Source organism: Zingiber officinale, chromosome 6B, assembly GCF_018446385.1.
Source record: "Zingiber officinale cultivar Zhangliang chromosome 6B, Zo_v1.1, whole genome shotgun sequence".
Classification (NCBI taxonomy): Eukaryota; Viridiplantae; Streptophyta; class Magnoliopsida; order Zingiberales; family Zingiberaceae; genus Zingiber; species Zingiber officinale.
In genome coordinates this window covers 87,583,106-87,655,194 of record NC_055996.1, presented here as the reverse complement: position 1 = coordinate 87,655,194, position 72,089 = coordinate 87,583,106, and the positions used below count along the sequence as shown (strand labels likewise).

Here is a 72,089-nt window from a genome sequence, read left to right as displayed (position 1 = left end):
AGGTTATTGCAAAATTCAGCACACAGACTTATGTTTAATGGACTGGTACATTCGACAAGGTTCTTTAAGTTATAAATGGTTGACTCAAACTTAGTCCTTAGTTCATCTGTGGGAAACCTAGGGTCAGTGCTAGCATTAGAGGGTCCAGCACCAGTATTTGTTCGTTTCCTACTGTATATATATAAAAATATTCTAAGAAAAAAAATGAGAAGACAAATTCTAATAAATTTTCAGATAGGGGAAGAAGATTTACCGAGGAGCCATCGACAAATATAGATCTGACGACCTCGGTTGAATCGCAGCAGCGTCTTCACCGCAAGAAAAATTTGATTTAAAATACTCTCGCACTGAGGTTCGGAGTGAACCTTGGCAAAAGTGAAGATTTTGTGGGGCAAGGGTTGGGGGCGCCCGCTGTCCCTTATTTATAGGGAGCTCCAGGCGCCTGGAGCCATTCCGGACGCCCAGAGTTGATTTGAGGCGGGGCGCCCGGATTCCCTCCCGAGCGCCCCGGAAGTGAATACCAAGGGCGCCCGCCTTTTTTTTTTTTTTTTTTTTTTTACATTAAGATTTAGGGATTAGGTTTAAAATTAATTTTTAAATTAAAATTTTGAAATGAAGTTTTAAAATTAAAATTTTGAAAATGATTTTTTTTTTAAGTTTAAAATTTTGAAAATAATTTTTAAGTTTAAAATTTTGAAAATAATTTTTAAGTTTAAAATTAAAATTTTGAAATTAATTTTTAAGTTTGAAATTAAAATTTTGAAATTAATTTTTAAGTTTGAAATTAAAATTTTAAAATTAATTTTTAAGTTTGAAATTAAAGTTTGAAATTAATTTTTAAGTTTGAAATTAAAGTTTGAAATTAATTTTTAAGTTTAAAATTAAAATTTTGAAATTAATTTTTAAGTTTGAAATTAAAATTTTGAAATTAATTTTTAAGTTTAAAATTAAAATTTTGAAATTAATTTTAATTTTAAAATTAAAATTTTGAAATTAATTTTTAAGTTTAAAATTAAAATTTTGAAATTAATTTTTAAGTTTGAAATTAAAATTTTGAAATTAATTTTTAAGTTTGAAATTAATTTTTAAGTTTAAAATTAAAATTTTGAAATTAATTTTTAAGTTTAAAATTAAAATTTTGAAATTAATTTTTAAGTTTAAAATTTTGAAATTTATTTTTAAGTTTAAAATTAAAATTTTGAAATTAATTTTTAAGTTTAAAATTAAAATTTTGAAATTAATTTTAATTAAACAAATTTAAGCCATATTCATCTCACCCGATCTATATTATCAATCAGGGAATCCTATGATTTCGTGAGATGAAATTGGATTTTTAATTATGGAGTTTTGATTTAACTTGTGTTAGATTCAGATTTAGCTTTGGTCTCCACAAATAGGCAATCTTCGGATAAACTTCTAAGCTTGGTGAGTCACATGGACGTCATTAGTAGTAACCAACCTTTCGAGGTTTTCCGAATAGTCCTATCCACGGAGCTTAGTACTAAATCTTGGTCTAACTGGTTAGGATTCATTTAAGGGTAGCTTCGGTCAGTTCTACTTGGCCAAATGCATCAGATCGAAACCATATCTTTCTAGACATGCGATGCCCAAGCTTCCCTAACGTACTATCATCCAAAAAAACTTCACCAGTACCATGATTCAAGTTAAACTATTGATTCAAGTTAAACTTGGTCTCTTTTTAACTAATCCTAATTACCCTGCCGGGTTAGTTAATTTTGGAGGTGCCAGCTATTCTGGAGCCTCCCCTTGAATTATTGACCTTTAATTTAAATTTTCGTTTTAGGTTTTGTCTGTTTCTTTTATAGTTATAATTAACTTGGTGATAGTTTATATTTTGTTGAGTTTTAAATTTTGAATTTTTCGATTTAGGTTTGTATTTTGGTTTTTTATTTGGTTTAATCGAGTTTATATAATATACTTTTTCTTTAGGTATATAATATTGATTAAGTCCTACTTGCGTGGTCAGACACGCTTTTGGAACCCAAGCTTGATTAGTTGATTTGTATTGAGTTATTAATGACTTAAAAGTTTTATTTGAGTTCGACTTATATCCGAGTCCGGTTTTATTATAACATGCTTTTTGATTGTTCAGGATTAAGTCAAGATTTTTTGATCTTGTTGTAAATTTTTCTAGCATTTCTTTTAAATTGTTAATATCATTTTTTAATGATAAATTCTCCTCCTCAAGTGTTAGATCTTGAGTTGGATTTGAATTTTTGATTTGTTCCTTGAGGTTTTGGTTTTCCTCAAGAAGTGATTTGTTTTCATTTTCTATTTTAATTAATTTACTATTTAAACAGGAAATAATTCTAAAAATTTTTTTATTTAAATTAAAATATACCTCATTTGGGCCTTCGGAAACGAGTACGGACTCGTGGCTTGTTTGTTCGACTCCGCCTTCATCTTCCGATTGTCTTTTTGACCTTGGGCCATCGGTCAGGTGGCTCGATGTTTCTCGCTCTTCTTCCTCCGATTCGTCGAGGAGTCGTCCACGCTGCTTTGAGGGCCTTCTTTGGTTGGCTTGGTTTGTCGAACTTCAGTTTTGGGCATTCGTTCTTGTAGTGTCCTTTTTATTGCAGCCAAAGTAAGTCACGTTCTTTTGTTCCGAGGAGAACTGATCTTTTGAAGGTCCTTTTGCTGAAGCTCTTTTTCCCTGGTGAACATTTTTCTTACCAAGTTCACCAGGTGTTCTTCGTCTTCGGAGTCTTGGTCGGAATCTTCTTCATATTCAGGCTTGCTCTTCTTTTCTTTGGAGGAACATGCAAATAAAGCTATACCTTTCTCGGCTCCAGCATTACTTTGTTCATGTAATTCTAATTCACAGAAAAGCTCGTCTAATTTTAACTTAGAAAGATTTTTAGATATTTTGTAGGCATCTACGATTGATGCCCACAAACTATTACGTGGAAAAGCATTTAATGTGTACCTTATTAAGTCTCTATTTTCCATATGGTGGCCTATCGCATAAAGTCCGTTGAGGATGTCCTTGATCCTCGCGTGGAGCTGATTCGCCGTTTCACCTTCTTGCATTTTTATATTAAGAATTTTATTTAAAAGCAGGTCTCGTTTTGTTACCTTGGCGTCGCTTGTTCCCTCGTGCAGCTCGATCAATTTGTCCCACAGCTCTTTAGCGTTTTTGTGTGGATCGACTCTGTTCAGTTCTTCTCTTGTTAATCCGCACTGTAGAGTGTTGATCGCTTTATTTTCTGTTGACGCCTTTTTCTTCAAATATGCTGTCCAGTCTTCAGGATCCAGTATATTCCCGGAGCTGTCCGCTGGAATTTTATAGGGTCTCGTAACGCTCATCCACTGGTCGAAGTCTGTTTTGAGGTAAACCTCCATGCGCTTCTTCCAGTACGGAAAATTGTCCCCGTTGAAGAGTGGAGGTCGTACTGTGCTGAATCCTTCTGTCTGAGACATTTTAGTCCTGCGCACAGAAGAAAGAAAAGAAAGACAAAAATCCCAAGACTTGGTCTTGGATTAGTAGTGCGGAAGAAGAAAAAATAATAGAAGTATCTAAATTGGTGTTGCACCAATTTAGATTTAATTGCAACGAGAAAAAAATTTAAAACAGGTAATAATACCAGTTTGAAATTAAACGTAAAACTGAAAACCGGAAAAAAAAAGATTAATTTTCACCCCTGTCTGATTGGTGGTTGCACCAAATCAGAGCGGTGCCTGCTCTGATACCACTTGTTGGATCGTGAAACGTCGATAGAGGGGGGGTGAATATCGATTCGAAAAAATCGCGTTAATAAGAGTTAAGCGCAGCGGAATAATAAAAAACTTAGGCAAACTGAACAAGATGTTTTTTTACTTCGTTCGGAGCCTGTGACGACTCCTACTCGAAGGCCCGTACTCCTTGAGTACTTTCGTTGGGCAATTCACTAGCAATTCGAAATACTATTACAAATTAAGGTACAGAAATGCTAATGGAAATAAAGTGATACCGACAAGAAAGTTAACCAAAGAAGAAGGAGCACTTTGTCGGAGCTTTGTTAGCGTCGCAGGAGCATAGAGCAGCAGAGCAAGCAGTCGAAGAGTTTTCAGTTATTATTGAAGCTCCACCCCTGGGGCTTCTTTTATATGCTGCTCCGGGCGCCTGGATCCCTTCCGGGCGCCCTGGTGCGACATGGCAAGTCTAATCAGCGAACTCCACGTGGCGATGACTCGGCCTGGATAAAATTCACCTCCGGGCGCCCGGACCTCCTATTTCCAGAAACTTCCTTTCCTGCAAAACAGAGTTAGTCCGAGGCAAATATATATTCTGCAAAACAGATTGTTAGCACAACTAAAGTAATATGATTTAACAAGAAAAGAGTATGACTTAGATTCCGTCTTTCCGAGACCGGAATCTGGTCACGATCTCGACTTAGATATCCGAATTGGATCTAAGCCGGATCGACGCCTAATGTTCCCTTCCTGGGAATGCGTCCTCGCAGTCACTCCCCTCCAGTGACTTACCTCACTTACCTGCCAGACGTCCGGTCTGTAACAGCCCACCCTTCTTACTACTACTCTCTAAGGGCGATCGTTACCTAACTACTACTCTACTTACTAGTGTCACTTATGCTATTATTAGCGACACTTAGATTTATCACGGCCCAGAGGAAAACCTACCAAAAAAATTTCGGCAGAGTCTCCCCTGTACCGGTGACCAAATCTATAATACAAACATAGTATACGCAGCCACAGACGGCTGGAACATATTTTCCACAACCACGCAGTAATAGAAATCACAGAAAATAAGCTAAAATACACTACAATACTTCTACTTTACAGCACAACAGGATCTAGGATCTTGTTACAACAGCACTTAGGAAGAAGAAAACCAAAAACGCATGCTGTACACAACCATCTGAAAGCAAAGAAAGCAAATCGAAGCTCGGAGCAACTCCTACCGCAGGTGAGTAGTACTTACTTGCTTTCTTGGACTTACAACCGAGAAGAAGAAAGGGGAAGACTTTTAGGTCTTAGCGGCTTGCAAAATTTTGGCTTCCTCTTGTACCCGCGAGCTCCTCTCCGTCGGGATCACCACCCACGGTGAAGGAAGACTGGAATAAGGCTTCGCCGGCGCCGGAGACCCAAAACCTAGCTTCCTCTTGGTTTCCGCCGAGAGAGAAGGCGCCGTCGCGAGGGAGAAGGAGAAGAAAGATTTCGGGAGAAAATGTTGGGTTTTTGGAAAATCCAAAACCTAATTCCCTTTTATATATAAGGGTTTTATTCCAAACTATACTATATCCTTAATTCTTTCTATATAGGGTTAACAAAAATCTCCTAGCTTAGTTGGTCAGGCCGGTTTTGGCTTGGGTCAGTCTGACCCGAGGTCCCGGGTTCAAACCTCGCTTTTTGCCTAAACTTCTTTGGTTTGTAAACATACTAAACGACCTCCAAAAATTGCGTAAAAATACTCTAAAAATTTCTAAAAATCTCTAGAATATTTTAAAAGCATTTCCAAATATTTTTATGGACATTTGGAACTCGAAATAGGGGAAATTGGGTCGTTACAATCCCTCATACCTTATAAAAAGTTCATCCTCGAACTTAGAATAGCTCTGGATACTTCTGTCTCGTACTTCCTCGTGCTTCTGATTCTGCCAGACGACCTTCACTAGTGGTACTTCTTTGTTTCTCAATCTCTTGACTGCTCTGTCCACTATCTGTGTAGGTCTGCTCTCATAACTAAGATCCTCTTGGATCTGCACTGACTGAGGCTGAATCACTTGGCTCGGGTCATGGAGACACTTCTTTAGCATAGAGACATGAAATACATTGTGTATTGCTGACATGTCTTGTGGTAAGTCCAGTCTGTAAGCTACTTTCCCAATCCTCTCTATGATCAGGTAAGGTCCTACATAGCGAGGACTTAATTTTCCCTTCTTGCCAAATCTCATCACTCCCTTAATAGGAGCGACCTTGAGGAAAACTGAATCTCCTACTTGGAATTCCAGTGGCCTACGACGTGTGTCAGCATAACTCTTCTGTCTGCTCTGGGCAGTCTCAATTCTCTGTCTGATTTTCTGGATCGCCTGAGTAGTCTCATCTATCAACTCTGTCTGAATGCCCAACTCTGCTTCCATCTCTTTTCTCTCTCCTGCTTCTTGTCAGCATATGGGTGATCGGCATTTCCTGCCATATAGTGCTTCATAAGGTATCATCTTGATGGTGGCCTGATAGCTATTGTTGTAAGCGAATTCAGCTAAGCACAAATACTTGCACCAACTTCCTTTGAAATCTAGCGCACAAGCTCTGAGCATATCTTCTAAAATCTGATTCACTCGCTCTGTCTGTCCATCAGTTGTGGATGGAAAGCTGTGCTGAACTTGAGTTAGGTGCCTAGTGCATTCTGAACGCACTTCCAAAAGTGTGAAGTGAAGCGCTCATCTCTATCAAAAATGATAGATTTAGGAACTCCATGAAGTCTGACTACCTCTTTAACATATAGCTAGGCCAACTGCTCTATAGAGTGGTACACCTTGATGGCTAGAAAATGGGCTGACTTAGTCAATCTGTCCACTACTATCCATATTGCGTCATATCCGTTTGTAGTTCTTGGAAGACCTATCATGAAGTCCATGGATATGTCTTCCCACTTCCACTCTGGTATTGGAAGAGACTAAAGAACTCCTCCTGCCTCTGGTATTCTGCTTTGACTCTCTGGCATGTCAGGCAGGTACTGACATATTTAGCAACATCTCTTTTGAGTCCTGATCACCAGAATCTCTGTTTCACGTCTTGGTACATCTTGGTAGAACCAGGATGCATGGAGTATGGTGTGCTATGAGCTTCTTCTAGAATCTTCTTTCTCAGTTCTTCATCATTGGGCACACAAATGCGACTCCCCTGATAAAGAATCTCGTTGTCCGTTACTCGAAACTCTGAATTGTCTTCTTTCTGTATCCCTTGCTTAATCTTCTGGATGTCTGGATCTTCACTTTGCTTTCTCTGTATATCTTCAAGCAAGGTAGACTCTAAGGTCAATGCAGAGAGCTGTCCTTCGATAATTTCAAGTCCAAAATCTGACAACTCCTTCTGCAGTGGCAGGGCTAGTGATGACAAAGACATCAGTGATGCACTAGATTTTCTGCTGAGTGCATCTGTCACTTTGTTAGCTTTGCCTGGGTGGTAGAGAATTTCACAGTCGTAATCTTTGACCAACTCCATCCACCTACGCTGTCTCATGTTTAAGTCCTTCTGAGTGAAGAAGTACTTAAGACTCTGATGATCTGTGAAAATTCTACACTGGACTCCATACAAATAATGTCGCCAGAGTTTAAGTGCAAAAACTACAGCTGCCAGCTCGAGATCATGAGTAGGGTAGTTCTTCTCATAGTCTTTGAGTTGCCTGGAAGCATAAGCTATGACTTTTCCTTCTTGCATGAGTACAGCTCCTAAACCCATCTTGGAAGCATCACTGTAGATGTCGAAACTCTTGTCACTCTGTGGGACTGTCAGAATGGGAGCACTGATCAATCTCTTCTTTAGCTCTTGGAAGCTCTGCTCACATTTATCTGACCATTCGAATCTCTTGTTCTTTCTGGTGAGGGCGGAGAAGCTATCCTGGAAAAATCCTCCACGAACTTCCTGAGTAACCTGCTAGACCAAGGAAGCTTCGATCTCTCCGACGTTCTTGGGTCTACTCAGGTTGTTGACCCTTTTATTTTCCACTTATGCCTTTCAATTCTATGCTCTAAGGAAAAATAATATTCATACACCTATCTTATAATTTTCGTGGGTGTTACAATGGACAGATGCAACCGATGCTCTTCATGATTATGAGAGTAGATCAATATATCATCAATAAAGACAATGACAAATTGGTCCAAATATGGCTGAAAAATCTGATTCATCAGATCCATGAAAACTATAGGGGCGTTAGTAAGTCCAAATGGCATGACCAGAAACTCATAGTGACCGTAACGAGTTCTGAATGCGTTTTGTGGACATCCTCCTCGTTTACCTTCAGTTGATGGTATCCAGATCTCAAGTCGATCTTTGAAAATATCGTTGCCCCCCTTAGTTGATCAAAAAGATCATCAATCCTGGGCAGAGGGTACTTGTTCTTGACTGTAACTCGATTTAGCTCTCGGTAATCTATGCATAGTCGCATTGTCCCATCCTTCTTACTCACAAACAACACTGGAGCTCCCCATGGTGATACGCTTGGTCGGATAAAGCCTTTGTCCAGTAACTCCTGTAGTTGCTCTTGTAACTCCTTCAGCTCTGCTGGAGACATGCGATACGGAGCTTTTGAAATTGGACCGGTTCCAGGAACCAATTCAATCTCAAATTCCACCTCTCTGTTGGGAGGTAGTCCAGGTAGCTCTTCTGGAAATACTTCTGGATACTCGCATACTACCCGGACCTCCTCCTGCTGGAGTCCCTTCTGCTCTTCTGCCTTTACTATGTATGCAAGAAAACCTGCACACCCTTTAGCTAACATCTGGTGTGCTGCTAGAGATGAGAGGAGCTTCTGGGTCTTCTTCCTTGGCACTCCTGTGAACTCAAAAGTTGGCTCACCTTCTGGACTAAAAATTACTTTCTTTCTGCGGCAGTCCACTGAGGCGCTGTACTTGCTGAGGAAATTCATACCAAAAATGATATCGAAATCCTGCATGGCGAGAACTATCATATTTACATATAATTCCCTGTCTGCAATTCTAACCAGTACAGCTCGGAGCCACTGATTGGATTCCATGACTTCCCCAGAAGGTAGGGTCGTCAGGAACTTGGAGTTTGTACTCTCTGTAGGCACCTGTAAACTACTGGCAAAAGGTATCGATACAAAGAATGGGTCGCCCAAGTGTCAGTAGCTATGTGTTGGAAAATAACTACTTGACTGTCACGAGAGGCACTAGCGCCTTCTTCTGGTGAGGAGAATACCGCACCATCAAAGGCCGGACCGTGGGGCTTCTAACCTTCCTTGACTGATATAGGGTCCCTCCAATGCCGCTCCCATGTGGTGCAACTGTGCAGGCTTGCCTCGCAATGGCTGAGGTGCTTTGAATTTATTAGGACACTCTTTAGCCATGTGTCCTTCCCGACCACATGAGTAACATCCGTCTTACCCAAGAGACAGGCTCCCTGGATGTGTTCTCCCACATTTGGGGACGGGAGGAACTTGGTCCCTTGTTCTTCGGTCCTCCCTTCCGCCACCTCTCGTGTTCCACCGCTTCCTTTTACCTTTGCCTTTCCAGTTCTGCTTACTTGACCGGGACTTCTGCTGTCTTTTTCTCTGTCTTCACCGGCTTATGTTGTGCTCGCTGTGCTTTGATGTTGTTCATGTAATGTTCAGCAATTAATGCTCTCGATCAACTCTTCGCTGGGGCCGATGGCTCCACCGCTCACATTCATGCTATCTCGTGGTCTCGATTCGAGCATCACTGACTCGCTCCTTCTCTGTACTCACTAGCTCCGACAGACGAGCTAGTCTGTTGAACTTCTTGGTGCTTCTTCCACCGACAAGTCACCTTTTTGAACTCTATAAACTCCTCGTAGTGCTTGTTGGTAATCTCAGGTGGAAGAATTCTTCATAGAACTCAATCGAAATCGCCCAGTCATCTGATCACCGCTCTCTTGGTCTTTATCCTCTCCCACCACATACGAGCATCTCCGAGACAGGAAGAGGCGCACTTGACCTTCTCGACTTCGGTCAAGAAGCTCCATAGTGCTCTCTAGTGTTTTAAACCAAGCCTGGCATCCTGTGGCTCGATCGTGCGAGAAGCTCTCTGGTTTTTTAGCCACTGTGATAAGGTAAGCTTCCTCTCTGGGGGTCTGTGGCGGTTCCGAGTAGGTGGTGGAGTCTCGATTACCACTGGGTCTCTGCAGTGACAGCTGGAGGAGGGGGAGGAACTGCTGGCTGGTTTGCCATCAGATTGGCAATCACTTGCTGCTGCTCTGCTACTTGCCTCTGGAGCTGAGCAACTACTTCAGAAAGGTTGGGCTCAGTTGCTCTAGGCACTTCGTTCCCTTGAGCTGGTTCCTCAGCGTGAGTGGCACGGGGACGTCCTCTTCTTGCCATCTATTTATTCAAGGTAAAAGCTTGATATCTTACTTTAACCCTTCTAATCATACTTAAATATGAATAAAGAAAAGGGAAACTAAATCTTTTATCTTACTTAAGCACTCAAACAAATAAGTACTCTATACTGCAGTTAATAATAAGAAAAGCAGAAATAAGAAAGGATTTAAATACTTTCTTACTTGGAGACGGCAAAGATGATGCTGATGTGTGTATGTCAGTTTATGTAACAGCCCACCCTTCTTACTACTACTCTCTAAGGGCGACCGTTACCTAACTACTACTCTACTTACTAGTGTCACTTATGCTATTATTAGCGACACATAGATTTATCACGGCCCAGAGGAAAACCTACCAAAAAAATTTCGGCAGAGTCTCCCCTGTACCGGTGACCAAATCTATAATACAAACATAGTATACGCAGCCACAGACAGCTGGAACATATTTTCCACAACCACGCAGTAATAGAAATCACAGAAAACAAGCTAAAATACACTACAATACTTCTACTTTACAGCACAACAGGATCTAGGATCTTGTTACAACAGCACTTAGGAAGAAGAAAACCAAAAACGCATGCTGTACACAACCATCCGAAAGCAAAGAAAGCAAATCGAAGCTCGGAGCAACTCCTACCGCAGGTGAGTAGTACTTACTTGCTTTCTTGGACTTACAACCGAGAAGAAGAAAGGGGAAGACTTTTAGGGCTTAGCGGCTTGCAAAATTTTGGCTTCCTCTTGTACCCGCGAGCTCCTCTCCGTCGGGATCACCACCCACGGTGAAGGAAGACTGGAATAAGGCTTCGCCGGCGCCGGAGACCCAAAACCTAGCTTCCTCTTGGTTTCCGCCGAGAGAGAAGGCGCCGTCGCGAGGGAGAAGGAGAAGAAAGATTTCGGGAGAAAATGTTGGGTTTTTGGAAAATCCAAAACCTAATTCCCTTTTATATATAAGGGTTTTATTCCAAACTATACTATATCCTTAATTCTTTCTATATAGGGTTAACAAAAATCTCCTAGCTTAGTTGGTCAGGCCGGTTTTGGCTTGGGTCAGTCTGACCCGAGGTCCCGGGTTCAAACCTCGCTTCAGCTTTTTGCCTAAACTTCTTTGGTTTGTAAAAATACTAAACGACCTCCAAAAATTACGTAAAAATACTCTAAAAATTTCTAAAAATCTCTAGAATATTTTAAAAGCATTTTCAAATATCTTTATGGACATTTGAAACTCAGAATAGGAAAAATTGGGTCGTTACACGGTCAGCCCGTCGACCCGTCTGGACTTCGTGCCAGCTATCCGGTCAGCCTGTTGACCTAGCTGGGCTTATTGCCTAAGCGTCCGGTCAGCCCGTCGACCCGCTTGGACTTCGTGCCAGCTATCCGGTCAGCCCGTCGACCTAGCTGGGCTTCGTGCCAGACATCCGGTCAGCCCGTCGACCTGTCTGGACTTATCCTGCACACTCGATCAGAGTGTTAGATCAACAATAAACCTAACTTAACCTATTTGTCATTCATCAAAACTTGGGTTAAATCGTTAGTGCTAACTGCACCAGCAATATCCAGCGATTCAACCAGGTGGCCATGGACATTCCAACGACCACCTCCGAGACGATGATGAACGCATTTACGCAAGGCCTCGTGGATGGGAATTTCTTCCGCTCGCTCATTCGGAAGCCGCCCCGAGACTATGATCATATGCTACACCGGGCTAATGAATATATCAATGTGGAGGAAGCCCAGGCGGCTCGGAGGAAGAAAGCTCCGACTGAGCGTCCACCACCTTTTGAGCGAAAGCCGCACACTGCTCATCACCCGCCCAGAGGACCTAGAGCCAAAGCAATCCGCTCCCCCCATACTAGGTCCCAGGTGCAAGAGGTAGCTGCCGAACGACCCAAGCAAAAGAAGAGATGAACCCCAATGTTCTGCTCATTCCACCGGACGGACACGCATAACACCAGAGATTGCCAAAGTCTTCCTCTAATCGCACACCCCGTTCCCCGGAGTGGCGGCCGTCGATCGCCATCATCGACGAGACAAAGACCTCGTCGTGAAGGCGAGAGCGACAAACTCGACAAACGACAAAGACAGCGCGTCATACTCGGCGAGGGAAGATAACCCGAGGTCAGGGAGTCAAGGCCATCCGCTCGGGAAGAAGAAAATAGAACACTTCCCAAGGCAAATCAACATTATTGGGGCCGACATTCAACCGAGCAAGAGAAAAGCGAGCGGCAAGACGACTCTAGATCCATGCGATGTGCTCATCGACAGCACTGAGTGGACCAATCGCTTGGCCCAAGGACTTGGAGGGAGTCGAGTGCCATGATGATGCTCTCCTCATCAAAGCGGTAATAGCCAACTACACTATTCACCGTTTTCATTGATCGAGAAAGTTTCGGTCAATATCATATTCAAAAGGTTTCGACCAACTACAAATTGATCAGTAGATCGCCCATGACAACCCCTTTATGGGTTTACGGGCAACGGTTCTGCCGGTCGAACAGATCCGATGGCAATTTCGCTAGGAGAGGAGCCGCTCGGAAGGGCGGAATGTAAATTTCGTCGTGGTCGACTCTCCTTGATACTCATTTTGGACACCGATCGGCGCCAATTCGAGCGGCTCCACCTTCCACCAAAATCAAGTTCCCTTCAAGACAAAGTGGGAGAAATGCGAGGAGATCATCAATCCGGCTCGATGCTTACGTCGAGATGGTACGAAGCGGAAGCCAAGGCAGTTGCACCCAGATTGAGGTAAACGTCATAACTGAAAAACCCCCCTCTTTGGTGTATGAAGAAAAAGAGGAAGTGCAGATTCACTCGACCCGATCGGAGGCCACCACGTTTGTTCGGCCGATCTGGAGGCAAGCCAGAAAGAGGAAGTAATCAAATGCCTCCAGAGAAACTGTGATGTCTTCGTCTGGTCGACGCACGAGCTGCCCGGAATTTCGCCGAGTATAGCTCAGCACGAGCTACATGTCCGACCGAACTCTCGGCCGGTGAAGCAGAGAAAAAGGGACTTCAGCGCTGAACAAAATGCCATCATCCGAGCGGAGGTTGAGAAGCTCCTGGAGGCCGGCCATGTACGCGAGGTCCATTTCCCGAGCTGGCTGGCGAACGTAGTATTAGTCTCCAAGCCGGGCAACAAGTGGAGAGTGTGCATAGATTTTCGGGATCTCAACAAAGCTTGCCCGAAGGATTTTTATCCTCTGCCTCGGATCGATCAATTGGTGGACTCCACAGCTGGCTGCGAGTTGATATGTATGCTAGACGCATATCAAGGCTACCATCTGTTAGGATCGATGATCGCGGCTAGAGAGGGGGGTGTGAATAGCCGACCCCAAATCTTCGTTTCTTTCTACAAGTTGACGTTAGCGCAGCGGAAATAAAACGAATAGAAACGAAAAGGGAAAGCAAACCTCAACACGAAGATGTAACGAGGTTCGGAGATGATACTCCTACTCCTCGGCATGTCCGTAAGGTGGACGAGCCCTATCAATCCGTCGGTGGATGAGTCCCTGACCGCACTAACAACTCCTTCGGGTGGAGAACCTCGCCACAATAACTTGCAACAACAAGATAGAAATACAGCAAGAACTACAAACAATATGAATGTAAAACACCTTGCTTGCCTTCGCTTGTCGGCAAAGAACTTCACTAAGAACAAAGAAGAATGATCACCGGGAAGCTCACACGGCTTCACGAATCGTAGAGCTCAAGAAAGCTCGCGGAAGAAGCAAGAAGGAAGCTCTTTTGCAACAATGAGCTCCTCAACCCCTTTTATAACCCGCGACAGCAGAAACTACGCATCAGACCGATGCTTCATCCCGATCGTCATTAGGGTCCCGATCGGTCTTGGGACCGATCGAGCCTTAGGCTGATCGGTCCCGACCGATCTTCTCTTCTTCTTCGTTGCTTTCGATCGATCTCCGCATCGATCGATAATCCACGTACATTCTGTTGGTTACCGATCGGTCACCAGAGCTACCGAGCCACCGAGCCACCGAGCTACCGAGCCCTCCCGACCTAGTCCGGAGAACGAGCCGCCGAGCCCTCTCCGACTTCGTCCAGAATGAGCCACCGAGCTGGCCACGAGCCACGGGCTACCGAGCACCGAGCCATCGAGCCCTCTCCGACTCCATCCGTCCAGAACGAGCTACCGAGCCGAGTGCCGAGCCGAGCACCGAGCACGCAATCGAGCACGGCTACCGAGCTACCGGGGAAGCCGATGCCGCCGAGCTACCGAGCTACCGAGCCCTCTCGACTTCCCATGCCAAGCTTCCATACTTGGATTCTCCGTGCCAAGCTCCTGCTTGGACTTTTCCGTGCCAAGTCTCCATACTTGACTTTTCTTGTGCCAAGCTCCCTGCTTGGACTTTTCCGTGATGTCCGTCAACCTTGACCTATCTGGATTTCTTGCCTGGCTTCACTCACGGGACTTTAACCTGCCAGCTTCACTCACTAACTGCCTGGCTTCACTCACCAGGACTTTCCATCTGCCTGGCTTCACTCACCAGGACTTCCAAACTGCCTAGCTTCACTCACTAGGTCTTTTCCCTGCCTGGCTTCACTCACCAGGACTTTCACCTGGCTTTACTCACCAGTACTTTCACCTGGCTTTACTCACCAGGATTTCCAAACTGCCTAGCTTCACTCACTAGGTCTTTCCCCTGCCTGGCTTCACTCACCAGGACTTTCACTTTCACCTAGCTTCACTTACTAGGATCTTCACCTGGCTTTACTCACCAGGATTTCCAAACTGCCTAGCTTCACTCACTAGGTCTTTCCCCTGCCTGGCTTCACTCACCAGGACTTTCACTTTCACCTAGCTTCACTCACTAGGATTTTCACCTGGCTTTACTCACCAGGATTTTCACCTAGCTTCACTCACTAGGATTTTCACCTGGCTTTACTCACCAGGATTTCCCGACTGTCTGGCTTCACTCACCAGGACTTTCCGAACTGCCTAACATCCCAGTTAGGACTTCCCAGTCAAGTATCCGGTCAACCTTGACCTACTTAACTCTTCTTCATCCAACCTGATCAGACCCTGATCAGTATCTCTCCGCATGGACAACTGCACCTGCATTGTCCATGTCTACATGTCTTTCTGTATTGTCAAACATCGAAACCATGATCAAGGTTTAGGCTTGGTCAACTAGGTCAACCTTGACCTACTGGAAATTGCACCAACACCATCAAGTGCCGCTCGCCCGAGAAGATCAAGAAAAAGTCAGCTTCGTTACAACCGACGGCACCTATTGCTATAAGGTGATGCCGTTCTGACTGAAGAACGCAGGAGCCACTTATCAGTGCTTAATGAACAAAGTGTTCAGGGAGCAGATCGGGCGAAACCTCGAAGTATATATGGATGACATTTCATCAAGTCAGTCCGAGCGGCCGATCTCTTCGAAGACATGGAGGAAACTTTCCGAACGCTACGGAAATATGAAGTTAAGCTAAACCCTCAGAAGTGCCTGTTCGGAGCAAAAGGCGGGCGTTTCTTGGGATACATAGTGACCGAGCGGGGCATCGATGCAAATCCTAGCAAAGTGAAAGCATTACAAGACATGCCGCCCCCAAGAAATCTGAGGGAAGTACATCGCTTGACCGGTCGGATAAGCCTTGTCTAGATTTATCTCAAGAGAAGAACCCTGAGCCTACCTTTTTCAAAATCTTCTGAGGCCACTAAGTTTCACAGGGATGAAGAATGCGATCGGCATTCAAGATCCAAGACGTACTTGAACTCTCATGCTGCCTAAGAAGTGGGTGAGTCACTTTGTATCTATTTATCTTCATCGAAGCAAGCAAATGCCTCAGACTAGTAAGGGGGCGGAGAAGACTGTATATTTCCTAAGCCATATCTAAAAGATGTCAATCTCGCTACACACTGGACTTGAGAAGCTTTTTTGGTCCTCGCCGCGCCTGCCTGCTCCTATTTCTTGGCACATACTATAATCGTCTGGACGAATAGCCCTTTGGGAAGAGTGTTGTTGAACGATAAGCGTCCGGACGACTCATTAAATGGACCACGGAGTTGAGCAATTCGACATTCAATATCAACGCGATAAAGCCGCAGATCTCTTGCAGATTTTATCACCAAGTGCAAAGCAGCTATGTGGATATTGTGGACGGATCGTCCACTTTTAGTAGCGGATTGGTGTATTGCTCTCCCCAAGAAGAAAAGATGCATCTCCATCCGGCTTGATTATAGAGCTACGAATAATGAGGCGCAGGTATGAAGCCCTTATAGCACTTTACAGCCGCCCACACATGGGGGCGGAGTGATACATTGACGACTCTGGCCAGCCTGCCGCCTCTGCTGTACCTTTGAGATTAACAACGCTCGGCTCAAACTCTACGCTGAAGCCTTTGAAAAACTCAAGGCCAACTTTAGAGAGGTTATTATTTTGAAGATACCCCGAGCGGAGAACCAAGCTGCAGATAAACTAGCTAAACTCGCAAGTTCAATATCCCCAGTCGTCATCCAAAGGTCAATTGAACAAGTATCTTTAGTGGCGCACGTCGACCGGATGGAGGGCCTCACGTTTCCGAGCGATTGGAGGACACCCATCACGGAATATCTCCGCTCGGGTGCTACGCCATCCGATCGTGATGAAGCCCAGGTGTTGAGGAGGCGAGCCGGTCGGTTCACGCTCATTTGAGACCAACTATACAAGAAGGCTTTCTCCCGTCCACTTTTGAAATGCGTGAGTTCGGAAGACGCAGCGTACATCCTCCAAGAAGTGCATCAAGGATCATGCGGAGGGCATCCAGGCGGACGATCATTGGCCAAAAAGATTCTGTTGGCCGGATACTTCTGGCCAACCTTGCAAGCAGACGCTACTCGGACCGTGTCGACGTGCCTTTCTTGCCAAAAGTATCATAACTTCTCACATTGACCGGCGGGGGAAATGAAAGCAGCTACTGTGTCCAGTCCTTTCGACCAATGGGGAATGAATATTGTGGGTCCGTTTCCTATGGCGACCGGGCAGCGGAAATTTCTACTAGTAGCGGTCGATTATTTTTCCAAGTGGGTGGAGGCCAAGCCCCTAGCCAAAATCACCGAGTACATGGTCAAGAAGTTTATCTGGCAACATATCATCTGCCGGTTCGGCATCCCCCGTCGACTTGTTTCCGACAACGGGCGGCAGTTCACGGGAAAGTTGCTCGAAGATTTGTGCAAAAGCTATGGCATCGAGCAACACTTCACGTCCGTGGCATATCCCCAAAGCAATGGTCAAGCCGAAGTAGCTAACCGGGAAATTCTTCGCATTCTGCGCGCTCGGCTCGACCATTTGGGAGGAAGCTGGGTGGATGAAGTATCGGGCGTCCTATGGGCCATCCGAACGACCCCGAAGGAGGGCACGGGTGTGACACCATTCCACTTGGTGTTGAGTCCATCCGGACCCAGAATTATGATGATGATAACGCCGAGCGGAGGAACATGGAGCTGGATTTGGTAGATGAAGAGCGAGCTAAGGCGTTCGTCCGGCTGATGGCGTACCGTCAACGGATGAAGCAAAACTACAACCGGCGCGTAATCCCCAGGGCATTCCAGGTCGGCGACCTTGTCTGGAAGAAAGTAAAGCCGGCCGGTGATGTCAGCAAGTTGGAGGCTCCTTGGGCGGGCCCCTTCAAAGTCATCGAAAAACTCCACTCGGGTGCTTATTATTTGGAGGATGAAGACGGTCGGCGGCTAGATCGACCATGGAGCGCGAATCATCTCCAGCCGTATCGAGCTGGGTGAGAGGTACGGTGATGTAATTTTATATATGTTTTGGCCGCCTATGTCCTTGTAATACAGGAAGCAGAAATAATTAAAGGATGATATATAGCTCCGCCGAACAGCAATATTAAAATTAGCCTTAAAGGCCGTAGAGCTCCGACGTTAAAAATCGAGAGACGAGCCAGCGTCTATAAACTCTCCGAGCGGAAGGCCGTCGAGCTCCGACGTTAAAAATCGAGAGACAATCCGACGTCTATAAACTCTCCGAGCGGAAGACCGTCGAGCTCCGACGTTAAAAATCGACAGACAAGCCGGCGTCTATAAACTCTCCGAGCGGAAGACCGTCCGACGTTAAAAATCGAGAGACGAGCCGGCGTCTATAAACTCTTCGAGCGGAAGACCGTCGAGCTCCAATGTTAAAAATCGAGAGACGAGCCGGTGTCTATAAACTCTCCGAGCGGAAGACCGTCGAGCTCCGACGTTAAAAATCGAGAGACGAGCCGGCGTCTACAAACTCTCCGAGCGGAAGACCGTCGAGCTCCGACGTTAAAAATCGAGAGATGAGCCGGCGTCTATAAACTCTCCGAGCGGAAGACCGTCGAGCTCCGACGTTAAAATCGAGAGACGAGCCGGCGTCTATAAACTCTCCGAGCGGAAGACCGTTGAGCTCCGACGTTAAAAATCGAGAGACGAGCCGGCGTCTTTAAAAATCGAGCCCGACGTTAAAAATCGAGAGACGAGCCGACGTCTATAAACTCTCTGAGCGGAAGACCGTCGAGCTCCGACGTTAAAAATCGAGAGACGAGCCGACGTCTATAAACTCTCCGAGCGGAAGGTCGTCGAGCTCCGACGTTAAAAATCGAGAGACGAGCCGGCGTCTATAAACCTCCCGGTCTGAAGACCAACGAGCTCCGACGATTGAAAATTGAGAGACGTGCCGGCGTCTATAAACCCTCCGAGCGGAAGTTAGCCAAGCTCAGACGGTAAAAATCGACGTTCAAGAGCGAGCAACAGGAGTCTATAAAGCCTCCGGACGGATAGCTTTTTGCGTGGACCCACTCGGTTGTAAAGGCCGACCCATAATCGGGCCTGCCGTTAAGGCATGAATAAAGACATCATACGGCCGAGCGGCTCCTTTATACAGTATACTTGGTGCGAGAAAATTTGGACCGAAACAAAAGTAAGGATTGAATACTGGTCGAGCAAACAAATAACAAAAAGGAGTTCATTTACGCCGAACAAAAGACAAACAAAAACTAATAACAGTGTTCGCCCCGAACGACGGGCATACAAAAAACAGCACAGAGATACTCCAAAGACTCCTCACTCATCAAAATTAAAAAGGGCATCAGGGATAGAGCCCATCATGACAGCCAGATCTTCAGGGGGGACAGACAGCTCGGCTGGTAGGTGGCCCTTAGTCTTCAGATAATCAACCGCCACCTTGATAGCCTCTTCGAAAGTTAAGGACAACTTATCGCTGAACTTTTCACCAAATTCGTCCGAGCGGACGAAAGCTTTGCGCACTTCAGCCGACCGGCCGGGCTCCCCATCTTGATACTCTTTGAGCGTGGCTTGGGAAGCGTCAAGGGCAGCCTGAAGATCTTTCAGAGCCCCTTCAGATTTTGCCTGGTCAGCCGAGCGGCTCTCCCGTTCAGTGGCCAGCAAGGCGTCCAAGTCCTTCACGCGCTGTTCCAGCCCTCGGTTTTCGACCTTCATCAAGTCCATATCGTCGATGGCCTTGAGCTTTCGGGTGGTCGCGAGCTTTATTTCTTTATCGCGCTGCTTGACCAGAGCGTTGAGCCGAGTCACTTCACCGAGCTTCTTGGCCTTCTCCAAAGCAGCCGTGGATTGTCCTCTGCTTTCGTTTGAGGTTTTGAGCTTTTTCAGCTCGTCCTCCAACTCGGCCAGGCGATTGCTGATGGCGATCTGCTCCACCCAGTTCTGTAAACGGATGTGATCAAGTTAGAAGCTAAACCAAATTAGCCAACAAGACAAAGGATATACCCCAGTCGCCTGCTGCAAATTGTTGTCTCCTAGTTGGCTGGGGGTCATAAGAGCGATGCGAAGTCGAGCGTCCTCCCAAGCTTTGGCCAGAGGACCTGTAAGAGTGATCTGCTGTTCGAGAACCGTTGGCCGGTCGGCAGCCAATAAATATTCCTCCGACGGAAAGCGCAGAACAGTTTTTATCAACCGCGGTCCGCTCAGATCATCTTGGGGCGCAGTGGCTGTGCCCGACGGCTCGCCAATTGTGGAAGGACGGTCGCCTAATCGTTTTAGGCGACGCAGGGTCCGAGGAGGACTAGTAGGCGGCACCTCGGAGGTAGCCCGGGGGGAGTCGATCGGCGTAGGGGTGCTCTCCGTGGAAACCGCGCCGGAGATCAAGGGAGCATCATCACCTCGCTCAGAACGCTGTTCATCGGATGGGGTTGGCTAAGAGGCCTGCTCTTGCCGTCTGCGTTTCCGAGTCGCTAGAGGAACCTCATCCGCCGAGCGGCCCTCTACCTCGGCTTGAGCAGAGGATGCGATATCGCCCCCAGCCTCATTGAGAGAGGCAGAAGCAGTTAGGGCTTCAGGGGCAATCTGAGTCCCCTCATCCCCTTCATCCCCTTCAGGTGCCAAGTCCGCCAAGATCAACCCCCGTTCGGCGACCTCCTTATTCTTCGCTGCCTCAATCTCAGCAGCTCTCAACTTAAGCCGCTCGGTAGCCTTGGCGCGCCACATGACTTCAGCTGCAGAAACGAAGAATAAATCAGTTAGAACTAAGGAAAAAGGAAGAGAAGAAGGCTTACTCATGCTGTAGGGCAGGTCGGCATGGACAGGGGACAAGCCAAATATATATAGCACTCTGGGAAGGAGTAGTTTATCGATGTTGTATCGTTGGCCGACCAGCCGGTTGGCTGCATGAAGATAGGCTGGATCGCTCTTAAACTTGCCAAGCTCCGGTTGGGTCGGCACCGCTGTCTGCCATTTGGTCTGGAAAGCCGGCAGCTCGGGAAAACGCAAGTAGAAGAAATGTTCTTTCCAGTGCTTGTTGGAGCTCGACATATTATTGAAAAGAACAAAACCTATCCTAGATTGGAAAATGAAAGTGCCCCACTCGGATTGTTTCGGATAGTAGAAGTAGTGGAAAACTTTGGGGTCCAAGGGGATGTTGTTTAGTTTAAAAAGAATTATCACCCCGCTCAGCAGCCTAATGGAGTTCGGAACTAGTTGGCCGAGCGGGATGCGAAAATAGTTGCACACTTGTAAGAAGAATCGGTGCGGAGGAAATCGCAGCCCGGCCAAAAATTGGTCTCGGAAAAAGAGAACGGTGCCGGTTGGCTAATACTATATTGTGGTTAGGAGGGAGTTCATACGTCCGAGCGAGGCGCAAGGCGTCCTCCTCGTCAAACCGACTCTCCATGGTCGTGTACCAAAGACCAGGAGCGTCGGTGGTCGGTTGGGAAGTGCTAGCCATGGTCGAAAGTAAGGAAGAAATGCAAGGCGGAAAGGAAACAAGAGAGCAAGCGGGGAAGGATGAGGACAAGATGAAAAGAACAGCTAACGAAAATCAACGGAACGACGGAATGAAGGGTAAGGGAGGCTTACTAGCGAAAGGAGGATCAAGGAAGGAGGCTGCGAAGTCGCTGGAGAGCCAAAGGAGGAAATCGTCGGAGCAGAAAGGGCAGCAAGGCTTCGGAGCGCTAGGAAGAAGAAATGTGGCGGAAAGAAGAAATCGAGAGCTTTATAATATTGGCCTCGAGCAGTCCCAACCGTCGGATTCAGGTCGCAAAAAATGAAGCTGTCATCAAACCGTTCATTTCAAACGACGGCTGTCCCATCGGAGGTAACGCCACCGCCATACGCTGACGCCAGCAAGATCGTCACGTGTCAGCAGGACACAGGTCGCATTTAATGAACGCCCCTTACCGAGTGCAGCGCGCGTGCTTGGCATTGAGGGAGAAGATTCGGAGTGGGCTCCAAGGGAATACCAAGGCACGAGCAGGACATCGCCGAACGGGCGTAACAAAGAATGTGAGCCGAGCGGATGAGCATTCTCAAGCCTGGATGAGCGGACCAGGGTAACAGTCGTTACTCAGTCAGAATGGTAGTCCAGTCAGTCGGACTTCGCCTCTTTCAAATGGACTTATAGAGGAGGCAAGTGATCCGGTGATAGGGCCGGGGGGCCCGCGTGAGGGTAAGGTCAACGACACGTAGAGGTCAACAGTCAAAGGGGGGTCAACCCCAGGGGCTCGACGAGCGGACAAGACATGTCGATCGCTAGGCGATGACCTTCACCCGAGAGAGCAACCATTTGGCCGTGGGCCCAGATTGCCAATGAGGGAAATCACGTGGCCGAGCGGATGGTCCGCTCGACCAGGGTGCAAAGAAAGAGCAACGGCCGAGCAGTCTGCCCGCTCGGCCAGATATTCTGACCTAGCAGCCTACCCGCTCGGCCAGATAGGCGATGACCCCGAATCTTCCCGGACGGGCGACCACGTACGCCAGACCAAAGGTGAATATCCTGGCCGAGCAACTTGATGATCGATCTGGGAAGAGGAAGTCAAAAAGTATGGGACAGTGTGGACGTCATCTTAGTAACCCCTATTGCTGACAACAGGCATGTTTGAGGGCTAGATCACACTTAGTATCGTACGACGAGGGATTCTGCTGTCCCATCAGGAAGACGCTCAGACTGTAGCAGTATGGTGTCAGACATGCTCCTCTGACAAGCTCATGCTGCGGTATGGTACAGGACACGTGTACACATCGGGTTGTGTGCACCAAGCTCCCGTAGCTCTATATAAGACCCCTTGGACTTCACCGGAGGTATGAAATCTCCGATCCTAGAAGCCACCTTCTTGTTTTCCATTTACCTGACTTGAGCGTCGGAGGATCGTCGCCGGGAACCCCTTCCCGACCCGATTTCTTTGCAAGTTCGCCGGAGCACCGTGCGACGTGCCGGAGATCTACGTCAGCAACTCGGAGAGCGCCACGTGCCCAACGTCCGTTGATTCAGCTTTCGGACAGGATCATATATCATGTACCGATGGTGTCTCTAGTGGATGTGGAGTAACATCGAGCTAAGGGCGATTTTCTACCAATACTTTTTCATAAGGGGTAGGGACTAGTTCACTAATAACCTATCAAATTAGAAATAATTATTTAACAATTGCAATATAAAAGTAGGTGATAGTGTTAGATATTTATCTCTTCAGGTGATACTTGCTCCAATAAAGCTCTCACCTTACTAATATGGGAAGGAGTAGACCTCTACTTATTTATTGTGCCCCTTTAGTATTATATGATTTTTGGATTGAGATATGCTCCAAAAACCATGCTTACAATAGTAGACACAATCTTACATACATAATAATATTCATATAAAAAAATCACATTTACCACTTAAAAAAAATTTATAGCTAAAAGACCAGCAAATCCCTTGAGGTTTAGAACTGAAAAAGTTGTATGAGATGTCAGACTTGATGCAAAAAGATCTCCGATGGTAGGTAATTGGGGTGCAATAAATTGATGAATCGCTTCAACCCAATTGAATATACCTAGATTTTTAAAATCATCTACAATATTTATAAGACCTAATGGAACCTTATATGTACTAGACGAAAATAAAATATAAATAAATATATACAAAATGTATAATTTATAAAATATTAAAATATCAATATCTACTTTAACTCTATGAAAATAGAGTTTAAGCAATTCCTCAATTCTTGTTTTAATAGATTTTTTTTATAGGAGAGGTGAGCAAAAAAGAGGTCACCTGATGCATTAGTTGAGTTTATAGGAATAGAAGTACCTCTATTTGAAATACCAAGCATCAGGGTTCATCTCTTCTAGTGAAAGCTACTGGGACACCTAAAAATTTAAATTGATTAGTTTTTCTATTATACACTTCTAACTTTCAAAACTAGAAAATTTACCTGAAAATATAAAGGTTTGAGATGCTAAATCTCAACTTTGAAATATATTCACGACTAGACCACGAATTTGCTGAATATCTTGAATGTTTGAAAGAAAGAACAAAAGGAGACTGTTTAATAATCGTTGTGTTGATCATGTAAACAAATAGAACCACGGTCTTGTCTTTTCATTGTTGGACAACCAAAAAAATATTAAAGCAACCTAAAACACTGGTCCATTAGAGATTATGACTAACATCAACTGATGCCTGAAATCCCATGGCAAAATATCAATTATTAACATAAATAAAAATATATATATATATATATATATATATATATATATATATATATATATATATATATATATATATATGCAAAAATAATATTTCTATGATTAAGGAAAACCATCACATTGTTAGTTAGAGCCCTAGAGCCAATCATTTGATGATTGTATTATGGACTTGTTGTATCATATTCTATATAAATAAAGGTGATGCGGATAGTGTTGGGGGCAGAGAGGGAATAAGGAGGAAAAGAAAGGGCAATTTGGGATGTTAAGGGTTTGTATTGAAAAGGCAAGAACTGTTCAACAGGGAAGGGAAGGTTTTTTTCGGGCGCTGGTTTTTCCGCCGCCAGCTTCCTCACGCGGGTTTCCTCGCCAGCGCCAACGGCGGTTCGGGTTCTGGTTTTTCCCGTCGTCGACACCAAGGTGTCATAGGTCTCCGCCGCCGCCTCTCCTCTCCTCTTCCTCGCGTCGCCGACGGCTCCGGCCCCTCTAGCCATCCCACTTCTTCCTTCCTCTTCGGACACACGACAGCGACAACTAGCAAAGGAGCATGTCCAGTAGAGGAAGAAGATACTTGTGCCGCCTTCGTCGCCGGCCATGCTAGCCCCACGCCGACGCTGATGCCACAGAGAAGCCGCCGTCTCCAGCGAGTGCAAGCCGCTGTCACTGCCTCCGGCGACCATTGCCGCCGCCCCAGGCCGGCTCCAGTGGCTGCGGATGCCACCGACGCCGCCCCCAGCGGGTATCGACACCTCTCTCACACTGCCGGCAGCGAGTGCCTCCACCGGCCGTGGATGCCGCCACCGGCATCGCCTACTGCAGCCACTGCCGCAGCCGTCTCCGGCCACCAGCGCTGTCGTCTCGGGCGACCACTGCCGCAGACATCTCCGGGTAGCATCGTCACCCACGGGACAACCGTCATTCGGCGGACTCAGCCTACATGCCGCATTTCGGATCCAGGCTACATCGGATTTCGTGCCGCCACCATTAGATTTGACTTCTCAGCGGGTTCACACCCATCTACTTGTCACGACCGCGACGACTTGATCAGCACCACGACCAGCTCACTCATCCATCCGAGGGCGCCCGCGATGCTTCGTACCTTTTCTCGCATTTTAACTATTCTATCATTCTATTTGACTTCTTATATGGGATTCGCCTCGAGCACCGAGGTACCAGAGGCCGGGCGCACATCGATGCGTACGCTTGACCGGATGAGGACTTCATGATCCGTCAACGAGGATAGCTCATCGACCGGTCATGGGGATGCGTCAACCTTCCAAACACGCCATACCGGCAGTTCGTTTTTCGCCTTCCGCAGATCAAATGACGCCGGGAACGAGCCCGATCCGAACGTGAAGATGGACGACTCGAGAGTTCTCGCTATCCTCATGACCTAGGCCGGCTTTTTTTATCCGTTTCGTTAGTTATATGATCCAGATTAGTTCTTCGAGTCAAGGCCCCGAGCCGCTCGACCGGAGGTTTATATCCGAGCCACGTGCCGGAAGGCCCCCGAGCCGATCGTCCGGAGGTTTATATCCGAGCCACGCGCTCCCCCCGAGCCGATCGGCCGAGGGGTTTATATCCGAGCCAACCGAAGGCCCCCGAGCCGATCGACCGGGAGGTTTATATCCGAGCCAGCCGATCGATCGGAGGTTTATATCGAGCTGGGCTCGGTCAAGGCCCCGAGCCGCCACGAGGTTTATATCCGAGCCGGGCGCTCAAGGCCCCGAGCCGATCGGCCGGAGGTTTATATCCGAGCCAGGGGCTCGGCCGAAGGCCCCCGCATCGGCCGGGAGGTTTATATCCGAGCCGGGGCTCGAAGAAGGCCCCGAGCCGATCGGGAGGTTTATATCAGAGCCAAGGGCTCGAAGCCGGCCGATAGGCCGAGGTTTATATCCGAGCCAAGGGCTCGGCGAAGGCCCCCGAGCTGATCGGCCGTGAGGTTTATATCCGAGCCAAGGGCTCGAGACGACCTCCGGGAGGTTTATATCCGAGCCAAGGGCTCGTCGAAGGCCCTTGAGCCGATCGACCGAGGTTTATATCCGAGCCAAGGGCTCGGTCAAGGCCCCGAGCCGACGGGCCGGAGGTTTATATCCAGCCAAGGGCTCGGGCCCCGTCGATCGGCCGGAGGTTTATATCCGAGCCAGGGCTCAAAGCCGAAGGCCCCGAGCCGATCGGCCGTGAGGTTTATATCCGAGCCAAGGGCTCGGTCGAAGGCCCCGAGCCGATCGGCCGGGAGGTTTATATCCGAGCCAGGGCTCGAAGCCGAAGGCCCTTGAGCCGATCGGCCGTGAGGTTTATATCCGAGCCAAGGGCTCGAAGCTGAAGGCCCCCGAGCCGATCGGCCGGGAGGTTTATATCCGAGCCAGGGGCTCGAAGCCGAAGGCCCCCGAGCCGATCGGCCGGGAGGTTTATATCCGAGCCCATGGCTGCCACGGGCTCGATGGCGAAGACCCCGAGCTGATCGGCCGGGTTTGAATTAGCCCTCAGGGCCGTCTAGCCTAGACGTTAAACCGTAGAGTCGAACCGACGACTATAAAAACCCCGGCTTGAAGACCGTCTAGCCCAGACGTTAAACCGTAGAGTCGAACCGGCGACTATAAAAACCCCTGCTTGAAGACCGTCTAGACCAGACGTTAAACCGTAGAGTCGAACCGGCGACTATAAAAACCCTGGCTTGAAGACCGTCTAGCCCAGACGTTAAACCGTAGAGTCGAACCGGCGACTATAAAAACCCCGGCTTGAAGATCGTCTAGCCCAGACGTTAAACCGTAGAGTCGAACCGGCGACCATAAAAACCCCGGCTTGAAGACCGTCGAGCTCCGACGTTAAATATCGAGAGTCGAACCGGCGACTATAAAACCCCGGCTTGAAGACCGCTACATGGACGAGTTTATCAGATATTCTATCTCCCCCGTTCGGGGTTGAGCGCATCAGTTATTTCATCTCCCCCGTTCGGGGTCGAGGATCAGCTTCAGATATTCTATCTCCCCCGTTCGGGGTCGAGCTGTCGGCACTGGTCGAGGACCAGCTTCAGATATTCTATCCACTCGGTATCGTCCTATTCAGTACCACGCGATTGCCAGGTCGACATTTCACGATCGTTCGTTCGATATCCTATGGGCTGCGCAGTCAACACTTTCATAGCCGTCCGACCGGTATCACGCGGCATCGTCCGCCCGGCATTTATTCGATCGATCGCCATCGTTCCGGTCACACGCTCGGCAGCGTTCGTCTAGCATCTATCCATCCTATCGGCATCATTTCAATCGCTCGCACGACAGCGTTCGTCTAGCATCTATCCATCCGATCGATAGCACTTCGATCGTCCGGTCGGTATCTTCGCGGATGCGCACTTGGCATTGGTTCAATTACAGACTTGGTCCGCTCGGTATCGTTACCATCTCCTACGACCCCACTATTATAGCGACCGCTCGCGCGATATTATATTATTGGTTCAGCGATTTGGCTTTGACATCGAGAGCGGTTCAGCTCTTTGCGATTGACTGTCCAGTCAGTCGGACTAACGCCTCCTTCGACTAGACTTGAAGGGGAGGCTTGTGATGCGGATATTGTTGGGGGCAGAGAGGGAATAAGGAGGAAAAGAAAGGGCAATTTGGTCTTTTGGGATGTTAAGGGTTTGTATTGAAAAGGCAAGAACTGTTCAACAGGGAAGGGAAGGTTTTTTTCGGGCGCTGGTTTTTCCGCCGCCAGCTTCCTCACGCGGGTTTCCTCGCCAGCGCCAACGGCGGTTCGGGTTATGGTTTTTCCCGTCGTCGACACCAAGGTGTCATAGGTCTCCGCCGCCGCCTCTCCTCTCCTCTTCCTCGCGTCACCGACGGCTCCGGCCCCTCTAGCCATCCCACTTCTTCCTTCCTCTTCGGACACACGACAGCGACAACGAGCAAAGGAGCATGTCCAGTAGAGGAAGAAGATACTTGTGCCGCCTTCGTCGCCGGCCATGCTAGCCCCACGCCGACGCTGATGCCACAGAGAAGCCGCCGTCTCCAGCGAGTGCAAGCCGCTGTCACTGCCTCCGGTGACCATTGCCGCCGCCCCAGGCCGCCTCCAGTGGCTGCGGATGCCACCGACGCCGCCCCCAGCGGGTATCGACACCTCTCTCACACTGCCGGCAGCGAGTGCCTCCACCGGTCGTGGCTTTCAACGGCCGCCAGCGCCTCTCACCGGCCACGTGCCTCCTCTAGTGGCTGCCGCCACCGGCATCGCCTGCTGCAGCCACTGCCGCAGCCGTCTCCGGCCACCAGCGCTGTCGTCTCGGGCGACCACTGCCGCAGACATCTCCGGGTAGCATCGTCACCCACGGGACAACCGTCATTCGGCGGACTCAGCCTACATGCCGCATTTCGGATCCAGGCTGCATCGGATTTCGTGCCGCCACCATTAGATTTGACTTCTCAGCGGGTTCACACCCATCTACTTGTCACGACTGCGATGACTTGATCAGCACCACGACCAGCTCACTCATCCATCCGAGGGCGCCCCCCTGGGCCAGGGTACGTTCTCGTACCTTTTCTGCATTTCGTTAACTATTCTGTCATTAGTATTCGATTGCTCATATATCTGTGGGATTCGCCTCGAGCACCGAGGTACCAGAGGCCGGGGTGACCCGGTCGCTGGATGCAGGTACAGTTGACCGGATGAGAACTTCTGACGATCTGGTCAACGTAGAGGACAACTCATCGACCGGGTCATGGGGATGCGGTCAACCTTCCAGACACGTCATACCGGCAGGTTCATTTTCTCAGCTTCCAGACAGGATCAAAAGGCATTTGGTTTTTGGTTATTATACTTACTTGTATTGGTGCCAAATAAACTAAGTATAATAACGTCCTTGAGTAGAAGGTTCTTACCTATATCAATCGATTGGTTGAATCGATAGTGAGATGATATAGAGAACACTACTCTTAATCATTCCTAGTCGAGTATTAACATTCAGGGACAATGTTAATGCAATAAGACTAGCATGTAGGTCAACTCGATGACTTGATCTCATAAGTCATGGATATAGAGATATCAAGTTGACACATGAGTATGCATTAGAGAATGTATACTGAATGATCCGCCATGAGAAAGTATCATGAATCGTTATATGGGTGTCATATACTTTCTCATGTGGCTATTAGTATGACTACTAGTCCTTAGACCTGAAGTCACCATGATTCCCTACATAAGGAGTTATGTACTTTGGTTTCGTCAAACGTCACCCGTAACTGTGTGGACTATAAAGGTGATTACTGGGTATGTAACAAATTATGCGGAGGGATGTGATTGATGTAGATGAGATCTATCCCTCCTATATGACGGGAGAGACATCGGTATTCTTGATAGAGTGAGACCACGAAGTGCATGACCATGCCCAAATGAGTCAATATGAGATATTGAGCTCATTTGATTTAGTGAGTCTACTTGGAGTTCAGGATTTAGATTGGTCAGAGGATGACACGGTCTATGCATCACATTGATCAATCTAGATGTCTAGGATAGAAGGACACTTGTCATATATTGTGAGGAGTCACAATTAGTAGTCATAAGGTGATGTTGGATCTCAACATTCTTGTAACTTGGATAGTAATGATGTATTGCTAGATACCGCTCATTACTTATACTTCTAAATGAGTTTAGGGGCATTGCCAACGTTACAAGAACCTATTGGGTCACACACAAAGAACAAGTGGATGGAGATTAGGTTCATATGATGAACCAAGAGGATTAGATTCATGTGATGAATCAAATTGGATTAAGAGTAATCCTAATTGGGCTAATTGAGTTGGACTCAAATTGATTTATGTGTTCAATGAGTCTAATTTAGATTATGACTCATTGAATCAATTTAATTAAATGAATTAGATTCATTATATTAAATGAGCTTGTATTAAATGGTTGGATTAGATCAACCATGAAAGAGATTAAGTCAAGTTTGACTTGACTTGAGAGGAAGAGGAAGAGTCAAGTTTGACTTGACTTTATGCCACATCATTTGTGACTTGGCATTAGGAGAACTAATGATGATGTGCCACATCATCACATGTGCCACCTCATGGAGGTTACAACTATTCTCTTTAATGGCCTCCACATTATTTGTGATTAATGTGAAGGGGGTTACACCACTTGATGAAAAAAAAAGAGAAGTTTTCTTTTGGTGAGTAACTCTCATTCAAGTGATCTTCCTCCTCCTAAGCTCTCTTCCTGCTCCTTCTCTTCTCTTGGTCGTGGGTTTCAAGCAAGGGAGAAGAAAAGAGAGTGAATCTAATCCAAGAAGAAAGGTTAGTGAAAGTCACATAGAGATTTTAGAGGAGTGTGTTATCTTCTTTTCTTTTCTTCTTCTTTAAATCCTACCCGAGAGCCCTAGAAAGTGCTAGCACACTTGTGGTGCTCTCTTCTCCATCCTTGTGTGTTAGAGAACACATCTTGTTCGTGTGGATAGTTCTAGAGAGTTGTCTACGTTGACAACTTCGAGATCCGGCAAGCCGTTGGACGAGCGGGAACGCGAAGGGCTTCGCTTCAAAGGTATAACCTTTTCCCTTGTAGATCTAAGTGTAGATCTAGGTAAACTCGTACTCGTAGTTTTTTGAAAAATTTTATTTGCACGGATCCGTTGGCTAGGGAGTTTCGGGGTTTCCGCGACGCGAAAAAGCGATTTTCGCGGCCCGAAAAACCCAACACACATTACAAACCAGCACAACGTTGTAGCTGGTATTGAAAAAATAACACCACGTTGTAGTTGGTTTGCAAAAACTAGCTCCAAGGTTGGTGATGGTTTGCAAAAACCAGCTATAATGTGACCATTTGAATAAACAGCATATACGAATTCAATTTTTTATAAAATAATAGTACGTTGATACTGGTTTTTAAAAAATACCACCTATGTGACTATTTTTAAAAACTAGCACCATCATGTTCCTTTGAAATCAACTACTAAACTATATCTCATGGTGATTTTTAAACAACTAGTTTTTAGAAACAAAGATGGGTAAAAGAAAAATAATCAACATACCTTTGCAACACTCGTGGAATGTGCCATTAAGAAATATGAATAGAAAAAGGAGAGGAGGGAGATGAGCAGTACAAGTTGGACGAAAACCCTAACGCACTCTAAGCTAGCTGATCGCAGAAGAAGATGACCTAGATCTAAGGTCTGACGTGGGGGGAAGAGAGGAGCGAGATGAGAGGGGAAGAGGATTTAGGGCTTTGATTTTGAAAACTAGTGACATGGACAAAGGGATGGGAAGAGAGAGAGAGAGAGAGCCAAAATATGCTCGCGCATTTTGAAAAGATGGAGAAAATGCTAGATTTTGTTTGCGTCAGCTCGCCATGTCTGCTATCACCCACAATCAGCCATATAAAAGTGTGCAAGGTAACATTTATGTGTGTGTGTATATATATATATATATATATATATATATATATATATATATATATATATATATGTTACGTGTGTGTGTGTATATATATATATATATATATATATATATATATATTTGTGTGTGCGCGCACGCGCGCGTGTTTGATTTTGAAAACTAGCGACATGGACAAAGGGAAGGGAAGAGAGAGAGAGAGAGAGAGACAAAATATGCCCGCACATTTTGAAAAGAAGGAGAAAATGTTAGATTTTGTTTGTGTTAGCTCGCTATGTCTGTTGTCGCCCATATAAGGGTATATATATATATTTTTTAAAAATATAATTAATCATTAATCTATAGAGAGATAATTTTTAAAAATTAAATATAAAAATAGATGAGAAATGATATAATTGACTTATAAAATATAATATTACTTGGACAAAATTGTTGGTTAGGGGTTATCTTTGATAATGTTGGTTATCCATCAATGTTATTAATGAAAATCCTATTTGGTTTAAGTAATTGATGATTCCAGAGTAATGTTTCATATGTGATACGTTAGCAAATGTGTATGCACAGTGACGGATCTAGCAATTCAATCATGGAGGGGCGGCCGCGATTTGAGAACGGCGAATTTTTTTTGAACAGTTAATAATTTCTATGTAATTAAAAAATATTTTTTAAATAACTTGCATATAAGATAAAAAGGTACAATATTATGAAAAGAAACTCGTATAATAATATTAAAATATTAAAGCAGTCTACTAACGAATACGTGACAATTGCATTCTTCGAGACTCCATGTTCTGAAAACGTTGTAAAATTGGCTCATTGTCGACAGTATTAAAAACATCTTTCTCCATATAGACTACCAAACTATCATTTATCCATTCATCTCCAATCCTGTTTCGCAAATCTGTTTTGACAATATTCATTGTCGAAAATACTCTTTCAACGGTTGCAGTAGCAACTGGAAGAAGGAAGGCTAGCTCAATCATCCAATAAACCAAAGGAAATACACGATTCTTCATTGTTTCAATCATTTTCTTTGCAAGAGCTCCCAAATCTGAAATGCCTTCAAATCGTTCATCTGATCTGACGTCATCAATATATATTTCAAGCTCTTGTTCAACCAACATACGCTCATTCCAAGAAAAATCATCCTCATAAAAATGAACTAAACGCACTAACTTCTGTACATCAAATCTAGAGAACGAGTTCCTAGGATCAAAGCATGATATATAAATCAACAAATCTGTAGTTGTTTCAGAGAAACGACTATCCATCTCCTGTAGAATAATATTAAAATTTTAAATTATTACTTGTATCATACATTGTAATCAAGAAATAATCAAACAATTATTAAAGAAATAAAATAAAATAAAATCTACTTACTTGAAGGCCGACGGCTGAAGGCTAAACCTTTGCCGCTTTGATCGGCACTCGGAAGAGAGGAAAAAAAAGCCTTTGGGCGTAGGATTTTACGGCTTTGTCGTTTTGGTCGGCGCTCGGGAGAGAGAAGAAACAAAGGATAAGATGGCAAGATGTAAAGCCGTAAAGGTTTTATGAGCGGCGCAGCGGCGGAAACAAAAAAATCAAGCGGAAACAAAAAAAAAAAAAAAAAAAAAATCGTGTAGAGCTAAATAAAAATATAAAAAATAAAGCTTTATATAATTATATATAGAATGAAAACGTGCAAACAAAAAAAATCGAGAGATAAATAAAAATATAAAAAACTAAACATTATATAATTATATATGTAATGAAAATACAATGTGAACACACGGCTCGGCGGCGGCTGTATCAAAGAGACACGTGGTTCACAATTAACAAAATGCACTATTTCTTCGTCTCTTCGTTTTCTCCGACGCCGTCCTATTTTTTTCTCCTATTGCGAGCCTCGACTAGGATTTTTTCTTCATCACTGTGAAGAGTTTTTTACCACCGCGTCCCGATTTTTTTTTTGTCCCGTCGGCAAGGGGGGGGGGGCGACCATCGACGCCGCCCCCAGGTATGCAACATAGAATAAGAAAATTTTGAAAATCTGAAGTTTTTCTTGATTCAGAGTTGACAAATTTTTTTACTAAAAATATCCTCTCGATAAGAAAAAAAAAATGTGAAAAAAGCATATAAAAAAGAAAAAAACTTTAAAAGGAAAAAAACACATAAAAACATTAAAAATATATAAAAAAGGAAAAAAAAACGTAAAAAACAGAAAAAAAATGAAAACCATAAAAATAAATGTAGAAAAAGAAAATCATGAAAAAAAAAGAAAAAGTATATATAAAAAAATATTAAAAAAACATAAATTTTTATAATAATAATATTATGTATAGTTGATTTTGTAACTAAGAGTAATATAGTAAAATATTAAATTAGGTTATTCATTAAAAATTTTAAATAAATAAATTTTTATTATATTATTTAGGTTGAATTAAATAATATTTAATTATATTTTATCTGGTAATCATATAATCAAAATTATATATGATAACTTAAAACAAAACCCCCTAAAAATTAAGGAAGAATTCATTCTAACGGATTAGATTCGGACCATTTAGGCTGCGTTTGGTAAGGGGTAATCTACCTTGTAATGTAATCCAGATTACATTACAAGGCTGATTAATTTGTTTGGTTTTATTTTTAACTTGTAATGTAATGTAATCTGGATTACAAAATGTAATGAAATTTTGTAATCTGGATTACAAAACAAACACATTGTAATCCGATTACATTACAAGGTCATCGTTTAACAAAAATTTAAATGTCAAATATACCCCTAATCTGTCGTCGGCGCCGGCCGGCGGCCGTCGGCGCCGGCCGGCGGCCGGCAGCGCCGGTTGTTGGCCGGTGGTGGCCGGCGACCGCAAACTCCGACAGAGATGTAGCGCCCACCGGTAAAGGTCGTAGGATATTTTTGTCATTTTATAATAATACGAATTACATTTCTTATAAAAAATAATGGACACCAAACAAAAAAAATGTAATCACCCTTGTAATCAAAGATTACATACATTATATTACCAAACGTAGTAATGTAATCAGGATTACATTACATTACATTACAAATTTGATTACATTACAATCAAGATTACATTACACCAAATCAAACGTAGCCTTAATAGTTAATCCAAATGTTCAAGTTTCATTCAAATAAAAAATAATTTTCAAAATATTCATTTCATTTAAATTTTAAACTAAGATTTCCTCACTATTTTTTTAGAGAAAAAACGTAAATCAGATGAAAGGAGCCGACCAAAAACAGAAGTGAAATACGTGCACATTCAGTCAAGAATAACACGATATTTTATTTATTTTCTATTGCTTATTCATTGCACTGTTCAAATCTAAGCAACTCTGGAGCCTCACCGCGGCGAATTCTTAAAAAGAGTAATATCCCAGAAAATTTTGTTCGTCAATAAGATGAGGGGACGATTGCTGGTTTTTATGATCTTAAGAATCTTATTCATAGCTGACGGGACAATTGCTATGTATCAATTCCTATCGCTGAGACAAGCAAGAATGAATTTCTCAAGATAAAATAAAAGTTGAACTCGACCTAAAGCAAGAATCTACCTAGGTGTCGTCAGCCCCTCCTCCATCCCTGATCGAACATAAGTCAGTTCATTTATAATCTTCAACTACCAAACTATCTGGCAGTTTACTTCTGAAATACAAATGGGCTGGGTCACTTCTTCTTCTTTCTTATTTCAGATTCTGAGTTCAACGCGAGATCTTCCAATCCCAAACCTTTTTCCCACCAAATACATGCATGAGGGCAGCTCTGATTGCTGCTGCTTCTCGAAGCAGACATTCACTAGAATTTTTTCTGCGATATCACATGCCTCATTAATTCCCTTCATTTGGAATTTGATCAATTCTGTTGGAGTTAGTCAAACTCGTGTTATTTAATGATCAAACAACTCATCTGGACCCTCGTTATTTAATCACTCACTTTGAAACGCCTTCTCAAAGACGCCGTCTCCTCTGCTCTGCTCTGCTCTGCTCTCTCTCTCTCTCTCTTCCTCATTCCGCTTGCCTGCCAAGCGACGATCGCAGATGATCAAATCTCACCGTTTCTGACATCGATCGCAAACAAGACCCATCCAAATGCGTAATCATCGACAGTCGTGGACTCCCTATCTTGTCATCTTCCTCTGTTCCGTTCTTCTGACCTTCTCGCCTTCTCTCTCCGATGACGGCGAGCTGTTCCGGAGCTGCGGGAAACGGCCGTTCACCTGCGGCGAACGCACCGTGCAAGTCGCCTACCCATTCAACACCGCCGACAGACCCAATTCTTGCGGCCACCCGAGCTTTGAGCTCAACTGCAACACTTCCGGTAGCTCTGCCATAACCATTAACGTGGGCCGTAAGACGTACGTAGTGACGGACGACATCGATTACTCCGATCACCTGATCACGCTCCTCGACCAGAGTTTCTTCGACAGGCCTTGTCCACTGCCGTCGGAGAACACTGATATCAACACGACTCTGTTCTCCTACACCGATCGCGATGTCGAAGTCACCTTCTTTTTCTATTGCCCCTCCTCTATCGTTGCGCAACTTCTCCACATCGAGTGTTCTTCCACTCTGCCCTTGTACTTTTGGCCGAACTCTAGCTGGCCCCAGTGGGCACTTCCTTGTAGCAGCTTCCGCGTTCGGATGGATAGCACGGCGGTGGATAGGATGATGTCCAATAACATAAGCTACGCCCAGGCACTTCAGGAGGGATTCACAGTCACATGGAATGAGAGTGTACAGGGAAACTGCGGCCAGTGCATCAACTCCGGCGGGGTTTGTGGGTACAACAACTCTAGGCAAGTCTGTTTCTGCTCAAACAATGGCTCGGCCACAGAAAGCTTTTGCAATCCTCAAGGAAGTAAGTTTCTTGATCTATTTCATAGTTTATTTTTTCTTTGCTTAATTTTTTGCTCATAGTTAAAGTACTTCGATCTTTCCCCGTGTTTGTCCTTGATCTCTTTTCCAGTGATTGTTTTTTTTTCATTGCTTTTTGTTTGGTAGTCAATCTTATCCCAGATTGTTCAAAGGCAACAAATGGGTTTCCACAAGTAGATTTAGAATCTTATTTTTCTAAAGTCAAGAGGTAGATTGGTCATCATTTTGAACGGGTCATATAATAGTTTTTCCTGTGTTCTTCTAGTTCACGTACGTAATCGAAGATAAATCGCAGTGAGGGTGGCCCGCCAACCGTTAACATCCACCATAAGAAAACAAATATCTAAATGAAAATTTACAAAATTATTTCAATCTCTTCTTTCTCCATCATTGTTTTGTTTTGATGGTAAGAGAGCCTTGTGTCAAACTCCTCGCATTGTTGTCTACTATTTATTCACGAATTAATAAGATTTATCGCAGTTATATCTTGTGCTAAAAGCAGACCAGATTAACATTTGTTTTTCCCCCTGTTTTCAGCCACTTCGATTTGATTGCGATTTTTTTTTTCTTGCAGATTCTAGCGGGAAAACTGGAGTCATAATTGGTAAAAGACTCGATCTTCTGAGTTTACTTCTAATTCTCAAAACAACGAAATTTAATCCATATTTACAGAACGAATAAGAGAATTCCTTATTTTTAGCAAAGAAGGAATGTGAATTTGATTTCTGAATTATTTCGATAAGCAGGAGCCGCCGCCGGCGTAGGAGGTTTGGCCGCCGTAATCTTCGTCGGCGTTTGCTGCTACTGCCGTCGGAGGAACAGAGTTCCAGAGGAAACACAACAGCAGCAGAATGCAATTCTGCTGGCTCAAACCACCTTTAGCATCGAAGCGAGTCCCCAAATTATAGAGGCGAGTCCCAAAAAAGCTCCTGAAATTTTCCGTCGTGTCGAAGAACCGCTTAAAATCGATAGTAGTAAAAACAAGATTTTTGAGTACAAGGAGCTCCACGAGGCCACCAATGGTTTCGTCAGCTCCAACGAACTCGGCAATGGCGGCTTCGGCATTGTTTACAAAGGTAGTCGTGCTTCACTTTGCCATGGGGCTTCCTTGTTTTTCTTTTGTCCCTTTCTCATTCATGTCGATCGCAGGGCACCTTCGCGACGGCCGCACGGTGGCCATCAAGCGTCTCTACGAGAACAGCCACCGCCGGATGCAGCAATTCCGAACCGAAGTTGCCATCCTCTCCTCCCTCCGCCACCCCAACCTCGTTAGCCTCTACGGCTCCACCGCCCGCGACAGTCGCGAGCTCCTCCTCGTCTACGAGTACGTCCCCAACGGCACGATCGCCGACCACCTCCACGGCGCCCGCGCCACCGACCGCGGCCTCCCCTGGAGCACCCGGATGAGCATCGCCATCGAGACTGCAGACGCGCTCAGCTTCCTCCACACCTTCAATATCGTCCACCGCGACGTGAAGACCGACAACATCCTTCTTGACGGCGACTTCCGGGTCAAGGTCGCCGACTTCGGCCTGTCCCGTCTGTTCCCACCCGACGCTACGCATGTCTCGACGGCGCCGCAGGGCACGCCGGGGTACGTTGACCCGGAGTACCACCAGTGCTACCGGCTCACCGATAAAAGCGACGTGTACAGCTTCGGGGTGGTGCTGGCGGAGCTGATATCGTCGAAGCCTGCCGTGGACGTCCAACGGCCGCGGAACGACATCAATCTCTTCAACCTGGCAATGAGCCGGATCCAGAAAAACGAATTGGAGGAGCTGGTGGATCCGCGGCTGTGGCGGCAGTCGAACGGGGAGGTGATTTGGATGATCAGGCAGGTGGCGGAGGTGGCGTTCAGGTGCTTGCAGGAGGAGAGGGAGATGCGTCCGACGATGAGCGAGGTTCTCGATGCGCTAAGGGGGATCGACGACGTGAGCCGCAACGGAGCGAAGTGGAGTGCTGCGAAGCTCGACGAGATCAGACCGCCGGGATCGCCGGACAATGTAATCGCAGCGTGGGAAAGCAAGAAAACGACGCCTAACGCCAGCGCTTAGTTAATTCCCGAAAAGGTCATTGACTTTTGCGTCGGCTAAGCTCGCTCTTGCTATTGGCCCGCTTAGTCATAATTAATTTGTTTTTTTTTTTTGATAATTAGTTCATTGTTTAGAGACATTTAATTAGGTTTTACTATGATATTTTTCATGTATATCGGATAATTAATAAATAAAATATGATATCCGCATAGATGTATTAACGTGTGTTATAATAGATGTTATAATTATAAAAAAATTCAAAAATAAAAAAATAAATTTTACATATAAAAATAAAGATGGATAAATGTATCCATAAATAATTAATATTAAAATAAATATAAATAGGTTAATAAAAAAGAAAATATCAATATAATATAAAATGAACGCATCTTCGGATCTTCCAGAGCCAACTGTTGGTTATTCCTTACGTTAACGCAAACGCGTCCGAATTTGTTGTTCGATTCTTTTTTTTTTAATTAAAAAAAATCCTTAAAGAGACAACTCAACTCTGAATTTATTCCACGCGCTGTCTTTGATTTCTATTTAATTGTCCATCTTTACACGAGAAATCGGAGGAAGAGGATAAGCCATGGCGGCGGACGCCCAGCGCTCGCTGCGCTCCTCCCCCTCGTTCGGCCTCCACCGCATGGACGAGATCGAGAAGGTGTTCGCTCGCTACGACGCCAACGGCGACGGTCGGATCTCCGCCTCCGAGCTCGACGACGTCTTCCGCGCCCTCGGCTCCACCGCCTCCCCCGCGGAGATACGCGACATGATCGCCGAGATGGACACCGACGGAGACGGCTTCGTCGACCTCCAGGAGTTCGCTGATTTCCACCGCCGCGGCGTCGGAGGCGCAGACGTCGACAAGGAGCTGAGGGAGGCGTTCGACGTGTACGACCTAGACGGCAACGGGCTGATCTCCGCGGAGGAACTCCATCGGGTGCTGAAGCAGCTCGGGGAAAAGTGCTCCGTCAAGGATTGCACGCGGATGATCCGATCCGTCGACGTGGATGGCGATGGGAACGTCAACTTTGAGGAGTTCAAGAGGATGATGGCCAACGGCGGCGTCGGACGGAGATGAAGTCCTCTGCTTCCGTCGGCGGCCGAGGGACCCCTGTTTGATTGGAGAAATAGGGCGACTGGGACTAACGATCTGACGTCATAGGTTAGCATTTAGAATTGTATCTAAAGAACTAATTTGGCGTTGGTTTGTGTATTACTTAGTCTTGGATCTGGTAAACCTTTATTGCTTCGATCAGATCGCGCATGTTCCGATTGCTGTTTATAATTTAAAGGCATATTTTAGAGTCCTTAAGTGTTATTGGATTTTTAAACAATTGTTGTAAAGTGCTCTAACACTATTTGTAAGAATGGACTCGGTTCATTTGTTTTACTAAAACGAAAAAAGGAAAACAGACAAAGAATTCAAACCCACTACTGTATTTAATATATGTAAAGAAGACCACCAAACTCCTATATGATTTTCTAGTTGCAACTTGCAAACAAATATTAGGAATTGCTAACAGAAATGAAAAGGGTGAAGCAAACTATTCCCCAAGCACAGTTACATGTCGGAGCCCATAATCAAAATGCAAGGCATGTGGACATAACGGAACAGGAAAAACATTGAGCCAGCGAATACATGAATATAGTTGGGCAAACGCAGGCTGACAGTGCGTCGTCTCTATGAAGAGTACACAGCAATCTAAACAATCTTTATGCAAATAAAACCAAATTGTTCTATGAAATTTCAGGTCGGGTAACCCACCATACAGAATACCAAAGCAACTTGAAGATGAATTTCACCTTAAATTGAAATCAAGATGCAAGGTATCAAAAACATTTGGTAGCCAGAGCACAAAAGCAAACAATCATTCTGGTTGCATCACTTTGCCTTAATGAATTCCTCCTCAGGATCTCGAAGGGTTCCAAACATCCAATCCATCCATATTGTGTAGTGGCCGTAGTTGTGACGGTATGTGGTATGGTGGATTGTATGGTAACCTGCGCCCATGATTGGCCAAACCTTGCCATGGATGCAATCATGGATATTGGCAGTCCATACAGCCTCGCAAAAGAGTAGAGCCATGTGAGTCAAGAAGTGGGTTGGGACAAGGAAGAGAGCAATCACATGTGGCACAGCCTGCAGTATCCCATCCAACGGATGAAATGCCAATCCTGTAAAGAGAAAGGGTATTTAATATTTATTTGGATGAATGGTAAACTAAAGAGCAGAGCATTGAAGTGTGCATGAAAAAAGGATACAAGAACATGAATGAGGATAAGCAAACGAGAGAAATTCCAAGATTCACTAAAGACTTTAATCCAAAAGGATCTATATAATCAAACTGAGTTAATTTTGTAGCATGTGCATATGATGGTGCTAGGAATTTTCCAAACCTAGCAAATTAACAAAAAATGAAGAGAGTGAAGAGCATACCTGCAAAAGGGGAGAGTGTGTTTTGCTTGTTGTAAATGTGGTGTACTGTATGAAACCACTTGTATAATGGCTTTATGTCATGCAACTCTCTATGCATCCAGTATATTCCAAATTCAACAAGGGCCAAGTATATCATAAGGTAAACAGCATGTGCAAGCCAGCCAACTTCTCCAATGCTAGAATAACATCTTGTCCATCCACTTTCAACCATGTATTCCGAAATTGTTGGAAGGCCGCAGTATAAGGGCATAGCCTTCATTGTAACAATTATTTGTAGAAACATGGCTTTGTTCGAAGGTATAGCATCTGCAACATAAAAGAGAATGCAAGGCTTTGAAAACAGTGACTCTTTGTATAGCAAAGGTACTCCATGTTTACAAAACAAGTATACATATCAACTTTTTACTATACTATTAAGATAAAATGCACTATCAGCAATATAATATGGCGTATACATCAATAATGGACTGAAGGGGATATTGACAGACCAAAAAGATAAATTCAAAGATTTGAAAACACAAGAAAATCTGATCCAAAAGGTTAGATATAAGAGAAGCGAATTGCTATTGAGAATTTTAGTAAGGTCAGTTTGAGGGTTCTAATGTAACAGAGAAAAGGAGAAAGGATCCATGTTATTTATCTTATTTAGCAAACCCTACAAAAATGTTATGTAAAATTTCAAAGAAAGGAAGCATAAACGTTTGTGCCAAAATTAGGTATAATCACCTTAAAAAGATGAATTTACAACCACCTAAAAACATTTCATTGTTGTATGCCACACTCTAACAGTAGCAACCTTCTAAATTAATTAGGTATAACAAATTTTATTTTAGATAAAGAAAATCTGATGTATAACCACCTAAACAATTTTATCTTTATACATCAACAAATAGCACATGCTAGAAGTTTCAAAATAAAAATTTCTAGATTGCAATCTAAGAAGATCAATAGAAAACACACAAGGAAACATATCAAATTTGTCTAGAGACACTTCAACCATACACACACATCCAATTGGTCTATATACAATTAACACACATGCAAACAAAATCACATTTGCCAGAAGTGCTTCAACCCCACATACACACCTAAATTGTATCATTTCACCAAATATCTAAGAGAACACAGACGTGTACACACATGTGTACACACAAAAAATATCAAGTTAGTCTAGAACATGTCTTTTGGCTAAAGTCTAATGTGCACGCGCACACACGCACACACACATCAAATTTGTCTAGAACATGCCATTTGGCTAATTCTGATGCAGTATCATGAAGATAAATAGTAGTAATCCACACTAAATCACTATATCATGGGAAAAATTTTAAAATACAATCCCAAGCTAAATGAGGATCTGAAAAGAGATCTTCAATGCAAGAAAATGCGGTCTACAGTCAAAGAGGGAAAAGGAAAAAAAACAGAGTCCTAGCAAAAGCAAAACATTGAAACAAGACAGACTCAGTTTAAGGCTAGTAAAGTAGTATGTAACTCGCTTAAAGCTCTTAACCCATGACATAAAAGTGTTAACTTCCCACCATTAGTAGTTTAGTGCTTTAACTCTTAACCCGTTATCCACCTATCCCCGCTCTCACTGACTTCCTTGGCGATCTATTGCGAGACAGATATTAGATTGACCTTGACTTGGGTGAATGCAAGCATTTTCGAATTTGGTTTTAGGAACACTTTTTTTTTTCAGTAATCATTCTTTCTAGCTAGATCAAGTCTTTTCCTCAAAAGAAAAGCAAAGCTCTTCATGATTACACTAAGCAGAATTCTAAAGAGAGCACAACCAAAGCTGGGCTTTTTATTAAAAAAAGGTGATAGCCTGAAAGCAGGCAAAGCAATATGGGGGGTTTTCTTCCTTTATAGATGGATAGATAGTAACTGACTGAATGACCAAGGCAATAAATAGACAGTGGGAGGCAGATAACGAACTGAAGACAGTGTTCCCAGTATGAGTAAGGAAAGACATTAATGGCAGTTTATAGTTTTCACTTTTCACCAATGTCCCAAATCTCATCAATTTTTTTTTTATATGACACTAAGGATTGTCAGGCTTAGTCTTCTTTCCAGCAACTACTGATTCAAGAAGATCAAATTTTATCTCAGTAAGGTTTGTTGCCTACTGTAACATTCAACAAATTTTTGAGACATTACTAGACCTAACAAAGGACAGTACAAAATCGTTTAAGGGGGAAAAATCTCTAGAATCACCAAACTTACTCTTCTTTCAAGCAACTTAGGTTTGAGAAGATCAAAATTTGTCTCAGAAGTTTTATTTGCCTGCTGTAACATTCAGTTTTTTGAGACATTACTAGACCAAGCAAAGGACATTATATCAATTTTTTAATTGAAAATAAAGAGCCGAAAACACTGTGCAAACGAGCCCCGAAGGAATCTAATGAACATTTCAACATTTCACCAAGACCTAAATACCACCCGTTCACCCATTTCAAGATGAGGACTATCTGCATCGGAAAGGGAAGGAAGCACATGGTGGGGATCAAATAAACATCATGTTTCCGGGAAGCCACCTAACGCCAATAAACAAACCTCTATCTACTAAATCAGGCATCAATGGGGGCAAAAACGGCCCCATAAAACAAAAGGGAGTCATAAAGTGAAGATACTAAACAAGAAATACTACGGACCATTCAATGCAAACCAATAAACAATCAAATTTTAATGAAAGAAAGAACATGATGCGACCTTTGGGGAGGTAAACATGGCGCTTCCAGTAGTAGATGTAGAAGCACCAGAGAAAACCGGAGATGAAATAGACGGCGGTTCCACCGATGTAGTTACGCAGCCAGGACTGGATCGGCCGGGGAAGGCGCTTCCAAGCGTCCCCGGGTATGATCAGGCCGAGCAAGATTTCGTTGTACCAATCGGTCTCCTCAACGAACTGTCTCAGGTACTCCGGCGAGCTCGCGTTCGTCATTCTTGACTCTCCTACCAGGATCACAATTAAACCTACAAGGACGGCGACCAAGATCGGCAAAACGATAAGAATACCGCAGCGGCAACCGCCTGCGATTGTCGAAACCACCACCACCGCTGGTTAGTCGTAATGACGAAATTTAAAGCGCCTCCAATTTTTTTCTTTTCGGATCCCCTGTCTCCCCTCGCTCGCTTCCCACATCTCACTACCGGTTGTTGAAAAATATCCGAACCCGCTCCATTTATTTATTCAGTACTCATTGTTCGTCCAAGAAAATGAACAATGGATCTTTTAGGTTACGGATCCAATCCGAATTCGTGTAGGGAAGTCTTTGGGAGCGGTGAGAGTATGCTTTTGCGTACCGTGGGTGAGGACACTGGCCTTCCCCTGGGTAGTATCAATTAGTACCTTCATAGCCAAAAAAAATCCTTTTTTTTTTTAATTTTAAAATAACACCTTAGTCTAGTTTTCATTATGAACGTATTTTTATTATAACTTAATATATTTTTTATTACTTTCTATTCGGTGTGGCTATAACTGTTATAATATTAACAAATATTTTTATTTAAATATTATATATGAAATAATATTAATATTTAAATTCTTTTATTAATTTATTTAAATTTGATTAAAATCACATTAAAACTAATACAAATAACTAATTTTAATTAAGTTGTTAATTCTTTTTAATATAATAATACCATTAATTTAATCAAATTAAATAAAAAAATATTAAATTTATTTTATTTTAATACATTATAGTTTAAATATGTTAGATAATAATTTGATATTAAAAGAAAAACCTCTCTTTTATGAAAATGATAATAAAAGTGTTTTTTTTTTTTTTTTACCCGAATAAAATATCCACAAGGATATTAATAAGACTAGAGATGCCAACTCACTCTGATTTGGCTTTTCTTCCTCCCTTTGGACTTTTGGTGAGTTGTAAGCAGCGAGAACGCACGAGCGACGGTTTCGCTCACTGGCGTTTGCTTCAACCATAACATTATTATTATTATTATTAGAAAAAAGGACAAATTTTTATGTTTGGACTCCTGCTTTTTTTAGTCACTTTCACACCGTAATTAATGGAGATATGATATATATATATATATATATATATATAATTTTAGTTAACTATGAAATATTTTATAATAATAATAATAATTACATAATATAATTTCCATCTTTGTACCAGTTATATTTTTAATTTGGTAGGACAATAATACATAACTTAGTTGATAAATATAGAAGTATAAATTTTTACATGGGATTTTTAAAACACTTATATAGTTTGTCATCAGAAACTTATTTTACTTAGATGAATTTATCAAAAATAAATAAATTATTTGAACAGTTTGTTTAATTATTTTAGAAGATGACTTCTATTTAACAATTCAACAAATTAGAGGGCATTCCATCCATGAAAGACAAATACAAGCACGGCATGGCTTTGTTAATCGCCTTTTCAATGGATTTGATAGAGCAATAAGCGTCATGAGATCATCTCAAATTATAGAACCCAATTTGATATATTTTCAGTATTAATTTAATGTAATCTTAGCACCAAATATCCAACTCCAACTAATACACACCATTTTCCCTACAAGTAATATTCCTTATAATATTTTATTTTTCCATCTTATAATTTATTATTCATCATACATATTAATTTTTTAAATATTTATTGTGATAATAATAATTATTAAAATTAATAATTTTATGGTACATAATAACTTTATGATATTATAACTAATTTATAATAACTAATTATTATAAATTTAAATATTTATAATCTTAAGTAATATAACAAATATTTTAAATATTACTTATTTAACTTAACAACTAATATAAATTTATAATATATAAAATTTACTTAATAAATTCAATTAAATTAAATAATATTAATTTATAATATTTAAGAATATTTTAATATAAATTTAATATTATAATATATTATATTTTTTTTAGAAAAAATCAGTATAAGTAAACAGTCTTGCACCATCTAGTGTCGTACTGTTAGCTTACATTAAAATAACATAAATTTAACATATACATTGGAATGTATGTAGTGTCACTTTTATAAAAAAAATAATAATAATTTACCAAAAGGCGTAGTTTGTATATTGTATTTATCAAAAGACGTAGGATAGTTTTGTTTATATCAAAAGACACAGATAAAAAAAATTCAATTCTCAGTTTATCCCTCTGGCAACCTGGCAACCTCCTCTTTTCAATCATCATTTTCCAAACATCCAACCCACAAATTGAATTGAAAATTTTTTTATAGTTTGGATGCACGTCCTCTCACCGTCTCTCTCCCTCCATCCCTCTGCCTGATCTTATAAACACGAAAGAAATATGAACTCCCTTTGCTTGTCATTCCTTCTCGTGCTGGTTAGCGGGATTGCAAAAAACCAATTAGGGTTTAGGGATATTACGGTAAGAGTTTCAAGAGGAGTCCAAAGGACAACAGCAGTTAAGAACGTCAGTGTTGAAGGACAAACTTCTATTAAGAGTGAAATTAGTAGAAGAATACAATTAAAGATTTAGCGATGTATGCATAGATTTATTACTGCAAAATAGGATAGTGATGTAAAAAAAATTATAGTTTGGTTGCAAAGGGTGATGACAAAAATCATGTTTATGGTTTCATTAGATGTGTGGAGAATAAATATTCAACAACACCTACTGATCCTGTCCGAAGGCTGAATCAACGGACGCTGGGCACGTGGCGCTCCCCGGCTGCTGATGTGGGTCTTCGATTGGTTGCACGAACCTCCGGCGAACCTGCACAGAAGTCGGGCCGGGAAGGGGTTCCCGGCGGCGACCCTCCGACGCTCAAGTCAGGCAAGCAAGCAACAGAAAAGAGTGGCTCCCAAAGGTGTTGAACGCGTACCTCCGGCGAAAGGTGAGGGCCTTTATATAGGGTAGCGGAGAAGCGAGTGTACACCTACCGAGGTGTACACGTGTCAGCGGCCCATACCCCAGTAAGGACTTGTCAGTGAGCTTACCTGACCCATACTGCTACAGTCCAAGCATGTCCTCGATGGGACAGCGGAACCCCGTCATAAGATTTGAAGTATGGCCTACATGTGGACCATACCCGCTGTCAGAAAAAGATGTCACTTGTCCTTTTGCCCTTACTCCCTGGAGAGAGTCCGGCCGACCGACTTCCTCGACATCCGGCCGGACGTATGTGGTGCTTTACTTGGGGAGAATCTTACTCACGTGCTTTTGTGGACTGTTAGCAGTGCTACCTGATGGCTTTGGCCGAGCGTGAAATCCGATCGGCCCTGCGATCTTATCCGCTGAGCGCCGGAACACTGACTTTCGACGATACACCAACCATCACCTAGACACCGGCCAGCCGACCGGCCGGTCGAACCCGCCCCTCTCCGCCCGGCCATCTGTTACTTTGGCTTCCACGTGGCGTTGACTCCTCCGGACGGGGGGCCCCTGTTCTTACAACCGGATCACTTGCCTCCCCTTCAAGTCTAGTCGAATGAGGCGATTAGTCCGACTGACTGGACTAGTAGCCTAGCCGGGCGGCATCTTCGGGCACTCCTCCTCCTATTGGCTTCCCGCCGGGATGGCCTTTAAGGTTGGTCAACAACAACCTTCCTCGGATCTACTCGTAACCCGTGCCAATCTTCGACATTAAGGCAGAGCACGCGCTCATTAAATGCATCGAATGACCAAACGCCACGTGGCCAACTGTCGTCATCGTACGGCGGCGACGGTGTGGTGCTTTGATGGGATCGAGGCGGTTTGAAATGGACGGCGCGATGTGCACTTTGACTCCCGTGACCTGGATCCAACGGCGGAGGCCGCTCGACCTCCGCCATATAAAGTCTTCGCTCTCTCCCATTCCCCTCACTTGCCTCCGTGATTTCAACCCGTCCCCAGCGCTTGGAGCTCCGGCGATACCGTCTCTGTTCTCCGACGCTCTCCGGCGCCCCTTCCTTGATCCCTTTCCTCTCAGTAAGGCTTTATAACTTTTCTTCCTCATTTCCGGTGTCTCATCCGCATTTCTTTCCCTAGTTCCAATCCTTGAAACTTCTTTTCGTTGTCTGTTGTTTTTCTCCTGCCTTTTTGACTCCTCCCGATCGACTCATGGCTAGTTCTTCCCATCCCGAAGAACAGCCCCTCGGTCCATGGTACACTACCATGCAGTCCCGATTCGAACAGCGGGACTTCGATATTCTGACAGACAATTTTGAAATCCAAGATGATTTCGAAATTCGTTTAGCCGGTCCTTCCGCTTGGCCGCATAGGCCGCCGCGCGGAGCTTTCTGTGTCTTCCGCGACCAGTTTACCGCCGGTCTACGTTTCCCTGTACATCCGTTCATCATAGATGTTTGTAATTTTTTCGGTTTGCCGCTCGGCAGTCTGGTACCCAACACCTTTCGTCTCCTTTGCGGTGTTGTTGTTTTGTTCAAGATTCACAACATCCCCCTCTGACCGGAGGTCTTCTTTTATTTTTATTACCCCAAATAAGCTGAGGCGGGCACCTTCATGTTCCAAGCTCGGCCCGGCTTAGTCTTCTTCAACAAACTACCCTCTTCTAATAAACATTGGAAGGATTATTTTTTCTACATCCGAATGCCCGATCGGGCCAACTTCCCGACCCAGTGGCAGGTCAGCCTACCCCCCACTCCCGAGCTGAAGAAATTCAAGACTCGACCGGACTACCTCCATGCTGCAAATATGCTAGCCGGTCTGCGCCTTGACATCAATAAGCTCCTTCACGAAGGAGTGATGTACATCTTCGGCCTGAGTCCCATACGGACTCCTCTTCCGACCGGCTTCGGTAAGAATTTTACTTTGGTATTTGCTTTGATTGCTAACTGATTTCTTTTCTTTCCTTTGCAGCGGACATCGTCATGGATTCAGTGATGGCCGACGTTTTGAAGAGTAAGGCGGCGGCTCTGGAAGCTGCGGCGGCCAAAGAAATGGAAGCACTCGGTATCCAGCCGGTCGGATCCCATGAAGGAGAAAGCGGGACTCAGGCTGAGTCGACTGTTCCGGCTTCTCAACAGAACGTGGCGAGCGTAGCCACTCCCACTGGGGAACCAACTGTCCCCGAGGAAGGTTCCGCTCGGGAGGGAGAGCCACCTGTACAAAAGTGACGCCGAGTGGAGACTCCCCTTCGGTCGGCTACCTCCGCGGTCCAACCATCCGAGCGGGTCACTGCGACTGCTCGGGGCAAGGCGCCAGAGGTCGAAGCCATTTCGTCCGACCGGACGCCTTCTGAATGGGACGAGCCGGCTGCTCCAATTGAGGCTACTCCAGTGAGCACCCTTCCGCCCGCTCGTCATTCCGTCCAACGTTCAACCATTCATTCCCAGTTTTCTGCGCCGGCTTCTGATCCCCTTCCCACCGCCGGTCGAACGATCCCCGGCCACGGCCGCACTATACGAGTCTCTCTTCATCTCCCGACTGAAGAGTTGCTGCCCGAGGCCGACCGCCCGACCGTGCCCGAGCACACCATCACCTTGAAGGGGCCCCTAGCCGAGATGTGGGCCGACGCTCGGGAGCGCGTCGCGCTGATCCCCCTCCGCAACCTGGCCAATAACCACATGCAGGAGGCCACGGGGGTAAGATCGTTTTCTCTGAAGTTCTGCCTGCATTTTTCCGATCGGCTGCTAACAATTTTCTTTTGCCAGAGATGGGTGGAGGAGATCGCAGTCTCCAACCGCCTAGCCATGGTGGACGAGGAGTTAAGGCAGCTGAAGGCGGCTAGCGGTCTGTCCGGCTCTCAGGGCCCTTCGTATGTCGAGCTGCAAAAGGAGCTGAAGAAAGCTCAAGCTTTGTTGGCTGCCGAGCAAAAAAAGACGGCCGATCAGGCCCATGCCTTGGCCGAGTCCGAGCGACAAGTCAAGTCGCTCGACACAAAAATAACTTTGGCCACCACTCGGAAAAATACGGCTATCTCCGATCTGGAGAAAAAGAACGTGGAGGCTCGGGGCCTAGAGCTGAAGATAAAGGAGTTGACAGAGCAGCTCGACAGGGAGAAGGCGGGCCGCTCGGCCGACGCATCCAAACTTCAGAATCTGAATGAGGCCCTTACTGGCTCCCAGGCGGCTTTCAAAGAATATCAAGATGCCGAGCCGAGTCGCCTCGCTGCCTTAAGACAGAGCTACATCCGTTCGCCTGAATTCTCGGAGAAAATATGCGAGCGGATGTACACAGCCTTCGACTTGGCTATGACCGCTACCACCACTTATCTGAAGTCTAAGGGTCTTCTTCCGGAGTCTACTAATATTCCGGTCGGCGATCAAGTGGCGCTTCTGAGCAACATTCCCAGGGACCTCTATGATTTCATTGAGTAGACGTCTGTAGGTGTAGTTGGGTCGCTAGGCCAAAAAATGACCTTTTTTGTACTTAGGCCGCTCGGCTTTGAGTTCTAATCTTAATGCAATATTTTTCTTTCACGTATTGTCTCTTTGCTAGTGAATATGTATGTTGTCTTCTCGCCCTTCCTCTCGGCTAAATATGTAACATTTCGACTGCTTAATATTCAGCTCTGATCACAGAAATTGCTCGCTAGATCCCAGCAAGTACCCTTGAGTGCTGGGCCGAGCGGACCATAGAGACGCGCTAACAATATTGAAGGCGAGTTTCTGGGGCAACTGCATCCCTTTTATGGACATCTTCCGCTCGGATGATTTATAGACGCCGGCTAGTCTCTCGATATTTAACGTCGGAGCTCGACGGTCTTCCACTCGGAGGGTTTATAGACACCAGCTCGTCTCTCGATATTTAACGTCGGAGCTCGACGGTCTTCCGCTCGGAGGGTTTATAGACGCCGGCTCGTCTCTCGATCTTTAACGTTGGAGCTCGACGGTCTTCCGCTCGGAGGGTTTATAGACGCCGGCTCGTCTCTATGTTTTACGTCGGAGCTCGGCGGTCTTCCGCCGGAGGGTTTATAGGCGCCCTCTCGATATTTAACGCCGAGCTCGGCGGCCTTCCGCTCGGATGATTTATAGACGCCGCATCTTTCGATATTTAACGCCGGAGCTCGGCGGTCTTCCGCTAGGAGGGTTTATAACGGCGCGTCTCTCGATCTTTAACACCGGAGCTCGACGGTCTTCCGCCGGAGGGTTTATAGACGCCTGCCCGTCTCGATCTTTAACGTCCAAGCTCGACGGTCTTCCGCCGGAGGGTTTATAGACGCCGGCTCGTCTCGATATTTAACGTCGGAGCTCGGCGACCTTCCGCTCGGATGATTTATAGACGCCGGTCTGCCTCTCGATATTTAACCTCGAGCTCGACGGTCTTCCGCCGGAGGGTTTATAGACGCCGGCCTCTCGATATTTAACGCCGGAGCTCGACGGTCTTCCGCCGGAGGGTTTATAGACGCCCTCGCTCTCGATCTTTAACGCCGGAGCTCGGCGGTCTTCCGCTCGGAGGGTTTATAGACGCCGGCTCGTCTCTCGATCTTTAACGTCGGAGCTCGACGGTCTTCCGCTCGGATGATTTATAGACGCCGGCTCGTCTCTCGATATTTAACGTCGGAGCTCGACGGTCTTCCGCTCGGAGGGTTTATAGACGCCGGCTCGTCTCTCGATATTTAACGTCGAAGCTCGTCGGTCTTCCGCTCGGATGATTTATAGACGTCGGCTCGTCTCTCGATATTTAACGTCGGAGCTCGACGGTCTTCCGCTCGGAGGGTTTATAGACGCCGGCTCGTCTCTCGATCTTTAACGTCGGAGCTCGACGGCCATTAAGGCTAATTTTGACACTGCCGTTCGGCGAAGCTATTTGCCATCCTTTAATTATTTCTGCTTCCTGCATTACAAGGACATAGGCGACCAAAACATATATACAAATGAGTTACGCCAGTGCACCTTTCATCCGGCACGATAAGGCTGGAGATGATTCGCACTCCATGGCCGATCCAGCTGCCGTCCGTCTTCATCCTCCAAATAGTAAGCGCCCGAGCGGAGCTTTTCGATAACCTTGAAGGGGCCCGCCCAGGGAGCTTCCAGCTTGCCGACGTCGCCGACCGGCTTTACTTTCTTCCAGACAAGGTCGCCGACCTGGAACGATCTGGGGATTACGCGCCTGTTGTAGTTTTGCTTCATCCGTTGCCGGTACGCCATCAGGCGGACGGAAGCCTTGGCTCGCTCTTCATCAACCAAATCCAGCTCCATGTTCCTCCGCTCGGCGTTGCCTTCATCGTAATTCAGGATCCGGACGGATTCGACACCGACTTCGACGGGAATCACCGCTTCGCCGCCGTATACCAGATGAAAAGGCGTGATGCCCGTTCCTTCCTTGGGAGTCGTTCGGATGGCCCATAGGACACCCGGCACTTCTTCCACCCAACTTCCTCCCAAATGGTCGAGCCGAGCGCGCAGAATACTTAGAATTTCTCGATTGACTACTTCGGCTTGACCATTGCTTTGGGGATATGCAACGGATGTGAAGTGTTGCTCGATGCCATAGCTTTTGCACCAATCTTCGAGCAACTTTCCTGTGAATTGCCGCCCATTATCAGAGATAAGTCGACGAGGGATGCCGAACCGACAGATGATGTTCTGCCAAATAAATTTCTTGACCATCTGCTCGGTGATCTTGGCTAGCGGCTCGACCTCCACCCACTTGGAAAAATAATCAAACGCCACCAATAAAAATTTCCGCTGTCCGGTTGTCATAGGAAACGGACCCACGATATCCATTCCCCATTGGTCGAACGGACAAGAGACAGTAGCGGCCTTCATTTCCTCCGCCGGTCGGTGAGAGAAATTATGATACCTTTGACAAGAAAGGCACGTCGCGACGGTCCGAGCGGCGTCTGCTTGTAAAGTTGGCCAAAAGTATCCGGCCAGCAGTATCTTTTTAGCTAGTGATCGCCCGCCCGGATGACCCCCGCACGATCTTTGATGCACTTCTTGAAGGATGTATGCCGCATCTTCTGAACTTACGCATTTCAGAAGCGAGCGGGAGAAAGCCTTCTTGTATAGCTGATCTCCAATGAGCGTGAACCGACCGGCTCTCCTTTTTAGTAGCTGGGCCTCATCCCGATCGGACGATGTATCACCCGAGCGGAGAAACTCCATGATGGGTGTCCGCCAGTCGCTCGGAGATGTGAGGCCCTCCATCCGATCGACGTGCGCCACCAAAGATACTTGTTCAATTGGCTGCTGGATGGCGATCGGCGTTTACCTCGATCCGGGGCGTCTTCCGAGCGGAATTGGCTTCTGCTCGGACCATCTCGATGTAGCATCGCCGAGCTTCCAGTTGATCCCCTCGTACTTCTCCCACTTTGTCCTCGACGGGGAACTTGATCTTCTGGTGGAAGGTGGAAACGGCCGCTCAGAATTCGCTGAGCGCCGGTCGTCCCAAAATGACGTTATATGACGATGGAGAGTCGACCACCACGAAGTTTGCTGTCCGCGTCCTCCTGAGCGGCTCCTCTCCCAGCGATATGACCAGACGGATCTGTCCGACCGGCTGAACTTCATTGCCCGTAAACCCGTAAAGGGGGGTTATCATGGGCAGCAGCTCGGCTCGATCAATTTGCAGTTGATCGAATGCTTTCTTGAATATGATATTGACCGAGCTCCCTGTGTCAATAAAAATACGGTGAATAGTGTAGTTGGCTATTACCGCTTTGATGAGAAGGGCGTCGTCATGGGGGATTTCCACTCCTTCCAAGTCCCGGGGTCCGAAACTAATTTCTGGTCCGCTCACCCGTTCCTGGCTGCAGCCGACCGCATGGATCTGGAGCTGCTGGACGCTTGCTTTCCTTGCTCGGTTGGAATCTCCTCCGGTCGGACCACCAGCTATGATGTTGATCTCGCCTCGGGAAGTATTACTTCTATTTTCTTCTTCCAGAGCGGACGGTCGAGACCGTTCTCTAGACATTCGCCGATTCTCCTGCCTTGGAGAGCGATGTCGATCGGGAGTCTGTTGTTGTCGCCTGTCAGGTTGAGTCCGATCGGCTTCATGAGTTCTCTGTCGACTGAGGGAGACCGTCGACCGCCATTCCGGGGAACGGGATGAGCAATCAAGGGAAGACTTCGATAATCCCTTGTGTTGTGCGTATCCGTCCGGTGGAAGGAGCAGAACATCGGGGTCAATTTCTTCTTTGGCTTGGGCCGGGCGGCATCTACCACTTGCACATGGGACCTTGCATGGGGGGAGCGGATTACTTCAGCCCTCGGTCCTCTGGGTGGATAGGCAGCGTGCGGCTTCCGCTCGGCAATTGGAGCCCGCTCGGTTGGTGTTTCTTTTTTCCGGGCGGCTCGGGCTTCCTCTACGTTGATGTATTCGTTGGCCCGGTGTAGCATGTGGTCATAGTCTCGGGGCGGCTTGCGAATGAGCGATCGGAAGAAGTCCCCATCCACTAGGCCTTGTGTGAAGGCATTCATCATGGTCTCCGAGGTGGCCGTTGGAATATCCATGGTCACTCGGTTGAACCGCTGGATATAAGCTCTGAGCGGTTCTCTTGGCTCTTGCTTGATGGCGAACAAGCTGACACTCGTCTTCTGATAACGCCGACTGCTTGCAAAATGATGGAGGAAGGCCATTCGGAAATCCTTGAAGTTTGTGATGGACCCATCCGGCAGCCTCCGAAACCACCGTTGAGTCGATCCCGAGAGGGTGGTAAGAAAAACTCGACACTTCACTCCATCTGTGAATTGATGGAGAGTGGCAGTGTTATCGAACTTACCCAGATGATCATCCGGATCGGTGGTCCCATTGTATTCGCCTATCGTCGGGGGCACGTAGTGCTTTGGCAGAGGATCCTTCAAGATGGCTCTTGAGAATTGGCGATTAATCCGCTCGGGTGATGCGTCCGCTCAGGGGGCTTTCCCTTTTCTGTCTTCTCGTCTCGACCTTTCATCAGAAGAAGATCCCCGATCTCTATGGGTTGCCGCAGCTTCGGGGGTGTGGAATAGGGCCCGATGAAATGCAACGGTGGCCTGCGGTACTTTCGCTCGGCCGCCAGACGCAGACGTTGCTTGCTGCTCCGGCCGCTCGGCTGCTGCTTTCTGTTTTTGCTCCACAAGCTTGGCGGCCCTCAACTCAACCAGAGCGTCGAGTTCCTCCGTGAAGAGCGTCACCGTGTGTTGTCGTCCAGTCTCATCCATTGCTTCCGCTCGGATACAGGAGCGTTCCCACAGACCACTATAACAAAAACTGCAAACGACAACACCCCTACGACAACGGTTTTAAGAGAAAGCGTTGCATATTTGCTCAAAGACAACGGTTTTTGCCAAAACCGTTGTCTTTGAACTTCCCATTAAATATAAAAGACAACGGTTTTGGCAAAACTGTTGTCATTGAGCGACTTCTTTTTAAAACGACAACACTTTTTACAACGGTTTTATAAACTGTTGTCTTTATCCGCGTTTTTAGGGGTTACAACAACAGTTTTGATAAAACCGTTGTATTTGACTTTGGTCTTTTTTCCCCTCGCGCACAGTTTTTGCTTTCCCTCTCTCTGAATATCTTTTCGGCGCCGTGTCTTTCCCTTCGCGTTCAACCCTAGCCATTTTTCTTTCCCTCTCCTCATACAATCTCTTCATGCCGTCCTGTCGACCAACCGTTCGCCTCTGCTGGATCTTCCTCCCTCTCTCGATCCTGCCCAAAACACTACCAGGTTTCGCTCTCACCGGTCCATCTTCACTGCCGTCGAAAGAGGAGGAGTTGATTTGTCCGCTGAAACGGCCAGGGAGGATATTTATCAGCTCGCGCTCGACGCCCTGTAGGTGGAGCATTTTTATTTATTTTAATTTTATGTTCTATGATTTGTGTTCGATTTCGTTGGGTTGTTCCAATTTCTCGTAGAAAGCCATATGTTGACCTTAATGCCCCCTTTCCTTCTCGCATCGGCGGTCATCTCCTCCATTTCGCTTCTGCCCTTTTGCCCTCTTCCTTCCCCAAACCCTTCCTTTTCTTCCCTTCCTCACCTTCTAAATCCCTTCGCCCTGCCTTCAAATCTCTTCTCCTCCTCTTCCTCCCTCCTTCCCGCGTACTGAAGGAGGCTCCAAACGAGCCCTAGATTTCATTCTCCTTCTCGACTCCGCTTGATGTGTCCCGGCTGGTTCTGCGTCGTTTTGTGATGCCTTTCGCTTTCCCTCATCAAATATCGGATCTTGGCAGCCTTCCTTCGAGGCTGGTGGTCTTCGAGTTAGCATTTAGCGTGTACGAGGTATTCTTGCTGCTTTTCTATTTCCGGATGTTGCGTTCTTTCGGTGAAGTTTGTGTTTTGAAGCAAATCGGTAGGGTTTGGGTCGGGTTTATATGAATACTACTGCGTCGTTGGTTATGGAGATGGAAAGTTGGAATTTTGGACTTCAGATTAGCACAAAGCTATAATTTTTCTTTCATGAGCTACGTTTTATTAGTGACGATTATTTAATTATGGGGGTTTTCACATTGTCTATCATGGTTTTGATGTTCGGCAGCTATTGACGGAAGTAGGATTTTTGTGCTTTCTGTTCAGCTCTTTGATTGGAACATCACAATTTCTATCATCTAGGCAGTAAGGATGTCGACTTCTGCGAGGAAGAGGCTCATGAGGGACTTCAAAAGACTGCAGTAGGATCCTCCAGCTGGTATCAGCGGTGCTCCTCATGACAACAACATCATGCTTTGGAATGCTGTTATATTTGGGTATGCTTGGAAGGAACTACTTGTTACATTATTAGTTTGATGTGGTGGATTACTGATACTTTGGTACTGTCAATTGCAGCCCAGATGATACACCTTGGGATGGAGGTAACTTGTAGTGAACAATGGTATCATATTGATTTTGTATCTTGTTTTTACATTATTTAACCCTGTTTTCAAGTAAGCTGGTTAAGGACTGAATTTGTTTCATTCAAACTGAAGTATAATTTAAAGAAACAACATTTATGTCTCATGTCAAGGCATATATTGAAAAAGGTACTTATCATTGATTTCTAAATATTATAATCCATATTGGATTTCCATAGTAAACAAACAAGATCTATTCTTATCTAAAAAATTGTAAAGTTAATGATTCTCAGGAATATGGTCTTGATATCAAATCTCACTTTCATTTGATTTCTTTTCCGTTGTATATATCAAGCCTTGTGCCTGAGTTGTTAAATATCTTAGTCGATGATGCCAAGATCTAAGGTTCCAAGCCTGCCTCACTATTCAGTATGTTGAAGATCGTGGACTGCTGCAAAGATATTGGATTTCAAGATAGTTTTACTTGAGATGCGCACAAGTGCACAAATATAAGTGTGATACCCTAATGTTTCCAAACCTGCCTTACCACTTATTAAAGACAATGGACTTTGACACAGCTTTACCCAACACACACACACACACATTAATGGTTCTCTGATGTAATACCAGTTTGCTGCACAGGGATGCAGAAAAATCCTATAAGAAGCAATGGTTCTCTGATGATCATAGAAACTGTTCTCATAGAATATTTTAAGGGTTTTTTTTCGATATATTGTTCTTGATGATGCTTGTTTTTCTTTCTTTGTAGGTTGTTGTATCGACATCCAGAGCATAGGAAATCAATACTTCCATTTGCTTTCATTTGCTCAGTTAGTTGTCTCTCTTCCATTTGCTTTGTTTCTTAATTGAAGAGATAATTGTTATAACAATACTTCTAACAGATAGCATTACTTGTTTCCTTGTGTAATTCTAATACTCGGGTTCTCTAATTGTTTGTTTCCTTGAACCTTCCATAGATTGCTATTTTTTCTCTACAACACAGAGAATTTGTATTAAAGTTTGCATATATATATTTTGAATGTTGATAGTGAACTTAATTGATTTTAATTTTTAACTAGAGAGTAAGTGATGAACAAAAGAATAGAAGAAGGCAGAACGTATACTCTCATCAGCTGTTCCGTAAAGGATATCCATCGGTATATATGTATTTAATTGTGGATACTTAATATTATTGCCTCTCTTTGTTATCATTTTTTACTTTGATATATCAATACCTAATATACATCCATGTGTTATCTTGCTGATTGAACATTTTGTGAATTTAGTTATAGGTATTGTCGTGGTGTCCTTATAATTTTGTTTTTGTTTTGTCTATTAAACTTTGCCTCCGGGAAATAGGCTTGTCGTTTAATGATTAAATTCGGCTGAGTTAGTAAATGGAGTTTATAGCATGTTGACTGGAATTATGAGCATGTTTTGTATATAAAGACATTTTTCCAGGAACAAAGCATATATCAAATTCCTTGTCTGTTTTCAACATTTGCCTAGACAAGTTCTTGTCATTTTGTCAATCCTGCCTATAACTCAACAAGTCTGCATCCTAAATCAATGTTTAGATGTATTTTCCGCAGGTTTAGTTAATTTCTTATTGCCAAGAGTATCTTTTAAGAATATTTTTGACTGATTATTTAGAAACTCAATGGCAAGGTCAATGACATTCATTGATCTAATAGACAGGCACAGGCAGAGTAAACTTATTCTGGGAATTTAAATCTATGTGCATAAGTTTTCCAATGGAAGTTACCAAGACAACTCTAAGTTGGTTAAATTGCTTGTATTGTATTAGTTTGTATTACATTAGTTTGTATTGCATAAGTTACATTCTGAGACTATAAGTTGGTTACATTGCTTGTATTTTATGTAGATTTATATGAATAAATCTAATTCTGGAATTCTAGAAATGAATGTTGTCCTAGAATTGCTTTATATTAGACCCATGCGAAATCATGGAATTGCTTGTATTGCATAAGTTTGTATTTCATAAGTTAAATTCTGAGACTATAAGTTAGTTATATTGCTTGTATTTTATGTAGATTTATATGAATAAATCTAAATCAGAATTCTGAAATTCTGGTATTGCCCGTTGTCATGGAATTGTTTTATATTAGAGCTATGTGAAATCCTGTAATTGCTTGTATTGCATAAGTTTGTATTGCATAAGTTTTATTTCTTTGATCATAAGTTGGTTATATTGCTTGTTTTTTATGTAGATTTATATGAATAAATCTAAATCAGAATTCTGGAATTCTGGTATTGCCCATTGTCATGGAATTGTTTTATATTAGAGCTATGTGAAATCCTGTAATTGCTTGTATTGCATAAGTTTGTATTGCATAAGTTTTATTTCTTAGATCATAAGTTGGTTATATTGCAGATCAATTTGCAGCTCCTGGCAACTGGTTACTTGCAAAATGGAAAAGCATATTGTGCCTACCAGGTCTCAAAGGTAATGCAGTTTGGAAAAAGGCACAGAAAATTGCATTAATATTTTGTTTCAAGATGTTAATGGATGTAATGCGCTTTGCATGGATTCTATTGATCTTGCATGATAGTTCACTTAAATAATGTTAGTTGCATGTAGTGCTAATTATTTAGTAAACTATGCTAAGCTAGGTATCACTGCTCCTAGTAGATTCCATGTACTATTATTCTCTAATAAACACCACTTTTTGTTTCCTTCATTTGGTTTGTTTTTGCCTTCTATGCACTACAGATTGGTTAATTACATTTTCCTTTTGGAATTCTGGAATTTGATAAGTTTTGTTAAACTTTTCTCTTGCAGGTCTGCCAATTCGTGAGGCGGCTTGAGTTTTTTTGATGCAAGAAGTGAGCTTTGTTAGATGTAGCTTGTTTTGCTATTTTGTAAATTAAAAGCCATATGGAGAACAGTAAATGGAAAATATGTGATTTAGTGTATATGGAGAGTAATGGAAAACATGTGTATTTTGATGAGTAACAACTCATTTTGTATATTTTTGTATATGTGGCTACAAGATGAATTATATATGGATGTTTATTTTGGATTTAATGTAGTAAATATTTAGTTTTGTATTGGTGGTTTGCTTATAGTAAAATAAAATTGGTTGTTTGGTATTAATGAACATTAAAGACAACAGTTAAAAATGTTGTAAAACTAGGTAAATCACAACGATTTTTTTTTGTAAAAAGTGATAAAAGACAACGGTTTTATCCGTTGTAAAATATATTAAAACTGTTGTTAAAAAAACAAAACATGTCAAATATTATCTACCACAACAGTTTATATCTGTTGTAAAACGTATCTACCACAACGGTTTATTTATGTTGTTGAAATTATCTACCACAACGGTTTTAAAACGTTGTCGTATCCTTCGTAGCAAAATTTTGGGCATATAAACAACAACGGATAAAAATCGTTGTCAAATGTCTACAAAGACAACGGATTCAAAACCGTTGTCGTAGGGCAATACATTCTACAACACCCTCAGTTACAACGGTTTTTTTACCCTACGACAACGGATAATATCCGTTGTCGTTTGCAGTTTTTGTTGTAGTGGACGGCGCCAAATTGATCCTGTCCGAAGGCTGAATCAACGGACGCTGGGCACGTGGCGCTCCCCGGCTGCTGACGTGGGTCTTCGATTGGTTGCACGAACCTCCGGCGAACCTGCACAGAAGTCGGGCCGGGAAGGGGTTCCCGGCGGCGACCCTCCGACGCTCAAGTCAGGCAAGCAAGCAACAGAAAAGAGTGGCTCCCAAAGGTGTTGAACGCGTACCTCCGGCGAAAGGTGAGGGCCTTTATATAGGGCAGCGGAGAAGCGAGTGTACACCTACCGAGGTGTACACGTGTCAGCGGCCCATACCCCAGTAAGGACTTGTCAGTGAGCTTACCTGACCCATACTGCTACAGTCCAAGCATGTCCTCGATGGGACAGCGGAACCCCGTCATAAGATTTGAAGTATGGCCTACATGTGGACCATACCCGCTGTCAGAAAAAGATGTCACTTGTCCTTTTTCCCTTACTCCCTGGAGAGAGTCCGGCCGACCGACTTCCTCGACATCCGGCCGGACGTATGTGGTGCTTTACTTGGGGAGAATCTTACTCACGTGCTTTTGTGGACTGTTAGCAGTGCTACCTGATGGCTTTGGCCGAGCGTGAAATCCGATCGGCCCTGCGATCTTATCCGCTGAGCGCCGGAACACTGACTTTCGACGATACACCAACCATCACCTAGACACCGGCCAGCCGATCGGCTGGTCGAACCTGCCCCTCTCCGCCCGGCCATCTGCTACTTTGGCTTCCACGTGGCGTTGACTCCTCCGGACGGGGGGCCCCTGTTCTTACAACCGGATCACCTACAATATAATATACTCCAATACTTGATCGATTTGCAAGGTGCTCCACTATGATGCTAGATTTTAGCTAGACCTTGCTCATGCATGTTAGGTTAATATAGTAGGTATGGATGTTGGGTCTGATATGCGATCATATCAGGCCCACTTTCTACCTTGATCAAAAGTTTTGTTTGATACCATATCTACCTTCTCTCCTCGTTCAACCCTTTATAGTAATTGGGAGTTTGCATAAATCCAATTACCCTTGATCTATCAATGTGTTCTTACCAAAAGTCACTTATGGACCTAAACATGTTTGATTACACTCATTTAACGTGTTGTTAGTTTCTGTGGTTGTAAGGAGTTAAATTGTTCTAACCAAATTTTATTTAGGCCTCTCATTCTCTCAGTGGAGGTCCTAGTTTACGAGAATTTTCTGCTTCAATGCGGGTCTGATATTGGATGATATTAGGCCCATGCGGGGTCTGATATAGGATGATATCAGGCCTATCATGGGCCTGATATGAGATCATATCATGTCCAACATGATCTTTGGTTAAAACTTTGCTTTTACATCATATAAATCTTTTCCTTGCTCAACCCTTTCTAGTGGTTGGAATTATACAAAATTACAAAAATTCTAGGCCCATATCAGTCAGATTGTGTCACAATCACTGATAAATTATGAAAATCTAATATGTACACCATATACTTGGTCTTTGATAAATTTGTATGTACAACATCACTTGATTATGTAGTTGCAAATTTACTAAATTAGTTTGTAATTTATTTATCAGGGGCAATCATATAACTGAAGAAATTCTCTTTGATATATGGAATACGCTTGATACAAATTCTTGTATTGAGCATGGAGCTAATGTTGGAGAATTATCCAGAACAAATATTCCATCATCTTCGGAGTATAGTGGTGTGTCTAACACAAATAGAATTACAAACAGTAATTTCACATTTGTTCTAAATGAAGAAGCAAGTATTCAAGAAGATGAGGTTCTGAATCCTTGTGCAACACTTGGTGATTACTTTGAGCCTACTTGGAGTGAGGAGGAAGGGCATTATACCCGAATTTGAGAGGAATTACCATGTAATACAGATATACAAGAATTCTTAGCTGATAATATGCAGATTGAACAATATGAAATTGCTCCAGAGCAGTACAATGACTTAGAGGAGGAGTTCCCAATAGCTGATCATATATTCTAAATTCTTGATTGCTACAAAGGTCAATTGAAGAGGCAACAGATGAGCATGAATTTTGTGTTGGACAGATTTTTCCGTCTCGACAAGAGTTCAAGAATGCACTTGTGAAACATGCCATGGTTAAACATATGAGATACAACCCAGTTGACACTCGAAAAAATAAAGTAAAAGTTGTCTGCTTCAATCAACCATGTACATGGAGAGTAGTTGGCCGGGGGATGTAGAGTTCATTGTTACGAAATATGTAAAGGAACACCAATGTGGCATCATTAGGGAAAATGCTGATCATCAAGCATGCTCTTCCTCCTTTGTAGCGTCTTTTGTTGAAGAGCAATTTCTTGCTAATGAACGGTACAAGCCAAGTATGATTATATCATATATAAAAGTTAGGTTTGGAGTAGCCATATCATATAGAAAAGCATACATAACTCAAGAGAAAGCGATGGAGAAAGTCATTGGAGATTATGACCAAGCATATAGAGATCTTCCACTATATCTGCGTGAGTTAAGAGTCAGAGATCCTGAAACCTATGTGGCACTACACAGGAATGGGATAATAAGTTCCAACGATATTTTTGGGGTTTTGGAGCTTGTAGAAGAGTTTTCAGGTCTTATTTACGCAAATTGATTGGAATTGATGCCACACATCTAAGAGAAAAATATCCGGGTGTGTTGTTGATCGCTACTGCAATTGATAATAATGACAATGTCCTCCCAGTAGCTTTTAGAATCGCTGAAGTTGAATGTGGGTCAGCATGAGAGTGGTTTTTGGATCATACGAAGAGATTCTTTGCTGTTGATGCAGAGTCAATAAGGATAGTGTCAGAAAAACATCATGACATTATATTAGCAGTTAGGAAGTGTACCCTACCGCCCATCATGCTTTCTGTTACCACCACATGTCTTGCAATATGGTAACAGATACTGGCAGTAGGTTAGGTTTAGGCTTGTTTTAGGCAACATCTCGAGCAAACACAACACTCCAATATGATCTCATAATGCAGTCCATGCTTGAAAAACATCCAAATGCTCATAAGTGGCTTCAGAACATTGACCCTAAAAGATGAGCTAATGCACACTTTAGTGGCAAAAGGTACACAATGCTAACCACCAATTGTGTAGAGAGTTTAAATGCTTTGTTCAAGAAGACACGTGAACTTCCCATAAATAGGTTAATTGATAATACCAAAAGAAAGGTAGCTCAATGATTCTTTAACCATAGGCAGGAAGTCTTAAAATGGTATATTGCTTTGACACCTCATGCTACCAAAGAAATGGATTCAAAGAGAGAGAAAGCTAGACGATATAAAGTTTACCCCTAATCTCAATATGAAATGGAAGTAGAGACATGGGGTGCTTCATTCATTATTGTTTTGGAAAGAAAATATTGTAATTACGGGGAGTTTCAAATTTCAGGATTGTCTTGCTCACATGCAATTGTCATCATCATTCACCGAAATAAGGATACACTCCTATATTATGAGTATTATTTACATTCACAGAATTGAAATGCGACATACATGGATTGTATTATGTTGGTTGCTACTCCGAATATCGTACTGGTTCCCCTTATAAAAAATTTGTACAAGTTCTGAATCATTCCTAATAACCTATTGTATTCTTTAGAAATTAAATTTGGAATTGTAAACATAACTTAACATTATTGATTCCAAATTCAACTTATCTGTTCTTAGAGGTATAGACTTGGATCGCAAACGATGCTTAACATTATTAATCTAAATCCACCTATGTTATAAATTTGATTAAATATTTATTTCAGAGATCGACTTCCAGGTTAAACATGGCGAGACACTAGGCCTTCTTGGTTATGGGAGCATCCACCACTTCCTAGACAAAGCCTTTCAATGAAATTTAATATTTAATCTCCTTATAGTAACCCTAGGTTTAACGAATAAGAACAATCGAATCACAAGATCGAAAAACAAAAGAAACATAAATTCGAATCATAAATCTGAAACCTAGAAACGTTAGCCTCTTGTGTTTAGTATTTCAAAATCCATACAAAGAAAACTAGTATGATGCGGAACAAGACAACTAGTTATACCTTTCTTTGTAGCTAATAAATCTTATGATCTTCTATCGTATTCCTCGTCTTATCTCAGACGTCGTGTGGGTGACGATCTACTGAGATGAGAATCTGCCCAAGCTTCCTTCTTCTCCAAGCAAGTTTCGGCCACCAACAATCTTCAAGAGATGAAGAACTTTCAGCCACCAACCAAGCTCCAAGGGATGCTAAGAAACAAAGCCTCTTATCTCTCCTTCTTCCTCTAACAAGATCCCGCCACCACCAAGCTCCTAGAGATGAAGATGTCGCTGGCCACACAAGGAAGAAGAATAGGAGAGGAAGAGGAAGAGAGGGCCGACCACCACCAAGGAAGAGAGGAATAATAGAAGATATATTGTTGTGAGGTGAGGCACCTCTACCCTCTCTTTTATATTCTTTGGTCTTGACAAATAAGGAAAGTTTTAATTAAAACCTCCTTATTTTCCTTGCCATTAAAAGGAAAATTTTAATTAATAAAAAAATTTCCATTTCTTCTATTAATGCAGCCGACCCCTACAACTCCTCAAACAAGGAAAGCTTTAAACACAAAATTAAAACTTCCTAATTTGTTTCCGGAAATTTTTAAAATAAAAATTTCTCTTTAAAAATTCCCTTCATGGTTGGTTATAAAAGGAAACTTTTATAAATTAAAATCTCTCTATTAAAACATGTGGATGATTATAATAAGGAAAGTTTTCTCCAAAATTAAAATCTTCCTTTCAATCTACAAATAAAGAAAGATATCAAACATTTCTCTTAATCTTTTGTAGAAACTATAAAAGGAAAGATTTAATTTTAAAACTCTCTTTTAAATCATGGTTTCCACATAAGGAAAGATTTTAAAAAATAAAATCCTTTTATTTTATTGTGGCCGACCACCTAAGTTTGGGTTCAAGCTAGGTCGGCCACACTTCAACCCATCCAAGCCTTATCTTGGTCGGCCCTTGCTTGGGCTCCAAGCTTGGCTTGGCCGACCACCTTGGGATGGGTAAGAAGGTGGGTTTAGGTGGGTATAAAACTTTATAACTAAGAGGCTACGACAGGGACCGAGAGGAGGAATTGGTTTTGGTCTCCCGATGAACTTGAGCTTCCCGTGTTCGCCCCGAATACCCAACTCGAGTTCATCAATAATAACTCATACCACTAAAGAGTTATTATTGAACTACCGCACCAATCCCATATTACTATATGGGCTCCTTCTTATCATGAGTGTGTTAATCTCCCTATGTTTAAGATATAGAATGTCAACTAATTAAATGAGTTACTGACAACTCACTTAATTAATATCAACCTCCAAGAGTAGTACCACTCAACCTTATCGTCATGTCGGACTAAGTCCACCTGCAGGGTTTACATGACAATCCTTATGAGCTCCTCTTGGAAACATCATCAACCTAGATTCCTAGGACACAGTTTCCTTCTATAATCAACAACACACATTATAAATAATATTATTTCCCAACTTATCGGGCCTATTGATTTATCGAACTAAATCACACCCTTTGATAAATTAAAGAAATAAATACTAAATATATGTGCTTGTTATTATATCAGGATTAAGAGCATACACTTCCATAATAACAAAGGTCTTGTTCTTTTATGCAGTCAGTATAAAAAGAAACTACCTTAAATGGTCCTGCTCAATACACTCAGAGTGTACTAGTGTAATTTTGTAGTCAAGATAAACTAATACGAAATTACACTACGACTATTCCAATGGTTTGTTCCTATCCATCTTAGTTGTGAGCTGCCGTTTATAATTTATAAGGAACTAATAACATGATCTTCTGTGTGTGACACTACACACCATGTTATCTACAATATAAATTAATTTAACAATTACACTTAGCATATAAATGTAGACATTTGACCAATGTGAATCTTTATTTCAAAATAAATGTTTACAAAAAGCTTGGCTTTTAGTATACACTCTAACAAATCTCCCACTTATACTAAAAGACTGTGCTGTCATAAACGATGTCATACATCTGATTCTCATTCCTTCAACATGCCGATCGAAATCTTTTGCCGGAAGGGCCTTAGTGAATAGATCTGCCAGGTTATCTGCTGATACAATCTTGGCGACAACAAATTCTCCTCGCTTTACGATGTCTCGTATCAGGTGGTATTTGCGCTCTATGTGTTTACTAGCCTTATGGGATCGTGGTTCCTTCGAGTTTGCTACTGCACCGCTATTATCACAATAAATTGTGATGATTTTGGACAAACCAGAAATCACATCTAAGTCCATTAGGAAGTTCCTAAGTCATACAACTTCTTTGGTTGCCTCATAGGCTGCCACATACTCAGCTTCCATGGTTAAGTCTGAAACGTATTTCTGCTTAACACTCCTCCATGCAATGGCTCCACCTCCTAAAGTAAACACATAGCCTGATGTAGACTTACTATTGTCCCTATCTGATTGGAAGTCAGAATCCGTGTAACCCACAGGGAGCAAATCATTTGCTTGGTAAACTAGCATAGAATCTCTAGTCCTTCTCAGGTACTTTAATATATGTTTTACTGTAGTCCAATGTTCTTGTCCAGGGTTACTTTGATATCTGCTAACCATGCCCATAGCAAAACAGATATCCGGTCTCGTACACAGCATAGCGTACATTAGGCTTCCGATAGCCGAAGCATAAGAAACTGCCTTCATGTCCTATCTCCTTTAATGTCTTCGGAGACATCTCTTTAGATAAAGCTACTTCATGCCTAAAAGGTAGAAAACCTTTCTTGGAGTATTTCATGCTAAAACGAGCTAGGATTGTATCGATATATGAGGCTTGAGATAAGCAAAACATTCTTTTCTTGCGATCCCTTATTACTTTGATCCCAAGAATATGTGCACATTCTCCCAAGTCCTTCATATCGAATTGCTTGGACAACCATACTCTTACTTTTGACAACACTTTGATATTGTTTCCAACTAACAAAATGTCATCTATGTATAGTACAAGAAATACCACCACGTTTCCATCACACTTCTTGTATACACAAGATTACCTCATTAAACCGGATGTTCCAAGACCTTGAAGCTTGCTTTAGTCCATAAATTGACCGATTGAGCTTACATACTAGATGCTCTTTGCCCTTTGCAATAAATCCTTCTGGTTGCTTCATATAGATGTTTTCTTCAAGACTTCCGTTAAGAAAAACTGTCTTGACATCCATTTACCAAACCTCATAATCCATATGAGCAGCAATATATAAGAGTATCCGGATAGACTTAAGCATAGATAATGGCGAAAAGGTTTCCTCATAATTGATTCCCTCTTTCTGAGTATACCCCTTCACAACAAGCCTTGTTTTGAAGGTTTCCACCTTCCCATCTATCCCTCTTTTCCTTTTGTAGATCCACTTACATCCAACGGCTTTTATACCATTTGGTGGTTCTACAAGCTCTCAGACCTTATTAGAATACATAGATTCTATTTCAGAGTTCATCGCTCTTTGCCAAGATACTGTATCTTTATCTTGGAGTGCTTCGTCATATATCCGGGGATCAGGTTCATATTCACCAGGGATCAAGTACGAAGGCTCTCCTAAAAACATGAATCTCTCAGGTTGCCTCACAACCCTCCCACTACGACGAGACACTGTCTATGATTGTGTATCATTTGTGATACATGTTGCAGTTTCTTGTGATATTTCATCTTGCACTGTTGGTACTAAAGTAGGTGTGTCCTCCCACATTTCTTCTAGAATAATTTCACTCATAGGCTTATAGTTTATTATATAATCTTCCTCTAAAAATCGAGCATTGGTGCTAACAATGATCTTCTGATTTTTAGGATTATAAAACAAACCACCTTTCGTTCCCTTAGGATATCCTACAAACAGACAAACTTCTGTACGTGATTCCAACTTGTCAGTATCTTCCTTCAGCACATGTGCTGGACTATCCCATATCCGAATATAACTCAGACTAGGCTTACGCCCATTCCACAATTCCATAAGAGTAAATGGTACTGATTTAGAAGGTACCATATTCAGAATGCACACTGTTGTTTCCAGAGCATATCCCCAAAATGAATTTGGTAATTCTGAATAACTCATCATCGATCTAATCATTTCCATAAGAGTCATATTCCTTCGTTCTGCCACACCATTCTGTTGGGTGTACTAGGTGCAGACAATTGAGATTAAATCCCAGCCTCTGATAAGTAATTCCTAAACTCTCTAAAGAGGTATTCACCACCACGATCAGACCGTAGTGTCTTGATACATTTACCATGACGTTTCTCCACATCAGCCTTGTACTTTTTGAACTTATCAAAGCATTCAGACTTGCAGCGCATCAAGTAAATGTACCCATATCTCGAATAGTCATCTATAAAAGAGATAAAATATTCGAAATCACCTCTTGCCTGGATAGACATAGGACTACACAAATCAGAATGAACCAACTCCAACACATCTTTGGCTCTATACCCCTTGCCGTTAAAAGGTCTCTTGGTCATTTTACCTTCCAAGCAAGATTCGTAAGTTGGAAAGTTTTCCAACACTAATGAACCCAAGAGTCCATCGGCTATAAACCTTTGAATCCTACTCAAGTTAATATGACCAAGCCTTAGATGCCAAATATATGTTTGTTTCATTTCCGAAGGTTCCTTTCACTTATTAGAATTAGAAGATGTGCTATTAAGTTCCATTTGTTGCTTTATGGGAGTTATTGGATTAAGAGTATACAAATTGCCAACTAATTAATTACCCTATTTTTCTTGACAACTACTTTGTCATCAAAAGAAACAGTATATCTATCCACAAAAAGTTTAGAAACTGAAATTAAATTCTTTCTAAAAGTTTGTAGATAAAGACAATTTCTCAAAACCAAAGTTCTATTCCTATCGAATGATAAGCACACGCCTCCCACTACAACAACCGCCACTTTCGTAGCATTGCCCATGTAGACGGTTATCTCTCCCTCATATAGTCGTCGGGTTTTCTGGAACTCCTGCAATGCATTGCAGACATGATCGTGGCTCATGTATCTATACACCAGGTGCTAGTAGATAACACCGCTAAACATGTTTCAACTACTAGAGAATAAGATATACCTTTATTGTTCTCTCTTCTTCGAGGGCAGTCCACCTTCCAATGTCCAGACTACTTGCAGATGAAGCACTTGCCCTTTGGCTTCTTCACTCTAGCTTAGGTCCAGTACCTAGAGATCTATTCACCTTCTTTGTTGAGCCAACCTATTTCTTCTTCTTCTTGCCTTTCGACTTAGAAGTAGAAACATTTTCAACAAAGTGAATATGAGAACTATGACAAAATATACCTTCTACTGCCTGAAGTTCTGTCAGAAGTTCCGCCAACGTATAAGCCCTTTTGTTCATGTTATAGTTCAGGCGGAACTGCTCAAAACTTCTGGGTAGTGTTTGGAGAATAATATTGATATGGGTTTCCCCATCGATTTCAGCTCCAAGGATTTGTATTTCGTTCAAATAAGTCATCATCTTTAGGATATGATCCCTTATGGATGTCCCCTCTGACATGGTGGTTGCCATTAATTTTCTCATTGCCTCTTGCCTGGAAGCTCGATTCTAGTGTCCGAAAAGTTCCTTGAGATTATTCATCATGTCATAGGCAGTTGGCAAGTCCTGATGCTGATGTTGCAATACATTTGACATTGAAGCCAAAATGTAACACCGCGTCATCTCATCTCCCTTGACCCATTCCCTATGATACTTAATCTCCTCTTCACTAGAATCGTCGTTAGGCACATTAGGGCAGACCTCTAACAGTACAAACTTATAGCCTTCAGCAGTTAGGACAATGTCCATGTTTCTTTTCTAATCTATATAATTGGGACCGGTAAGTTTGTTCACTTTCAGTATAATAGCCAGTGGGTTGAAAGTCATCCTAAGAATCACAAAATAAGTTTTGGTCAAGACTCTAAATTTAGAATAATATTGATTCCTCAAATAATACTATTTAAATTTACCAACACCTCAAAACACCGTGAATTTTACATGCCACGTTAGTGTGGACGTATACAAATTCAACATTTGTAAGAGGAGGTTTTACCCATTAATTTTATTATTTTGTCATCCTAACTTTATGACAAATAAAATTAATAGTTGGTATCCCTTTGGTCACACAAATAATAGCAGTGAATCCGTTGAGGAGGATACTATTAAATGTGTCTAAGTGTATACCATTACTTGATACTTAGTCCATTAAATAGGATTGCGCCCCTTCAGTTGGAGAAGATCACACGCTCCTAAATAATTTCCTATAACATCCATAAAGGAAGTTTGACCTAGTGATCCGCAAATAAATCATCCGTTGTGGAGGGAGGCACTCAGAGCCAACACGCAAGTTTGTTGCATCACTTACAAACCAGTAATGGAGACCGTGAAATTTATTTATTAATCTCTCTCCCACTTAGTTATTTAAGGTGAGAAATTTTAACCATGCATGCACACATCACAGCAAATAAAGCAATAAATATGGGAAAATAATTTTTCAACTATTATGGCCTTTTCCATCACTGTCCTTCGTGTGCTTCCACCCTAGCTGCTACCATCTATAGCCACCGCAATCGGGTCTAGTCATCGCATCTATCTTGCTTCTTTTTCCGTTGTGCCTTTGGTGCTCAAATGGTACCACGCCTCGCAAGGATACGATCCACGACAAAAATAAAATTTTACATTTATCGATCCTATATTCCTCAAGGGAATGTACATGTAATCTAGATCGAAACAAAAATATAAAATCCTAAAACTAATACAACTCCTGCTGTATTTAATACATACAATCATGCACACACATAAAATGCCCTTGACATGTCCAAGGGTCCAATCACACACAATCACTATAAGTCATAATAGTTGGAGCCTGCAACCACAGAGTTAGCATATCATACTATTATCCTGCCTAAATTATGTATGACATGTGCATAATTAAACTGAAAACCAAACACACAGATGTAAACCCTAACTCTGATACCAATTGTTGGTTGCTACTCAGAATTTCGTACTGGTTCCCCTGTACAAAAAATTTGTACAAGTCCTGAACCATTCCTAACAACCTATTGTGTTCTTTAGAAATTAAATTTGGAATCGCAAACATAACTTAACATTATTGATTCCAAATTCAACTTATCTGTTCTTAGAGGTTTAGACTTGGATCACAAACGATGCTTAACATTATTAATCCAAATCCACCTATGTTACAAATTTGATTAAATATTTATTTCAAAGATCAGCTTCCAGTTAAACATGGCGAGGCAGTAGGCCTTCTTGGTTATGGGAGCATCCACCACTTCCTAGACAAAGTCTTTCAACGAAATTCAATATTTAATCTCCTTATAGTAACCCTAGGTTTAACCAATAAGAACAATCGAATCACAATATCGAAAAACAAAAGAAACATAAATTCGAATCATAAATCCGAAACCTAGAAACGTTAGCCTCTTGTGTTTGGTATTTCAAAATATGTACAAAGAAAACTAGTATGATGCGGAACAAGACAATTAGTTATACCTTTCTTTGTAGATAATAAACCTCATGATCTTCTATCGTATTCCTCTTCTTATCTCGGACGTCGTGTGGGCGACGATCTACCGAGATGAGAATCCGCCCAAACTTCCTTCTTCTCCAAGCAAGTTTCGGCCACCAACAATCTTCAAGAGATGAAGAACTTTCGGCCACCAACCAAGCTCCAAGGGATGCTAAGAAACAAATCATCCTATCTCTCCTTCTTCCTCTAACAAGATCCGGCCACCACCAAGCTTCTAGAGATGAAGATGTCGCTGGCCACACAAGGAAGAAGAAAAGGAGAGGAAGAGGAAGAGAGGACCGGCCACCACCAAGGAAGAGAGGAATAATAGAAGATATATTATTGTGAGGTGAGGCACCTCTACCCTTTCTTTTATATTCATTGGTCTTGGCAAATAAGGAAAGTTTTAATTAAAACCTCCTTATTTTCCTTGCCATTAAAAGGAAAATTTTAATTAATAAAAAAAAATTCCTTTTCTTCTATTAATGCAGCCGACCCCTACAACTCCTCCAAACAAGGAAAGTTTTAAACACAAAATTAAAACTTCTTAATTTGTTTCCAGAAATTTTTAAAATAAAAATTTCTCTTTAAAAATTCCCTTCATGGTTGGTTAT

General features: G+C 43.5%; 4 protein-coding genes across 4 annotated transcripts; 2 read left to right on the top strand and 2 right to left on the bottom strand.

The window, feature by feature from the left end:
• Positions 1-32,078: 32,078 nt before the first annotated feature.
• LOC121991211 lies at positions 32,079-32,600 on the bottom strand. Its single transcript, XM_042545228.1, has one exon. It carries the CDS (start codon positions 32,598-32,600, stop codon positions 32,079-32,081), a length of 522 nt encoding a protein of 173 aa, XP_042401162.1.
• Positions 32,601-35,288: 2,688 nt separating this feature from the next.
• Positions 35,289-38,416, top strand: LOC121992970 (LEAF RUST 10 DISEASE-RESISTANCE LOCUS RECEPTOR-LIKE PROTEIN KINASE-like 1.2). The gene is made up of 4 exons (XM_042547628.1): positions 35,289-36,193; positions 36,785-36,814; positions 36,957-37,286; positions 37,360-38,416. Exons 1-4 carry the CDS (start codon positions 35,425-35,427, stop codon positions 38,262-38,264), a joined length of 2,034 nt encoding a protein of 677 aa, XP_042403562.1. The 5' UTR covers positions 35,289-35,424; the 3' UTR covers positions 38,265-38,416.
• A 364-nt stretch (positions 38,417-38,780) lies between these two features.
• Positions 38,781-39,556, top strand: LOC121992972 (probable calcium-binding protein CML18). The gene has a single exon (XM_042547630.1). The coding sequence runs from the start codon at positions 38,833-38,835 to the stop codon at positions 39,325-39,327; it is 495 nt and encodes a 164-aa protein (XP_042403564.1). The 5' UTR covers positions 38,781-38,832; the 3' UTR covers positions 39,328-39,556.
• A 291-nt stretch (positions 39,557-39,847) lies between these two features.
• Positions 39,848-43,772, bottom strand: LOC121992971 (delta(7)-sterol-C5(6)-desaturase-like). The gene is made up of 3 exons (XM_042547629.1): positions 43,399-43,772; positions 40,687-40,992; positions 39,848-40,424 (listed from the first exon to the last, which is right to left on the bottom strand). Exons 1-3 carry the CDS (start codon positions 43,628-43,630, stop codon positions 40,132-40,134), a joined length of 831 nt encoding a protein of 276 aa, XP_042403563.1. The 5' UTR covers positions 43,631-43,772; the 3' UTR covers positions 39,848-40,131.
• Between the last annotated feature and the right edge of the window lie 28,317 nt (positions 43,773-72,089).

Bases quoted from the DNA above. Each gene is read 5' to 3' on its own strand.
- LOC121991211 (XM_042545228.1), bottom strand. From the start codon at position 32,600: ATGGATAGTCGTTTCTCTGAAACAACTACAGATTTGTTGATTTATATA.
- LOC121992970 (XM_042547628.1), top strand. From the start codon at position 35,425: ATGCGTAATCATCGACAGTCGTGGACTCCCTATCTTGTCATCTTCCTC. The intron at 36,194-36,784 runs GTAAGTTTCTTG...TTTTTCTTGCAG, and splicing joins CTTTTGCAATCCTCAAGGAA to ATTCTAGCGGGAAAACTGGA. The intron at 37,287-37,359 runs GTAGTCGTGCTT...TGTCGATCGCAG, and splicing joins CTTCGGCATTGTTTACAAAG to GGCACCTTCGCGACGGCCGC.
- LOC121992972 (XM_042547630.1), top strand. From the start codon at position 38,833: ATGGCGGCGGACGCCCAGCGCTCGCTGCGCTCCTCCCCCTCGTTCGGC.
- LOC121992971 (XM_042547629.1), bottom strand. From the start codon at position 43,630: ATGACGAACGCGAGCTCGCCGGAGTACCTGAGACAGTTCGTTGAGGAG. The intron at 40,993-43,398 runs GTCGCATCATGT...TTTATGTTGCAG, and splicing joins CCATGTTTACCTCCCCAAAG to ATGCTATACCTTCGAACAAA. The intron at 40,425-40,686 runs GTATGCTCTTCA...TTCTCTTTACAG, and splicing joins CACACTCTCCCCTTTTGCAG to GATTGGCATTTCATCCGTTG.